The sequence below is a fragment of the Echiichthys vipera genome (genome assembly GCF_963691815.1).
Source record: "Echiichthys vipera genome assembly, chromosome: 15".
Taxonomy (NCBI): domain Eukaryota; kingdom Metazoa; phylum Chordata; class Actinopteri; order Perciformes; family Trachinidae; genus Echiichthys; species Echiichthys vipera.
This window is the reverse complement of record NC_139840.1, coordinates 6295866-6367954: the sequence shown is the minus strand read 5'-3', so window position 1 is coordinate 6367954 and position 72089 is coordinate 6295866. Positions and strand designations below refer to the sequence as shown.

Below are 72089 nucleotides of genomic sequence, written 5' to 3'. Positions count from 1 at the left end.
TATTTACTCAAATGCAAGTACCGTGTTAATTGTTTTCAAGTGCGATTCCCCTACTGTGGCATGAAGTGCTGACAGAAGACTGCCTCTGTATTTCCATCAAAACACACACTCACATCACGGTCCAACTGAATAAATAAAGCGAATAATAAGCTACTGTACAATGAGCTAAAAAGAGGAGCGTGTGTTTGAGAGTTTTGAGGAGGCAAAGCAGTCCATCTGTTGTAGTTTGTTCCTCTTCCTCACTCTCTTTCCTCCATCTGTGCAACAATCCCTGCTCTCCTCTCTTCTCCTTGAATTTCAGTCTGCTTCACTCCACCGAACAGGCTTCGACTGCCGTGGTTCAGATCCCACCCCGCAGGGCTCTTGTGCTGCCAGCCGTCGGCACTGACGTGGAGGGCCGACGGCCGAAATGAGAGACCTGACTCCCTCAAGTTGGCCCCCGGACATGCAGGGGTGGAGATGAAGGGGAAGTGGCCGTGGAGAGACTGGGGCATCAGGATGGGCTTTGGGAAGCAGCATGGAAGCAAGAAGGGGCGAGACACAGGCTGGACTGCTGTCAGGAAACAGAAAGAGAGTCAATCACAAAGTGCAGAAGAATTGATAAGTTGGATGGGTGGAAAAGACAACAGGAGCTCGGATGAGAACAAAGTATCCATTCTTGATTTATTCTGAAATATTGTCGTTTTTTATTGTTCAGAATTTGACAGAATATCCGCTGTGGCTATACCACTGCTGTCCTAGCATGTTTAGACAGAGCACTTTCAGATCCCTCCCAGTTATTGGTTTTAATCTGGCATCTGGGGTCAATTTACTGAATTGTTGGACCCACCCTATTCATCTGGAAGCTCTCCTGGTTACTTTGCAAGATGGTAAGCCACTCTAAGGTGACTGAAACCCTTAGACACAGATTCTAGATGCCGTAGCTCTTCCAGAGCAACACTTCATTTTCATAATTGTCATGAGATGCAACCAGGTCGCATCTATTTAACAAAGTAACATTAATTGTACACATGTAATCCAGAATTGTTGAAAATAGCATGAACAGTTCGTTAACATAACATATACGTAACATATCGTTACATGAACTAAATGAAATTTGAGACAAAATGATTTGTCTCACATTTAGCTAAAGTTTAACCGTGTCAAGTGACTTCAGCAATTCACCGCCACACAACTGGCAACGAAGGGACATTCATTCATTCATCTTCAACCGCTTATCCCTATCGGTGTGGCAGGGGGGTCTGGAGCCGATCCCAGCTGACATCGGGTGTGAGGCGGGGTCCACCCTGGACAGGACGCCAGTCTATCACAGGACACATAGAGACGAACAGAGACGGACAACCATTCACACCTAAGGGCGATTTTAGAGTGGTCAATGATTGTGGGAGGAAACCGGAGAACCCGGAGAAAACCCACGCAGACACGGGGAGAACATGCAAACTCCACACAGAAGGGCCCCAGCTGGGACGCGAACCTGGAGCCTCCTCGCTGTGAGGCGACGCTGTGAGGCGACAGTGCTGACCACTACACCACCGTGTCGCCCTAACGAAGGGACACTTCACACAAAATCACATCTTGCAAATGAATACATTCAGTGTTGTGTCCTGTTTTCTGTTAAGCAAGTGTGTTTATTGAGTTTATTTTGCGTGTGTATAGTGTATCTGGATGGTGTTTTAAATAGAAGACTTTTCACACTGCATCCTCTCTTAGCCCCGGGGCTGGTTTCACAGAGGTATCTGAGACCGGTCTTTAGTGTGCGACCAGTCTTACCATGAAATTGCTGCGAGATTAGTCTGCACATTTTAGACTTAGTTAGCTGACCTGCCCCCGGGCGAACTAAGCAATAATTCTGGGTAGACAACTGGTGGTTGATTTACATTCCAGAGACATTTGAAATTGGCAAACTTGTTGATTTCTGTTGTCATTTCCCACCATAACTGTAACGTTTAAACAAATATAGTTCAACACGAAGCTGCGACCTATCAGATGTTTCTGCTGTGCTTATTTTACGTGCTTTGTTGCTTTGCTGCCGTCTTTGATGAACCACATTTAGCGTAACATCCAGCGACATCTCACCGCCGGTCGGACTAACTGCTAGTTTTGGGTGGTGTAGTTAATTTTCTTCTGTGGCCCGGCAGGAAAAATAGGTCTCAAACCTAACGTTAGTGAAAGTGTTGTTAGTATTGGGATATAGAAGCATCAAACACACATTTTAGATGTGTGTGAGAGGAGATTATACCCAGTTGTTCCCCACCCCCTTTTGCTCAGCGCTGTTGATGATGATGCTGGAAGTTATCACTCACTCACACACTCATTTTCAACCGCTTGTACCTATCGGGGTCACAGGGGGGCTGGAGTCGATCCCAGCTGACATAGGGCGTGAGGAGAGGTACATCCTGGACAGGACGGCAATCTATCACAGGGCACATAGAGACGAACAGAGACAGACAACCATTCACACCTACGGGCAATTTTGTAGAGTCATCAATCAACCTAACACGTGCATGTCTTTGGACTGTGGGAGGAAACCGGAGAAAACCCACGCAGACACGGGGAGAACATGCAAACTCCACACAGAAGGGCCCCAGCTGGGATTTGAACCAGGAACCCCCGACAGTGCTAACCACCAATACACCATGCCGCCCTACCCAGGAAGTTGTTCTAAATAAAATTATGATTTGGTCTAGATGCCTTAACAGCAAGCAGAAAATTATATTAGGCCAGATTCACACTTGCAACTTTTATCCCCAGGTATCCCTACAAACTTGGCGCTAACCCTGATGCGGAGCAGGGCCAGATAGCCCTTTCGAACACTTCCGTAGACCTAAGCATAGTGTGAAAAGAGCTTATGAGTCAAAACCATTACTAGCGACCTTCGAGCACGTCTTTGTAAGGCTCAGACACAATGAACGCATGTGAACCTTTACTTGCTGAATTGGAATCTGAGCCTTTTGTAAATGTTAGCCTGAATATGCCTGCGGTTGTGCAGGAGGTACACGTACGGGCTGGAGAAGAGGATGATGATGATGATGATGATGATTCCACCGAAGTTCCAACCAATAACCCAATAAATACTAAATAATTAACCTGTAGTGTTCCGATTTTCAAGGTACAGAACATTTTTGGGTGTTGACTCTAAAAAGAAACTGCATAATTCATTCATTTTATAAAATCTCCAGAATGTGTCTTCAAGGTCAAGATTGAACTGCATCCTCGCTTTATTTCCCACCGCCGCACACGTCTCATTTCACCTTGAAATTGAGAAAAATATACAAGCGAGTCCTGGTAGAAAAGCAATTTCCTAGTGACTTTGGACTAAAAGAAACTTCAGGACTTGTGAAATCTGCAGCATACAAGCAGTGAAGTATGAGTTATGTGATGTCAAGCTGACTGAGTGTGAGGAAAGATGGAAAAGTGATATAGTGTAGTTTAAAGCCAAAGTTAGATGAAAAGCGTTCTGATCCTGCAGTTACTGAATACTTCATTCAGGGACCTAAAGGATCCAAGGATGGATTGCTCCTAACAATGTTGAGCGTCTGTCTCATTCCTCCGTGCCATAGAGCTCGATCACTGTGCCAAAAAACATCAGTTAGCCACAGCACTGGGGGACAAGTCCCTGCATTAAAAGGAACCCAAATGCATCCATTTGTTGTAAATACAAGAATACAAGCACCATTCAGTGCCTGCAAATAGTCCCCAACAATTTCAAAATGTACTTCTTTTTGAGCAAAATTTGCTAAAAAACTACTGTTTCAGGACTTTTTAAATATTATGTTTGCATTAATGTGTGTTTAGGTGTGTGTATATTCATTCATTCATTCATTCATCTTCAACCGCTTATCCCGGGGTCGGGGTCGTGGGGGGGCTGGAGCCGATCCCAGCTGACATCGGGCGTCAGGCGGGGTCCACCCTGGACAGGACGCCAGTCTATCACAGGGCACATAGAGACGAACAGAGACAGACAAACATTCACACCTACGGGATATTTTAGAGTCATCAATGAACCGAACACCTGCATGTCTTTGGACTGTGGGAGGAAACCGGAGAACCCGGAGGAAACCCACGCAGACACGGGGAGAACATGCAAACTCAACAAAGAAAGGCCCCAGCCGGGATTCGAACCTGGAACCTTCTCGCTGTGAGGCGACAGTGCTAACCACTGTTTGTATTAAATATCTAACATGTTTGTATAGATCAAAACGTTTATGGTTATACTTTGTGTTTGCATTTTCTCTCTTTTTCCTTGTAAAGCCCTGTGCAATTCCTAATTATTATGATTATAAATAGTAGCAGTGTTATACATATTTATGATCTACACCAGTATTTATGATTTATATCCCTTGAAAATATGATTTAGTTTGGCCTTTTATCTCCTTCTTTAGTGCTACTTTTATAAACGTTGTTCTTTGTGTTGTCTGATTATACGCTAATTTAAATATTTGAATATTTGCACATAAATCTTCCGGGCTACAACTGCATTTAACTGTGCATTCCTGCCGTGTAATAACTATAAAGCTGAAACTAAAGACCTTAATGGGCTCAAACCCACACGGGATTTGTAAACAATAAGAAAAATATATTGTCCTCTCATTCTTCGACACAATATCTGTTATCTGAGTTTTCTCCCCAAACTCTCACTTCGCCTTTTGCAGACAGAATAAACACAGGGACAATAAAAAACTGAACGAATGCCTTTGCCAATCATAACAGTCTCGCTGTGGGGTGTGTGAACCCTGCTGTGTGGGGAAACACTGCAGGAGTGTGTTCTTCTTACCTCTGTCCATCACTGAGCCTGCTCCTCCACAAAGAGGAAAACCGCCCTCAGCAGGGAGGAGGGGAATGGGAAGAGGGCTGCTCTGCACCAGCTGGGGGATGGATGGATGGATGGATGGATGGAGGATGAGATGGAAGGATGGTTGAAATGGGAATATGGATCTTTCAATACAATATAGTCTGACGCTGTGTGCACAAAACATTAGGAACACCAGGGATCTATTACTGACGTGTTAAATATACTGTAGATCAAAGTTAATGTAGTTGAGCGGAGGCAGAAATGTTACACAAGCACTTCAGATGATTAAGGCGTTAATCTACTTAATAGCAGGAAGGTGTTTCTGATGTTTTCTATACTGTTGTTTCACTTTGAAACGAGGCCACACTTATGTGAAATTATAATTATATATTAAAAAACTTAATTACAATGCATGATTTTAAGAGTTTTATTCCAAACTGGGATTTACATCTACAAAAACGAATGGTACATTTTTAAATAGGCCGCACTTAGACAGCACTTTTCTCCTTTAATTGTAAATGATGGTGTTTTCCAAAGGGAAGTTAGGTAACCTAAGCTCTTGGCTTGCCTGTGAACATGATGTGCTGATTCCCCTCTACACTCAGGATCGGTCAGTCAATTTTATATTAAATGATAAAGTTTCAGTAATTATTTCTATTTAATCCAGCCAATAAGTTTCTTATTGTTTCTATTATAGTTGCACCATTTTTATAGAATAACATAATTAAGGAAATTCATTTTACTTCAAGTGTTTTTGGAATTAAACTATTCTTAAAGGACTAGACCGTGTTTTAGTTTTGGGAAACAGATCAAATAGCATATGTGATGAGAAATAACACCACAGGTATCTCCTGGAGACAAAATATTTGCTTTTTTGTGGTAATATAACCTCAAAGGCAGTTTTCCGAACTGTGAAGCTGTGATGAGATGTAAAGATGTGGGGATGACCTGATGGCTGGGGGGTGCTGGTGCGAATCCCGGATAGTTGACCAGGATGAGTTTGCTGAAGTTGAACTTGTAGGTGAATCTTTTCCCTTTGGTCTTGTGCAGGATGCGTTTGTTGTAGTAGTATCTGGAAGTACATTTTTTTTTCTTTGTCAGACTTCACTCTGACTCTGTATTACTGCATGTGTGTATGCAGTCAGTCTATGCGATGCCCTCGTGTTACTGGAGGGCTCTTTAGATAAAAGTGCTTCCCATGTGTTACATCTGTGGGCATTTTAAATTTTAATTTAACAACATATGTTGGCGAGGAGAACATTTTATCTACAGCATCAGCCTGAGGGGGAAGCTGCACAGAGAGGGAGAATTGCACACATTCACAGTTAAAGAATCGTGTGTGTGTGTGTGTGTGTGTGTGTGTGTGTGTGTGTGTGTGTGTGTGTGTGTGTGTGTGTGTGTGTGTGTGTGTGTGTGTGTGTCAGTATGAATACTTCTACTTATGCCCATCACCTGAGCGCCCGACTGAGCTTGTCGTAGTTCATGTGTGGTTTGCCCTTCCTCTCCCCCCACAGCCTGGCCAGTCTCTCGGGGTCCCGGATGACGAACTCGCCCCACTCCCCTCCCCAGCCGATGGCCCCACCCTCGCCCCTCCCCAGCAGCTCCAGCAGGAAGTGCCACAGCTGCACCTGTCTGGAGCCCGGTGACCAGGCTGGTTTGTAGGCCCAGTCAGGGAAGAGCACTGCTGCAGAGACAGGAGGGAGTGTTGTCAGTGACTGGTGAGTTATTAGTTCCAGTGGTGTGGTATTGATGAGTCCCTGTCAGTATAAGTATTTATTGACTGGTCTGACAGTTTTGTAGTTGGGGATTCATAAGATTTTAATGAAGCTCGGTGCAGTTATGCATCTTTGTTGTAGCTTAAATTCAACATTTTGATTAATGAGTTACATGCAAAGATCTGTGCGTGAACTAATCACATAAAAATCATAGTGTCATGATCCTTTTTTAATGCGTGCAACAGAAGTGAATGACACATCCTGCATGTATGCATGCATTACATCATTATACTTACAGGTTCTCTGTGTAACTTTCACACAACCCTTGTAATAGTGACACCAGTGGCCATTAGTGAACTGCAGTCAGCATTTTGTTGCTCACACTCGCGTGCTCACACACTCCATAGCGGCAAGTATCGCCCATCACAGTGAGACTGAACATAATTGACCGGCACCATGTTGGAATAATCATATTTACAATAACGCTATCTCGCTGTTTGCAAAATCACATCATCAGCCGGCGCCATGTAACTAGTGACAGCTTAGGTGTCGGTGAGCTAACTTTACCAAGCAAGCTAACGTTAGCCACCTAGCTGCTGCGGCTGGTGTGATCCCATCACAAGATGGTTTTTCATGATTTTACCTATTTTTATCATGCTACTGTGCGGCGAGCTGATACAATACACACTGCAAAAACAACTGAATATATAATAACTCTTACATAAATATGAAAGATCTCCCACACAAATGACTACCCACACAAACCCCTCACATGTAAATAGCTGAGACAAAGGCACATGGACGTGCACGTACTTCTACTCCAGTAAGGCGATGAAAGTCCCGCTGAGGAGCTGCAACTGCATTGCATCTGAGGACACAGAATTAAAACAGATAACACTACTTAATATCTGCATCACTGTGATCGCCGTCAGAGTGGAGTTAGAGAGGCGAGGAAAAAACAACGTAAAAGAAATATGGATTAGCTGTCATGTGGTGTTAAATTAGCCGTCACGACAAAGCACAGATGCAATTCATTACAGCAACTTCTACACTTAATATCACTTTGAATTAAATCATCTTCACACATATTCATTTAATGACAAGTCTGAGCCTAGAACAAAGCCTTCACGTCTCCAGATTGTACATTACATCAATATCAACATCATTCTAAATAGATCTACGGTTTATTGATATCAGTTCATAATGTGCTAGACATGACACGCAGTTCAATTGCTGATTTGTGATTAGAGCTAATCAGACTCGTTTGTGTGTCCCTGCAGATACTGAGGGTTTTCTATATGTTTCTATATTCTCATCCTATAAACACACACATCGCCCACCCACAGACGCAATGACCTTCCTAGGCGATTGCGGAGCAGCAGAGGCACCCACCATCTTCCCTGGAAGGCTGAAAACTAATCTCTTCGAGAAGTACTTCACATAACCCTTTCCCCCACTGAATGATGTCTCCTCTCCTATAAGCTCTCTTCCACGAGCTGTAATATCCTCTTATCTTGGAGCAACAACAAAAAAAGGATGTCTCCCCTTAGCTCTTATTTTATTTCCTTTTCCCATGCAGCAATACACTCGCACATGATCATTGCAGGGTCAAGGGGACATTATCGGGAAAGTAGCAGAGCTGAGCCAAAGACATTGTACTTTGTCGAGCGGCATTTATACAGAAGCAGCCTCTTCTTTCGCAGGGCCTTAACAAAAAAATAATTAAAACATGAGACAACAATAAAAATGCAATCATGCTGAAAATGGATTGCAAACAAATAAGTGAAATGCAATGTCTCTTCTGCAATTTCATGCAGGCTTTGGCTCTGACATTTGTATCCCCCCCTTTAGATTGGCTGTTTTGCTGGTTAACTACAAGTTGAAGCTTGTCGAATACGAGCACCAGTGCCTAAACGCAAATCTAAAAATGACTCTGAATGCTTACAATCTAAAACAATAATTAAGGATCATCATGCCAGTCAAGCACTGTAGGTCAGAGAGGGGATGTTTTTAAAAGTAGACCAATTTCACATCTAATTTTTCTAATCACGAGCAAGAATTCTCCCTTCCAATCATCTCGTTTGCACAGAGAGAGCTAATTAAAGACTTGTGTGTAAGTGTGATAATAATGCAATTGGTCCTGTTACCTTGATTGGAGCAGGAGTGGAAACAGCTTCGTTAGATGAATAACAATGATCAGTTTGTCTGCCGGCCCACTTCAAGTCTGGGAGGACTGAAGGATGGATGGGCCGAATTATAAACCCTCTATCTCATCTCACCCCTAACCGCACACACACACACACACACACACACACACACACACACACATCCCACCCAACCCCCCTTCTCTCTCTCCTACAACACCCCTCCCTCTCTCCCTCAACCCTCCCCAGAAAGCGGGAGACTGGGTCCAAATAAATAAATAAAGATAAAATCCTACACTGATTATTTGGATGCCTTTTGAGAAAAGCACTTGATGTAAGAGGAAAATGTGTCTTTAAAAGTGTCTCAACTCCAAAATATTTTCCCTTCATGTTGTGATGAATCGATCTGTTGGTTCAATCGAAAAACAGTCAATGTCGTGTACTTCTTGGGCTGCAACTAAAGATTAATTCCACTCCATTTGTTTGGTTGACTGTTTTGTGTATAAAATCTCTGACAATAGTGATAAATCCCAGTTTTAATCTCCAGAGCGCATTCAAAACCTAGTTTACTCTCATTTATGACAAAGAGAAGCAGCAAATCCTTATATTTAATGACTTCAAATCAGAGAATGTTTGGGCAAAATCATTATTTGTTAATCAAACGATTTGCGAATTAATTTCCCTTCAGTCAATTGATTAACGCTCTAATTCTTTCAGATCTGTTGTTAAACTCATTAATCAGGCTAAAATGTTCCTCTATAATTGGTCTGTTGGTCGGACAAAACTAGGCACTTATTTACTAAATAATCAAGCAATTCATCCAAAGACACAGTCGAGAGATTCATTCACAAACCTCTGTTGCAGCCCTGGGATACTCACGAGGAGCTGTTTGTTAGCAGAGATGAGTCCAGGTCAAATGCTGCCATTACCCAGGGTGAAAAGGGGCAACAGTAAAACAGGTTTAAATAACTATCATTACATTTGAGAGTATAAATTTCAGCCCTGAAAAGGAGCGCAAGCAAATAAACCCAAATAAGCTGGGAAGAAATAGGTGAAGGCACTCCAAGAGGAGCTCGGGATTGGTGTGTATTGTAGTGAGCCAGAGGGGAGGATATGATTGAGTGGAGTAAAGGTGACTGGAGGTTTTCTCCTCACTGAATAAAATAGGTGATGAACTTAATACCGGAGCACTTTACTCCACTACAGCTGCTTTTTCACTCGACAGGCGTGACCTTGGCCGAGGTCAACAGGTTCTTCAATACCACACCGGCTCAGGAGGCTGTTAGAGGTGGTGACACATTTTAAATGATGGTGATTACATGGTGATGAAGATACTGAGGAGTAGTTTAATCTGTTTTCTATTTTGGGGTGTGTTTTCAGATGCAGTGTCCTTGAGCTTCAAGTAGCCGACTCGTCTCACTTCAGTGAAACTGAAGGTGAAATCCTGGAAAATTAGTTTAAACATCACATTACTAACTTTATAATTTTTTCACCTTAAAAGTAGCCCCAGAAACGATTTAAATGAGCGTTTATTGGCCCGTTAAACCATTTCTTTTTCAGGGACACGTTTTTAATCTTTGGGTATGGAAGCTCAAACTGGATTTTAAATAATTGTTTAAATGGATAGTTCTTATTTTTGAAAGTGGGGTTGTATGAGGTACCTATTTATAGTCAGTGTATTGCCTACAGCAGATGGCGGTCGGCATGCCCCTGGTTTGGAGAAGCAGGCAGAAGTACAGACGCAGAAACCCAACAATGTACTGCAGACAGTTGCTGGTCTACCACTGCCTCGATTGATTCATTTTAATGGAGTCTGTTGGCCAAGACGAGAGGATACAATGGCTTCAGTCTTCCCCTGTTATATATATATATATATATATATATATATATACAAATCATTGTAAAAAAGATATTATAGTGATGTGAATCAAGGTTAATGTGATATAACACCTCATTAAACAACAAAATACATTCATTGATCTGTATTTGAGTTATTTTGAGAACATAAATTGACTTGCACTTTTCATTTGAACTCAGAGTTAAATCTTTTCACAAAAGGTCCATGTGCATTATTATTCAACCCCAAGCTTCGGTAGTTTGGGGAGAATCCGTTAGCCTTTATAACTGCCAATAAGCATTTTCAGTAAGTGCTGACAAGCCTCCTATACCTTTCCATTGTAATCTTTGCTCATTCTGGATGTGCAAAAGTCTGCTCACTGCTGTCTGATGACTTCTGTGCCGCAACTGCCTACTTTAAATCCCACCAAAGATTTTCAGTGGGGTTCAAATCAGGGGACTGTGAAGGCCACTCCAGGACATGCCGGGATATTTCTCAATCAAGCTGTGGCTGGAGAGTCCAGTGATTACCAAGGTTCAATTTCTAAACAGAAGGCATCGCATTCCTCCTGTAAATGGCCTGATATTTCTGAGAATCCATGATACGAGGTCAAGATTTCCAGTTCCTGCAGCAGAAAGACAACAATGACCCTCCTCCATGCTGGAACCGTGGGGATGGTATTCTTCTTGTCATAAGCGTTAGACATGCCGCTGGTCCATGTGTCCACACAGTCCCCGTTTAGTTTCATCAGTCTATAGAAGTGTCTCCCAAAACTCTGCAGTCCTATCCGAATTTCTCCTGGTGTATTGCAGCCGCCCCTTGATGTTCCTCGTGGTCAAGAGTGGAGTGCGTCCTGGAGTCCGGCCATGAAGTCCTTGTTTATGCAGTGCTCATCTTATAGTTGCCACTGAAACTCTTGTCCCGGCCTTCATCAGGTCATCCTGTAGGCGTTTTGCAGTAACACAGGGTTTACTTAATTACTTACAATTTCCTCTCTCGGCTCTTATGGAAGATCCTTCGTCTTACCCACGATTGCAACCCCCCTTGAACTCCTTCATGGGTGGGGTTTACATGGACACAGCTAAAGCAAATGAATGATCATGTTAGAGTTCCCAAAAGAGTAATGGTGCTTTAACACCCCTTTAGGCCATTCAAAACTATCAGAATATACTGTTATACACGAATACTACCCTTATATGTAAATTCTTTGTGGATTTTATGTATCACTCAACTGATAAACAAGTCATCCAAAGGAAAATCTCACACTTAAAAAACTTTCATTGGTAAATCCTTAAAATCTTTGGGGGGTTGAATAACTGTATACACACACACACACACACACACACACACACACACACATACACTTCATGGCACTATGCTGCTTTTCAAAGAAGGCTCAAAATGTGAAAAGTTAATTACCTTTCTAAGGAGAAAATGTAAAAAGAGGAAAGACATGGATCAGAAATAAGTCCGGGTACTGACCTTGATGTACTTTTGTGTTACTGTCCAAATACACAGCAGACTAATTAAAACCTCAAGTCTCAAAAGCTTGCATTGACTGTCTGGATTGATTTGTCATCTTCTTTGATTCAGTAGTTCTTGATTTAATCTATAGTTTGCCAGTTTTACTTGGGCAACGTTTTTATATGGCTGCTTGTGTTTAAACAACATTTAAATGAATATTTTGACATTTTGAGCAATATGTTCATTAACGTTCTGGCAGAGAGTTAGATGAAAAGCTACCACCCTCATGTCTGTACAGTATGCTACCGTATGAAGCTATACCACCAGCAGTTAACCATTAGCCTAGCATAACACAAAGACTTGAAATGGTGGGAAACAGCTCGCCTGGCCCAAGGTAACAAAATCCATCTACCAGCACCTCTAAATTTCACTTATTAACAGCCTGTTTCCTAAAATATCAAACTAGACCTTCAGTATTTCAGAGCCGCTACTTGTTTTGTTAAATAAACACACACACACTCACAAACAGGAACACACGTACACACACACACACACACACACACTCACACTTATCGCCCCTCAGATGTGATAGCTGACACCGGAGGCTTTTAATTCCAGTGTAAATACAAATACTCTCCCAGACAGCTATCAATTATGCATGCCACTAATTGAGTTGAATGTTGTGCTTTTAGCAGCCCGGGTGCCCTGGGTCACATGTAAGAAGCCTGAAACCAACCACATACACACACACACACACACACACACACACACACACACACACACACACATACACACACACACACACACACACACACACACTCACACACACACACACACACACACACACACACATACACACACACACACACACACACACACACACACACACACACACACACACACACACACACACACACACACACACACACACACACACACACACATACACACACACACACACACACTCACATACACACACAGAGACACACAGAGACACACACACACACACACACACACACACACACACACACACGCACGCACAGACACACACTATTTGCACTTATATACTTGTGCAGGCCCTTGTTGATATCATGCATTCCCTAGCCTAAAATTTCAACGTTTTATCCCATTAAGCCCATAAGAGTACTTTATAGATGAATTCCCAAAACGTGTGTTTCCTTGCTGTGAGCGGTTTATATTAATTTCCATATGGTATGAAAATCACTAGGCAGACTCTTGCATCTTGTTATAATCCATCAAAGTCAATGTTTCGCCCACATTTGGTTTAGTTTGTCATATTATTGTTGTGAGATATCAGCACTTAAACTGCATTACCATGAAAAAATGATTCACAAGATTTACAATGGATCTTAGCTGAGATAGAAAACTCAAATCTGTAGTTTCACGAGGAGAGGAGGACATGGAGGTTTGATACTCTATGACAACTGAGCTGAACGGAGCCATGTCCCTGCAGGGGGAAGACGATGTGATGCTGTTGAAAACCAGGGCTATACAGTAACAGTTGCCAGGTTGCCATTGGCTACCAATTTGAGAAAATGGCGACCAATTCTTGGCCACTTTTTATCATAGAAAAATGCCCACCCCCAAATAAATATTTAAAAAATATTTGTTAGATTAGTGATATTAGAATATTGCTGTTACACGGACAGCGTTTTCTGGTTTCAGTTCTGACTGTGTTGGTGCGTTTACTCACATGCACGGCCATTTCTGAAAATACGAAGGACCAAAGATAGAACCCTGAGAAACCCTACAAGTAATAATTAACAATGTTAATGAGGCGTTAATGTTGCTCTGAGTCTGTCTGCTAAAATGTTAGTCACAACTATGTTATAAGATGAAAGTTTTCAGCTTGTCGTGGAGCTCTGCTGCACCCACTTATGTAGAAAAAAAAAAATCAATGCACGTCGCCTTAACCTAAATAGAAAATGTAAAGGACCGAGAATGGAACCCTGAGAAACTTGAAACTGGAACCTGAACTGGAAACAAAAAGTAAATCTGTACATGTTTGGGTCTTTTAGTGTTTAGTTTGGGGCGGCAGCAGCTGCTCAGTCCATAGGTGACTTGGCTGGGAACCGTAGGGTTCAAGTCCCTGTGTGGACCATGTATGGAGCGTGGACTGGTGGCTGGAGAGGTGCCAGTTCATCTCCTGGGCACTGCCGAGGTGCTGTTGAGCAAGGCACCGAACCCCTCAACTGCTCGGGGCGTCTGTCTGTGCATGTGTGTGTAATTCGGGTCTGTGTGTGTGTAACATGAAAAATAATAAGAGTGAAAAAATTAAATTTCCCCGTTGCAGGATAAATAAAGTAATTCTTCTTTGTGTCACATTTTAATTATTGGGCTCACGTATGACTGCATAGTATCGAAATTAATCAAAATATAAGGTGACTAAAAATGGCAACCAATATTTTCAGTTTCAGCAACCAAAAGCTGAATCCTGGTTACCAACCACTTTTAAAAGTTCATTTTGAGCCCTGAGAGCTCCAGAGTGGACACTGTATGAAGATTGATTTGTCAGTTTTCATGTGCTTCGCCTCTCAAAACAGCCCTTTGAAGCCGTGGAGACCAGCAAGCTCACTTTCCAAACAATGTTCCCAATCTACCACCGAAACTGAAATTGGTCCTCTCAGAGATAGAAGTACAAAAGGAAACACACACACAATAAAAACACTGCAGGTGCTCATGGATTTACACAGACCTATCTTTGTGCACACACTCAACACGTACACACAACAACAAAGGAAGAGGCCTCACAACTAGTATAAAAGCTGACAGTTTGGAAATTGAGCCTTCGGACTGATCGAGCCGCCCAGGCAGCATCCAGATCCAGATGACAGAAAAAGAGATTTAAACAAACGGGCTGAATATTGAGGCGGGCTGCGTTGTCAGGGGAATATTACTGTAAAGATGTAATATAAACACAGAGCCGTAAGAAGAAAGCGCTCTCCTCTGCCTTATTTACTCCGCAGTGTTTCTGTGCCAGACATTAGCCCCAGTCGATCGCCAAACAAATATTACGAAGGACTTCTGCTTGGGCATAATCAAACTTCCCATTCCCTGAGGAGCAATTTAGGCAGACAGGAATTTGCTTTCCACTGAGATTGTCACTCTCCTTGAGCGATCGGTATTATCTCCTCTGTGACTATAAGTGTGTGTGTGTTTATGTGTGGATAGAGGATGAGGAGGAGGTGGGAGAGGGGTTAAGTCTGGATTTGATCCCCCACTAAAAGGACTGTTTGTTTTACAGCTGACGACCCCGGAGTTTAATCTGCTTCTTAGCTGCCTTCTCAATCTCTCCTCTCCTGCATCCTCTCATCCTCCCTGCCTCTCTCTTTCCCCTTCATCTCTCTCTTTCTCACTCGCTCAATCGTATCATCCTCTCGCAGCAAGTTAACAGCCCCCCACCCCACCACCACCACCAACTCTCCATCATCATCCTCTCTCCATCCAACATCCCTTGTCATCTTCTTATTCCTCCCCTCCTCTCTTTCCTTTTAAAGGAGCGGTTGTTGCGATTTACATTTAACTGGATCCATCAGGTTGTGTATAATGCGTAAAATTAAGCGGTGTTACATCATACAGTACAGTGGGTGCATGTGTATGTGTGTGTGGGAGGACAGAAAGGAGTGTAGTGATGGAACATGTCTGTGTGTGTGTGTGTGTGTGTGTTTGTGTGTGTGTGTGTGTGTGTGTGTGTCTCAGAAGGACAATAGTGAGAGTGTATTTTAAACAGGATGATGGTGTTGCAGCAGATGAGGGTCATGCTCACAGACTTAAGGGTCAAATCCTGTTAGAAGTAAGAGGGATCAAGGCTTTTGCAAGGCACTGCCTATTTTTTCGACTGCTGCAACATTCACTGACGCTGTGCAAGAGGAGCTCTGTGTGTGTGTGTGTGTGTGTGTCTGTGTGTGTGTGTGTGTGTGTGTGTGTGTGTGTGTGTGTGTGTGTGTGTGTGTGTGTGTGTGTGTGTGCGGGAAATAGCTTAAAACTGCTTTTGATTTGATTGAGTGCTGTTAAAACATGTAAACAATAAAACAGGTAGAAGACCAGGTAAAAGTCTAACTTCATTTTATTTGACCCCAGGGGAGCAATATGCTACAGTTAAAATACAGTAATCACAAACACAAGACAAATAAATACAGAATATAGAAAATGAATACGTAAAGAGTGAGAAGATTTTCCTTTTTTTGTATCAGGTTCAACCTCTTGAGCAGGGGCGGAAGAATTGTTCAGATGTCTCACAAAAGTAAAAAGTGAAACCACAGTGTGGGAATGCTCCGTTACAACTTAAAGCTGAAATAGGTAGCTTTTATGAAAATGTGTTTTTGTGTTAATGTACCTTAGCGGCACTAAGCCCCGGATGCAGCAACGAAGCCTTAGCAAAACAGATAGCCCAGATTGCAAGGGGAACCAGAGTAACTTGAGATGCAGCAGCACTCAAGGTTTGCCAGTCATAAACCTGTAATGAACATTTGTTTTGGTGTGTTTAGGGCAGCAGTTTTAGAATGGATACCATTTGTATCATAGATTTGGTGCTAAATTTAACCTCTTTTTACCACTCAAGAACTGATGAAAATGGCCATAAATCACTTTGAAATTCCACATTAAGACATCGATGAATGCCACAGTAAAACCACGCTGTGATTTAGTGTCAACGACTTTTGAGATTTATGGCAATAACTGAAGGACATTCTGCTCTACCACTTGCTAGACAAAACACCCATTTACTTTGCAAACGAAAGAAGAATGTGACTAGTACAAGAGGTATAGCAGGGACCAAACAGTGGAGGCACAAATGTGATAAAGGCAGGAAAAGGAGATTATAAGAAGAATTACATATGAAGAGCTCTTTTCCAAAATGAGATAAAAGCCAAATAAAAAAAAACGAGTTTTAGCCACTTTGCTGTATAAAGAACCTTTTCACTGCTTCATCAGTGTTTCTGCCAAATCTCTTTATTTCCTTGTTTAAAATGGTCTCAAGATGCAGTTCCTTTCCAAACCGCGACCAGCGCCAAACCTATTTTTAGCCTAAATGCGATACGTCCTCTCGACCAATCAGAATCCAGTGAGCGTCCTATGCGATCCAACATGGCGGCGCTCTGAAGCGGGAGAGTTTTTTCTTTCGTCCGTCCGTTCAACACGTTCAGACTGAGCCATAAAAACCATTTTGACAAGATAAACTGAATATTAACCAAATGTGTGGGTCTGGGTAAAACATGTAATTTTCCTGAAAACTATTCAAATGGATTTATAGCGTTTTGGAAAAGAGCTCCTCAAATATTAATGGAAAGAGCATATTTGTTAAATGTGTTATGTGCATGTTATATAAGAAAATGCACATATGTACGAGGAAAGGAAAAAGAAATGAAAATAGCTAAGATAAGCAGATATTATAAAAAATCAGGGTTTACCAGATTCTGTCAGAATTTTGGCATCAGGAACCCCCATCCGAAAATTAAAAAGGAGGATTTATCAAATGTCGTTAATGCAAAAGCCATTAGCATTTAATCCCTGCATTCTGAAAGGCTCCTGTCATGCTGTCGAATGCTGTGAAAAATAATTAGCATTAATTGACCGGGTTAGCCAAATCGCAATGAGCGAAATGTCTGTGAAGTGATGTGCAAAAAGTCTGATCTTATATATTGCAGTACACACACATACATTGGGTCGTGGTGACTGTCACGGTGTAAGGAAGGCACAAATAAGATTTCCAGCAAATTAGATTTCCTTTCTCCTTCCTGCCTTACACCGTCTTATGAGTCCCACATTAGCTGAGTTGTCGCTAACATACCTCACAAGGGAAACATAACAAGATAGAAGAGGGAACAAAAGTGGAGAGAGGGAGAGAGCAGAGACAGCAACATCCCCTAAAGAAGTAAAGCACACATGAAAAATTAAGTCAATACAATGACAATAAAATGGACCTAAAGCACTTGTATTAACAGTCTGTCCATGTGTGTGTGTTCGCTGGGTTACAGAGTGAGAGCAAGCGTATGCCCTCGCACTTGAAACCAGAAGGTGAGGACCAATTGTCTTCCTCACTTCCTAGGGCTTTTTTTTTTGTTTTTCCCGTTTTTTTCCTTTCCCCCTCCACTTTCTGGTCTCTTAGCCTCAGTGGTTTGCGTTGCTCTCCGGGGAGCTGTGGTTTCTAAAAGGTTTCTCAATGTCCTTAATCCCTCCATCTCTTTGTGTCCAGGCAAAAAATATATCCGCATGAAACTCAAGAGGCCAACAGGGGCCAAGATGTGTGAGAAAAAAAAAAGAGGAGCGTTTTTTTCAACATTTTGTGGGAATAAGGAAAAAAGCTCTTTAAAAAAAAGTCTTTTATAAATGAACGGCACGAAGCTTTGAATTAGTGGTTTTAAAACTGGAGGAATGGTTTGATTTCACTCATTTTAATAACTATGAATTATCTCCATTAAGAGTGGATGACAGCTTTAATCCTAGGTTTCCCCTTATCTCCAAACGTACGTACGTTGACGTACCTGCAATAATAGAGTGGCATGTCAAATACTTTGTGAGAAAATAGGAATTAGGAAGGAATATTAATGTTGATAATATCTGCATATGTGTATATATATATATGTGTGTGTGTGTGTGTGTGTGTGTGTTATATATGCATATGTATGTTAATCAGACCAATTTACCAATTTGGTTCTGAGATTGAGCTAAGATTTGATTACAAAATACATCTACATATTTATGTTATGTAGGAAAATAAACACACAAATAGGAATAAATTGGTGTAGGTACAGTACGGCAGCCCTGAAAGGCAAGGTGAAAAGAAAAAACGCAGGCTTTGTCGGTTTACACCTACGTTTGAGATATTATCTCCTATTTAGGCGTTAATATCTTGAAGGTAGGAGTGAAATTGCGGCACCAAATCATCCCATGGTCCCCTTTTTCGGCAAATCCGTTCATCAAATAGGCCATTGAGACAATTTTTATCATGTAAGAACTATTAACAGTGATACTCCGGGGAGTCACTAAGAGCCGGCCTTGGCTAACACTGATTAGCTCGGGGCATTAAGGTGAAGGCATTAAAACGTCTTTTTTAACCACTAATACTGCTCAAAATAACACCAAACCTCTGCAGTAGCATGATACGTATAGTAGATAACATAGTTAGCTAACCTAGAGTTTATTAAAACAGTGTTTTGAAAGACTTACCAACTGGCCCCTGTACCAGCTCCTCTCATAGTAAAGTCCATTCAAGTCGATTACCAAATGAAATGAAAAGGATCGCATGATTTAGCGCATGATTTATCTAGGAATCTGTAGCCTCTTCCAATTTATTCTGGGGAGATGCTAAAAAAGTGTCCAGTACGGTGCGGTTGATGAGGGACGGAGAATCCTCCATAGCAGTCACACAGCGTGTTGCAGTATTCAATGATTCCAGGCCACGGTGAAAAAATGTCACTCTGTTGGCAGCATAAAGATTCTTCTTCAGTGCCCATGGGCCTGGCAGTACCCACAGGCCCACTTAAAAAATGCCCTCACACCCAGACTGATGCTACAGTATTTTTGGAGCTACCTTTACCCGTAGCCCCTTCAACACACGCCCCCACCCCCTCGCGTGACATTTCATTGCTGTGGGGAAATTCCCTATCTGGGACTTTTCCAAACCTTTGACACCTATTATTAACTTAAATTTCACCAAACTGCCACAAACCACAAAGTGTACGTGTTTTGCTGGAATAAATCATCAATCATTTTATGTGTAGGGATACTTTTCATGCAACTGCAGAGGTTTGGTGTTATTTTGAGCAGTATTAGTGATTGAAACAGCTGTTAAAAGCTGTTCTAATGCGTTCACCTTAATACCCCGAGCTAATCAGTGTTAGCCACAGCCAGCTGTTAGCGACTCCCTGGAATATCTCTGTCAGTAGTTGTTACACGGGAAAATTGTCTCGATGGCTTATTTGAGGAATGTATTTGCCGAAAAAGACCCTGGGAGGATTCTTTATTTATTTAAATAAAAAGACTTTAAATAGCTATGACAAGACAAATTGTCTGCTCTGAAAAAGCTTTACCAAAGCTAGCAACAACAAAACACTGCTTCATTGATAAACAGTTGAAAAATAGGTAACGTCAGGTATGAACTTACTTTCTAAGTAACGTGTTACTGTAATTTTGTTCAGTTTAAGTAGTGTATAGGATTACAATTTAAATATCTGTAATCACAGTTGTATTGATTACTGTACACTATTCATTTATTTATTTTACATATGGAATTTCTTGCATCCAGGTGCATCCTATACATCAGGGGTGCCCAACCCTGCTCCTGGAGAGCCACTGTCCTGCATGTTTTAGGTTTCTCCCTGCTCTGACACACCTGAGTCTAATGCTCTGCTCGTTATCAAGCAGCTGAAACTCGTCACAGGTTTGAAAATCTTTAGAATCAGGTGTGTAGAAACCCAAAACATGCAGGACAGTGGCCCTCCAGGAGCGGAGTAGGGCAACCCTGCTATACATGTTAGGTATACCTTTAGTTTATGCTAACTGCAGACACCGTGATCATGGTCACCCACATTTGTTTGTGAAGATTAAGTAGCCATGTGGACAGATGGTAGAAAGAGCAGCCCATCAGTCTCCTCACAATATGACTTATATCTACATAACTACATTGTTTAATCCAAGTGGGAGCCTATGCACAGTAACTTTCTATTCCCTTTGTATCATGCACCAAGCGCTTCATTCAGCACAGCTATTTCTGGCCTGCAAAAGAGCCTAATTAAGCCTTAAATATTAACTCCTACATAGGGGATAATAACTTCTACTTTCGGCCAGCAATGCCCAATCATTTTTTTTTTCCCATTTGCCTTTCAGGGCTTCAGTATGTAGGCACTGGCAATTTTAGACTCTTTTTATGGGTGCTCAAGCAAACCTAGATTTCATCTCAGGAACCCCTAACATTAAAAATAATAACCCCTTAAAGCGCTGTTTCAAAGCTGTAAAATGTTGGAATGACATGACACTAGACAACTAAGGAATCCATTGGTAACAACCACCTCATGCTAGTCTGTCGGGGAGGGGGCTAAATAACGCTTAGGCTTATTTCGGCGAGGGAAAAACTGGCACGACCATTTTCAAAGGGCTCCCCCTTGACCTCTCAAGATATCTGAATGAAAATATCTTCTATGGGTACCCAGGAGTCTCCCCTTAACAGACATGCCCGCTTTATGCAGTTTTTCTCATGCAGTATAAATGTGCTATTTTCTCCTATTTGAATATTTCTGCATAAAATCCCCAAACAGTCTAGGATTTGTATAAATTGACTATGACTAGAAAGCTGAGACTATTGTGGATCCAATAAGCCCAGTTGTATTTATATGTGATGATGTAAGTCCCCATAGCGGTTTCATTGAGACCGTTTTTTGAAACTTGACCTTACTGTATACAATGAGCTTTTGTGACGTCTAGGATAATCACAGCCTCATGAAACTGTCTTCCCTAGGTATACAGTGTTTGACAACAGAAGTGCTCGCAATCCAATCTCTGAAAAATGCAATTATTGCAGAAGTCTTTAAAATGTCAAACTTTTCTGATACCAAATCACAGCATGGATTTTTCTATGGTGTTCCTCAAAGTCAGGGTGAATAAGCTGCTTGCCAACCCCTTTCACTTGGGAAAATGTCACGATTCTCATTAGGGGCTGAGCCTGAGCCCCTATAAAGGTCTGGTCCAAGAATCGCCCCTGGGTGTAGGCCTATGCTGTAAGCTCTAGACCATTTCACAGTTGTAAACATAAACAATCTAAATGTGTCCCAGTTTATTTTCATAGGTTCCTTGTTGAAATGTATGTGAATTACCAGTGGTGGCTGCTGCTCTTTCAAGGAGGGGAAGCTCGTTTTCTTTGGCCTACATCATAAATGTGTTTGTTTATTTATATGTAAATTCTACCCTTTGTTCCGTTTCGTTTTTTTGACCCTGTCGTACCAACTAGGCGTCTTTTCCAGGGACTTGACCAGTGTCCTCTCAATGGCAGCAGAGCTAGGCTGTTTAAACGGCCTTGGCCCAGCTGGAGCAGCTGCGCCAGGCTACTGTGAAGTGTGACCGCCTGTGAGTGTGAGTGACGGGGAAGAAGAAAAGGTCTAGCTACAATAGGCTGACTCCACAGCACCCCTTATTGTCAACACATTAAACCTGTGCATTGCAACTGACGGCATGGAAACTAGTTAAGAAAGCAGAGAAAAGTAAGCTAAAAGTAACAGATAAATGGTTGAAACAGCCAAATAATGGATAAATGGTTGAAACAGTTAGCTAGACGTAATGGATGAACAGTAATGGCTAAAGGCAACAGGTGAATGGTGTTAGTAAACTGTGCCAATTATCAAAGTAACCTTCTGCATAAATGGTCTAAATGGTTAGCTAAGCGCAACGGCACCACAACAGAGATATCAGTTGTATAACAGAGGATTAAGGACTTTTTAAATACAATTTGCACATGTACTGTCTCTGGGCACTGATCTGCCCTTATTTTTAATGCCGTTTTATTTTGTTGATTTATAATGTTAGGTGTGTGTTATGTTTAGTTGTGTGTTGTTTTGGTTTTAAATGTGAAACTTGTATGTTGATGCTGCTGTCTTGGCCAGGACTCCCTTGGAAAAGAGATTCAATCTCAACGGGAATATTCCTGGTTAAATAAAGGGTAATGAAAATATCTAATTATTCCAACCATTTATTTAACACTAATTCCATAAACCGTTTAAATAGCTACTCCACTGTAAATTGATATGTTGTTGAAATAGCCCGCTAAAATTTGTACTTTTATAAACAGATGAAACAACTAAAAGTAATGAATGGTTGAGACCGTTATCTAGAGTAGACGGTTGAAAGAGTTAAGTCAGCTCAAAGTAATGAAGAAAAACGGCCAAAAAGTCCAGTTTCTGACACTTCTAGAGGTAGTAAAATGCTAGGCTACTAATGTTAACCTGCCTAAACATTGACAATTCAACTGAATAACCAAGTGTTAGATACCTTACGGCTCAGTATTCATTCAAAATAACATACTGCAAACTGGACTGTAGTGTCGATCAAGGAGTACTTGAGCTGATCTGATCGAGCGGTGGAATTGCATCATACAAAAAAGGTTGGGAACTGTGCGCGTACACATCCAAACGCAATGACACAAGTGCAGGAAAACAGCAGCATACAAAGTAAAGAAAAAGGAGGTTTTTCACACACTGAATATTGCAAGCTCCCAAAATATTTACCATGCAACAGTTCAACTTTGAAGAGCTACAGGCAGGTTTACCTCAAAACATTGCATCAGAAAATCATAGGTTTTGAGAAGGTGTTTGAGGCTACCTCTACTTTAAGCCTTACATTTAGACTTATTCAGAGAAACAAAACCGAAAACAGTAAAATGAACTTTCCATGGCTTATTCTGTGCATTAGTAAATAAAAATAACGTGCGCTGGCCGTTTTGTACATCATCATGTCTTTATTTGTGTGTAAACAAACTCTGAAAAGAGCATCAGCCAGGTTCTTGATTATTGGCATTAACATGATTGATTTTGCCGTCATGGATAAAACATGATCACTCCACTGCAAAAAAAAAAACAAGTCTTCTAAACAAGTCATGTCATTTCTGTCCTTCAATCTTATTTTTCCCCCCGATCACAGTCTTAACAAGTAAAGCACTGACCATAACTTAAAACTGGCAAATCATTGTATTGATTTCAAAAAAAGAAAAAAAAATATATATTCTTGGTCCAGTCTCGATGAAAGTGAAACCATCTCATCCAACAACGGGACTTTTTTTCCACGGTAAAAAAAAGAATTTAGGACTCGATACACAACTTATTTGTGGCCCTTTTTTTTTTTTTTGCAGTGTGTATAATAAATAACATGACACCTCTAAATGAGCTGTTTGCGACCTCAGTTCAGTCTAGCAGAGTAACTTCTTCTCATCTTACCTGGTGTATGCAGTGTTTCTCACTACTGTATAAGGTGCTGGGTGTTTGTGTGTGTGTGTGTGTGTGTGCGTGTGTGTGCGTGTGTGTGAGAGAGATAGAAATGTCATTGCTTGGTAATGTGATGCGGTCAATGTTTTGTCGGTGCGATTATGTTGATAAGGTTAAAGATTTGGACACGAGCTGGGTGTCCAGAGGCTTATTAGGTTAGTTCATCAGATCATTAAATATGTAACAGGTAAAGAGTTGCAAAAATAACCTTCTTAAAAACAACAAATAAAACGTCTGCAGCGATCACAGCAGTAGTGTTAAGCTCAGAGTGCAACATAATTTGCTTAGTCACTTCCATTGTACATAAACAACAAATATATTTACAATCAAAAGAAAAAAAAACACATAATTAATAATTCATAACGAGAGAAATGTCACAACATTCAGAACCACAGACAGATAAGTCATTATGGGACTTGCACTGAGTGAGAATGTAACATGTAGTGTGTGTTATGTTACTGACCTATTGAGACTGGCATTAGGCTTTGGGTGGGGGTTAGAGCTTTCCTCTTTTACAGATGCTCCACTGGTCTTAAGGTGGCTGCTCCATCTGGGACCAACCAGTAAAAAAAGCTCAGGAACAGCCTCCATTGTCAATGACAAGACAATGGACAGATTTTCACCATGAAGGGTCCCAAAGGCAACCAAAACACTGAAGGAGTTGAGCAATATGGTGCCTTTCATGCCAATTACAGTTTATTTTAACGCTGATGCATTTAGATCCCAGAATTCTAGTGTTGCTATCTGAAGCTCTAAAAGCCTGAAGTACTGTTTTTTTTTAAAGCTCGCCGTTGTTTTAGTTTTCAGTTGGAGAAACATACAGTCAAGCCCTTAAAATTCACTTAGAAAGCCCTGAAAGCATGAAAGCTTCCAACTACAGACAGAAAGCAATTCCAAAACATGCCCTGTACTCATAGGATTTTGCAGGTATAAGGACGCAGAAGTCAGCGTTGTAACAGGCAATAGCTCTTCTTCTCTCCTTTTGTTTCCTATTTCGGTCTGTTTTGGAAAGCAGAGCAGAGCAAAATCGACCGCGGTCAAACCACACCGATGTGTTAGACATACGTACGTATGTATCTTAAAAAATGGGAGAGAGGATGATGCCGGATTGTGGTTTATTTGTCAATTGGAGCTATGTGATGTTTAGGTGTAAACAGGAAGAGTAAACCTGTTGGCTACAGTTTGGATGAGAGATGTGGTTACACTCTTAAAAAGGACCCCAACAAAATATCCAACTTTTATAAAAAATGGTATGCATGTCACACCCCCAGCCCCCAACAATGGAGAAAATCTGTTTGCATGTCTGTCTTTGAAGAGGGAGGCTAGGACGCCTTTGACAAACTGGTTTGTGAGCCGTTTCAACTCTAAAAGAGCATTCTCCTTTTGTTGTGTGTGTGTATGTATTCCTGTGGCTGTGAATGTATACGTGTGTGTGTGTGTGTGTGTGTGTGTGTATGTGTGTATGTGTGTATGTGTGTGTGTGTGTGTGTGTGTCTGTGTGTGCGTTGAATCCTTCTACCACACCTCCTTTTAAGGCTTTCAAGCTGCTTTGGATCAAAGTCAGTCCCAGGGGATAATTCAGCAGAAAAAGAGTTCAAAAACATCATAGCATACCTTTACGTACTGCTGAATTCAATTTTTCAGACACACTTCTACACCTACTTGATCTTTTTATTCACAAAAGGAAGCTTATGTCACTCCAGCCACTCTTCTTCTACTGGCATTGATTTGTTAGCTTCATCTGACTTCATCGCCGCTTTAAGTAAAATGTTTTAAATGCTCGAATACTAAACCTAATGTCAAATTAGGATTGGGAAGGGAGTGTGCCCCCGAATCACAAACAATGGCAATATTCACATGTAAGACTGAGCTTAAGCCCGCATCTTAGAAGTTGCAAGAGTGCAACCGATGTGCCACAGACTAAAGCAGGGGGGGGAGAGAAGAAGAGAAACTGTTATAGTTGTTATAATATTAAAATGAAGCCCACACTGGCCACGAGATTAGAACAGATAAACAGTACATTAGGCTATATGCATCATCATAATTACTGATAGATATATAGCAGTCGCAGCCGCCGCCATCCAGTTTTAGAAACACATTCGACTAAAAGGGAAGGGAAGGGACAGGAGGAGGAAAACTCTCTCTTCCTGGAGTTGGATTCAAATAAATATTCTGTTTTTTGTGTGTGTGTGTGTGTGTGTGTTTTTTTCTTCTCTTTTCCTTAAAGCCATCTTTCCTCCTGCCGGGCGGGTTATGAAGAGGTTGCGGCAGGGTTGGAGGGGGCTCTATGTGAAGTTCTGGAGGGGCTGGCTGACCCTCATGCAGGCCCAGTAGAAGGCTCGAGCCAAGGTGACGAGAACCAGAAGCAGCAGCGCGGCCCAAGAGGCGTAGATCCCCTGGTAGGTCTGAGCCTTCACCCACGTCCCAGCCTGAAGAGAGACAACACAACAGAGGGAGTTCTAGACAAGAGACCGTTTTGGGGGTGGAGTCACACCAGCCATGGCCCCAAAATGGGTCAAGGGTATAAGGTTGGGGGACGATGGCTCGTTCTCACCTTTGACACACGCACGCAGGCACGCACGCACGCATGCATGCACGCACGCACGCACAACAATACGAGTGTTGTTGTCCTGGCTGTTAAATATCAGATGTTGCCCAGAAAGCCTTTAAGGGAATTCTATGCACATTCTGAGTGTGTTGTGGTGGTGATTATTATGAGCCAGCTCAAGTTCAATAAACCAGGAACCACAAAGCTAAAGCTATAATTATACTTTAAAATGTTCTATGCATTAATTATGTGACCCATTTACGCTGTCGCTAATTGTGCAAAATTCCAGCCAAGTATCCAGTGTTTTGTTTTTTTTTAAGTTAAAAGATGAACCAGTCTGGTTCACAGCATGACAACATTTTTTCTTTTAATCAAACACATCTTCCCTTATTCAATTCTGTATCGATAGACTGCGATTAATCCATCTGCACCAGACTGATGGAGTGACACTGAACTATAGTGTTTCAAATGTGCACATTTATAGTTGTATTCAATACTCAAGAGTGATGGAGGGGTAAGAGAGAAAATAGCTTCCCCGTCAAGTGTTGAGAGTGCAGCTGCTCACAAGAAAATTATTTAATGAAGATGGCAAAAGTGACTTTGAGAGAACCCACGGGGACGTTTTGAAAATATGGAAATATTAATTCCTGTTTCAAAGTCACAACACTAGAGCAAAGCTAATATGGGAGTAATAGTAGTATGGAAGGAGGACAGGTCAAAAGCGTGATTTTGGAGGCGTTTTTGTTATTATTGCACTCTTCACAGGAATATCATAGAATTCCTGTAATAAATACTATTTCCACCCAGAGATCTGATGCTCTTAGAAAATTAATGCTACGCAAGCCCAGGATGAGGTACAGCTAGGGGTGTGTGTGTGTGTGTGTGTGTGTGTGTGTGTGTGTGTGTGTGTGTGTGTGTGTGTGTGTGTGTGTGTGTGTGTGTGTGTGTGTGTGTGTGTGTGTGTGTGAGAAACACTGTCAGGCAGATGTTCTTTATTATTATTTAAAGAGAGTGTGACTGACTGTCATATCCAACCATGAGGCAATCAAAACAGCTCATGCAGACTGAAAAAGAGATCAAATATGCTTAAAAGAAATGTATACCTCCTGCTTAAATGAATGACTTCCCTCTTCTCCTGTAAATGATGTGTAAAGCTTTAATGATACAGGCTGCTCTCAACTTTTTAAAGTGGCATCTCTCAGCTCATGTTGCTGACTTGGTGACACGCCACAGCTCCAAAAACTTACAGCTGTTATGGTGATGAATCATCTTAACTACGCTCTTTGTGAACTACCTTCAAGCACTTCAAACTGCTGCTTCCTTACTATTAAACGCAGTCTGGAAATGAATGTTTGTCCTAGGTTGTTGCTGATAAAGTTTACTGACGCACCGTCAATAGCGCAGAGCCTAAACTGTCAAAACCTGTGCTCTTGTGCCATATTTACAATTAAAACAAGCTTTTTTATTAAACACAACCTGATCTCATTGTGTGGCAGTTATTGTAATTATGCATTATGTAATGATACAGCAGATGTATTGTCTGCACATTGCTGTTCTCCATGACTGCAGGCACGTACCCATCCTGTGTCCTGTGTGTCTACTGTATACCATGTTGCGCTGTTTCATGCTCATCTTGCACCCTCTGCTGTTTATAAAGCAGAATGTATCAACTATCTCGTTTCCTCTATACATATCCATGCTTCATTTTCTACTGATTGTCTATACTGATAAAAAAAAGAGACCAAATGCAGCAATTTATCAAGCTTTCAGAGCATACACACGTAATGCCTATAAAACTGTGATAAAACTAATGATTAAGAGTATATCCTACTATTGCATGGTTATTTTAACTATTTATAGAGCAACAATTTAAAAACAGAAGGTATCAAATGCACTGAGAGGCTTATATGGTTGTACGCACAAATACCTGAGACTAAACTACAAAAAGGGAAAACAGAAAAAGCAGCCAGGAATAATAGAATCTGCTCTGCTATTCAGTGGGTGTTGCAACCAGAACACTGCTTACAGTGAGACTAGGTTTTGTTTGTGCTCTATCTCCCTGACAAATAGCGGCCTGTCACACTGTCTGGAGAGTGTCTGTGAGGTGCACACCCTCCATGTTAAACAAGCGACGACAAAAGGAGAGATTGTAATCGCACTGCTTCTTCCTACTACCTTGGTTGCATCTCTAAATGTAAGTTTTTCACATTGTAAAATAAAATAAAATTTAAAAAAAAGGGGGGGGGGGGGGGGGGGGCGTAGACTTACAAAGGATGAGACAATAATGTTTTAGCCTCGTAAAAAGGTAACGCCTCTTGGATGTTTAGTATGATGTCTGGTAGCGTCCACTCACCATCAGCCCGGCGGTGGAAATGCTGAATAGCAGGCAGAGTAGAAAACACCACAAGCTCCGCCTCCGGGGATACCTCTGACCAATGGAGGAGCTGCAGGACCATCACAGGAGAGAAGGGTGGAATTCATTTGATGGGGAAATTAAATTCAATACAACGCAATGATATGGCCCTGTGTTTTAAGTATGAGCCCCTTTTCACAGCAGGCTTCTCGACTTGTCGTAGCAGGAAAAGCACAGGCGCGTTAATAACATTAATCATAATGACTCTGTTCTATCAAGTGTCCCAGAAAGCCATGATACTGTGACAGTGAGTCACGATGAACAATACCAAGAACCTGAAAGTGAAGCAGCTACATCCTATTAAAATTCATTTGGCATCTTTCAACTTTTGAAGGACAAAAACTACTCCAGTCTAATAACTGTAGTTTGTATATTTTGGAGATGAATAACCTTTTTGTTACTGCTGTTTGTTAAGCAGATAAACTCACAAGAAGTGCAGGACTTAAATAACATGTGAAGGATGATGGTGATTGGACTTCCAGCAGCGCCTGTCCATGTTCAATCGAGCTTCTGGAGCTATTTTAGATTTGACAAACAGTCAAAAGGTGCTCATCAAGACCGCCAGGGCACACCTGTGTATTGTAGTTATACAACTGACACTGTGGTCCTTCTCTGTTCAGTGAAAAGAAACAACCCGTTGCTTTTGTGACTGACATAAACATGCCTGTCAGGTCTGTTCTGATTATTCGTGAATGTACAGCCACTAACATAGAACTTTCAAGACACACACTTATATGTCTGAAGTTGTACTGTTCTGTTCAGCCAAGTGCATTTTAGCATCGCAACAGTTGTTACTGCATCGCATGCCTGCTAATTCCCATCCCTAAAGTCCCTAAAGAACTTTGCTCACCGTGTTAAGAAGCTTATGCGGCTAGTGATACAGGAATGTGGTTTGGTGCAAAGTTAAAGGAAATTCCTGAGCTACAAAACTTACATGGAGCTAAATCCCATAGATCAGAAACCTCATGATGTTAAGAGGCCGGTGTTAACACTCTGAGGCCAGTGAGGAAAATGTGTTGCAGACCCTGAAGGCACCACCTGTACACTCTGTGGAGGTCACACTGAGTAAAAGCTTCTGTTAAAAGCCTCGGGATGTAAATCTACGATGTAAAAGCAGTGAGAATGAAGGAGTGTGATGGATGAATTGCTTACGGCTACTTACACTTTCCTGCAGTGTGGGCACCTGGCCAGCGTCCGGTCAGTGAACTCTGTCCACTGAAATTACAAAGAGAACGACATGGCACCTTCAGCTTCAGCCAAAACCAACACGCAATTTGTCACATAATCACTTATAATGATGAAAAAACAGTCACTGTCGTTACAAAGGACCTGGATTCTATTCTGCTGCTCACGTTCAGAATCCAAAAAATGCCATTTTCCATAAAAAGGTAGTGTAAATATGTTTTTGACACTGCTCGCAATATAAACGTATACACAAAAATCGAGGTTAGTGTGGCTGTGCAGGAAATAGAGAAGTGCAAATATATGCAGGTGTTAAATCCCTAGTCCTTCACTGCTTGTTTATGATGCGTTGGCATTTGGAATAATTTATTTTTTATGCCTTTGTCCTGGCCAGAAGGTTTATTTTTTATATTAGTGACCTGACTGACTTATGGAGGGGGTGTGAAGAGCCCTGTGTGATGAGGATTGTCTGCCATTTAACTGACTGGGTGTAGAGATCAAACCTGCATACAACTGACTAATAGATTAATGGTCTGTAATGACTGTAAAGTGCCATAAAAAAGGGGAATAAATAAATAAATGCACATCCCACTTCAAATGACTTAATGGATCTATGATCTACATTTTGGCTGCCAGACTGATTAAATGACAAGTTGACTCAATAGTGCATACAAATCAGTGCAAATCCACTGTGACGGCAAGTAAAGGAAGCAATGTACGTCATCATAAATTGCACGTCAAATTACAGATGTCTTATTTTCTTATTGCTGCATGGATTGATGGCACACTTTAAGAAATTTAACACAACCATTCCAGCTCTCGCCAGCAGGTACTGCACACCGTCCAAAATATGAGAAAGAAAAATAGTCTTCTCTCGGGGTGCAGACATTTATTCCCTCCCTAACGTTGGGGTGTGATACATTTGTAAACCCTGCAGAGCAGAATACACTGTGCATGCTGTGCATTCATCTTGTTTTGAAAATACACTCTGTATTGGAAGCACAGAGAACATTATCACTAGATCTGCGACAAAAGGATCACCGCACCGCCACCCGGGGCACAGATTTGTATTTTCATTCAGCCTCCCTGTCTTTAAGCAGGTAGGAAAGGGCCGACTGAATGCTAAACACCCTGAACCATCCATCGAACTCTATTCTTCCCTTTCTCTGACTCCGCCGCCCTCCTCTTTTTCACCATTTATCCAACCCATCTTTACCTGTCCCACACTTGTTAAAGAGCAGCGAGTTCAAATTTGACTTCTCCCTTTAGCACCAAATGGCCCGAATATATCAGCGCAGAGTTGATGGGGTTATTGATCTACACCAATAACTCAACATTTACTTGGCCTGGTGCTCAGATGTTTTGTCTTTTCAATAATTCACTGTTCTAACTGTGATACAGTACCTTTTACAACAAGAACCTTGCAGGCCTTGTGAAACTGTCACAAGGTATTTCAGCTAAAAATCATTAAAGCTACACACGAAAGCCAAACAGGCAAATGCCAAAGCTTTGTTCAGCCATTGTGCATAGTCATGTATCACCTATTCATAAACACCTTTACTTGGCTTCCTACAGACAAATGCGATTTTATTGCTTGGGTCTGTTTCAGATATACGTCATTCGAAGAGATTGCGGTTTGGTGCCAGAGACCTTAATAAAAAGCCGCTGCACAGATGTTGCAATTCCTACTGATTATCATTGAGGCTGATAAGAGTAATCAATAAAGCCTGTGCTACAGATGCTAATGTTAAAAAGGTACAATATGGAATAACTACCGCTTACTGTAAGTACTGTACAGCATTCAGTTGGCCCTTCCTCGCCGACTCAACAGCAAGAGCGAGATAGCAAGAGAGAGAGGTGATGGTCAAGTGAGCAAGAGCCGCACACCGCTGTGTTAATGCAGAGCTTCATCCCGTCTGTGTTTGACATACTGACTTGTGCCCTGTGTATCAGTATGCAACGCTAAGGGGGACGGGCGTGACGCGGCAACAGTTGGGAAACAAAGAGCTGCTCACCCAGCGCGCTGTTATGGGCTGGATGCCTCTTTGCCTACACCCGCAAACATCCCGCATAGACCAAAAATAAGACGAAAAGAGAACATGCAGGCAGAGGGCAGGGTCTCTGCAGATACAGACACCGGCACACACGCTAGTGGGTCGTGAGTGATGATGAAGAGCGATTACTTTTATATTAATTCATACATCATGGGAACATGAGCTACCCTCTCTCAAAGCCAGAAACTAGAGATGTCATCAGGTATAGTCTGGAGCTGCTCCATAGACAATGAATGGGAAACTGATTTAGTTTGGGTTTTTTTATACATCTTTATTTACCTTTCTATAAACGTTATTCTATTGTAGCGTTGTAAGATGTGTAAAAAAGTGTTCCCATATACTCCGAATATTCCCCTGGGTGCTCAAAGTGCCATCTCTAACATCTTGACAGTAAATGTTCTACAGATTTATACTTGATCATAAAATTTTAGCACTCCAGTTTTTGGATATAACAGAGCTGTTCATGTTTACTCATATATGTGGACTGTCTTAGACAATAGGAACAACACATATGGATTTTGAAAATAGGAGTAGTTCCCCTTAAACTGAGTAACATTTATTTTTATTTTATTTTTTAAACCTATGCTAAGAAAATAAAAGTAGTTTGCTAGTCTATAGAGTTCAGGATGCCACTGCTCCTGGCCCCTGCGTCACACCCAATGTTGTTTTTACACCTTCATTTTTGCATTGATTTAACAAACAATATATATATATATATATATATATATATATATATATATATATATAAATAACCTTACGTCAGACATACGAGCGGTATCAAGCTAACTCTTGGCATGAAAGCAAATTTCCCAAAATGTTGAACTACTCCTTTATCTGTGAAATTAACAAAAGCTGTGTTGTGATACATCTACAAACTCACAAAAACAAAAAAGGACCTTAAAGTAACTAACAAAATAACTTTTATTCTATTCATTTTATTCATTGAATGGTTTTTTCGTACCAGGAAGGTGTTGCTGCAGTGTCCACAGGAGACCCGTGCCCCGGCTGGCTGCGGGTCAGGACTGGCCGGACCGGGATGAACTGGACCCAGATTAATTATCCTCTTACTAGAAAGAGACAGAAACACAAAGTCAACATTCGCACCATAAGCAACTCAAGAAATCATTCAGCCTAAGGGGAAACGAATAATCGCTGCCTGATGTTGTGAACAGGTGTCTCATTCTGACGCTGTGGAAAAGGCTGACAACAGTTTCACTTTTTGGGATCCGTCAGCAGCCTCCTCTCATTACCGCCAACACTGTTTCTCTACAACAGACTTCCTCGGACAACTACAGTCGCTCAGAATCCCTGAGCAGACAGCAGCACGCAGATGCATCTGGTTTGAATGCAAAACCGTGACGGAGCAATTTAATGTAGGGAAAGTAGCCTCTGAGAAAAGTATACAACGTTTTGGCATCACTTAAAGTTAGACCAAGATTTTCAACAGTTTAATTGTCTTTTAAGGTCCTTTGTATCAAAGAGTGAGTTAAATAAATGGTGACTGATCATATGACCACTAATGAAAAAACTTGCCTCTTCGTCGAGTATTTCAATCTGAGTGTCTGTGGAAACGATCCCTCTCTGGATGTAAGTTGTGTTAGGGATGCTCTTGACAGCTGTTGGTCTGCCGGCCCAGATCGTCACTAACAGTTATGCCGCCTTCACTTGTAATCGGAAATCAGGAACTTCAACTTCTGAGTCAGGCTTTTAGTAAGGACAGAAGTATAATAGGAACATGTGTATGTGTGTATTGATTAAAGAGGGTAACATACTGTATAGGGGACGGACTGGAAGTAGAGAGGTGAATGTGTTTCAATAAAGTTTACAAAAGAGCAAAAATAAATAAATAATAAATAAAAAGTCAGCACACATAGTGACTGAATGTGACAAGATGGAGGGCTCTGAAAGAACTGGCTCGCCTGCAGTTACATCTTAACGCCAAAGAAACAAAATATCTCAATTCTTATAGAGTAGAACTTTAAGCGAAATGGGTTCCCTTTGGTCAACTGTAGTAAAACCTGGACTGTGGAGAGTTACATTGGAAATGTGCAGAATCCAACGGGTCAACAATGTTGTTTTTCTGAAAACAATTTTCAGCATCTCTTTTAATTTGAAGCATTTCTGTTACACAATATTCACAGTTTAGAGTCAAAGTTCAAACTTAAAAACTCATTTTGCCTCTTTTGTTCCAGAGGAGCAATGACATCACAGTAAATTCAATGGTTAAAGGGTTAGGTTGTGGAATATTCTTTAAAGCTGAACAAGGACATGTCATTTGGTTTGGAAAAAACAAAATCATATATTACCGTATGAACTGCACTGAGAAGAATTATGTGTTTCAAATGTGTATGACAACAGATTTTTGTCATGTACAGTTTAACATTATACATATTTACGTAGAAGCTGAAAATGTAAAAAAAAAAGATGGTTAAAAATGATGCTCTCCTACATTTTACGCCTTAGGCATAACAAAATTAATCTCTTACCAATGACACTGCAGCTGCATGATGCTCACATGAGCTGCCAAAACCATCTAGTTTCAGAGACTGAAAACAGCCGTCTGTTTATAACACTAAAAATCCAAACACATTGGCATCTGCTTGACCTTAAATAAGTGTGTTATGGCTTTTTGATTGGGTCATTTCCTGACAGAAGGCAACTGAAACTTTTCTATCCCCAATGTACAAATGTTTTTACTCATGTTGTATTGTGTACAGCAGTGTATCGACTCATTTACTCGCAGTACAACCAGAACTTTTCCACTATACTTTCAGCTGTTTTGGTTCTAAAGAGACTTGTGTGCTCATTTTGCTCCCTGGTATTATAATATGAATGAATTTGCTAAGTGTGCATTTGGTTAGTAGCTTTAGTAGAATTTAGTGCATAATTAAAGCACCTATGCTGAATGAATTAGGTGCAGATTGAAAATTAAACCTCAACATAATGCCCAACACCAACGGCCAATGGCAACAGTACAGACCGTATATTACCAATTAAGACACCCTGCTCATAATATGGACCATATGCAGAAGTGAAACACATGATGTGGCTGTTATAATGAGGTTGTTATTTCCTCGTCCGGCTCACTGAGCACTGCATGTAAACTGCACTGGGAGCACAGCCTTAATTGAGGGACTACTGCTCCCACTGCACCTCGTTTCCTCTGCTTCACTTCTCTCTCGCACAGACACACAGTGTTCTCGCAGTATCACAGCGGTGTGCATGCACACGCACGCACACACACACAGGGAGAATTTCTCACCAATATGGCCGGGGACAGGCGATCCTCTGGGAAGTGACTTTGCAGATGAGCAGACAGTTGCAGGGGCAGCGGACGTACTTCTTCCCTGCTGGGGCATTCTTAATGGGCTGCAGAGGGAGACAGAGACACACAGGAGGGAGAGATAAGAAGACAGCAGAACAACGAATTAGAATAGGAGCAGATAACAAGCCAATTATTCTTGACGGATGAGAATTAACCAATACTACGTGAGGGAGAGAGGTATTCTGGGAGATACTGGAAGTGGCTGTACAGCAGTCTTAGTCAGGGCTTGACATGAACTTTTTTTGCTCACTAATTTCCAAAGTTACCAGCCACTCAGCATTTTCACTAGCCACAAGTTTGTGGGAAATAATTACAGTTGACTATGGTGTGCTACAATTTACTTGAAGATTTACAACCTTTTAAATGAAAATGACCACTGTAAATGCCCAATCAAGACTACTACTACTGCGCTGAATGGAGCTCTGGGGGGTATTTTACAGGATCTTGCGGTTCGGTTGCTGGTCTGGTGTGCGGGATTCTGTGAGCGCCAGGGTGGACGGGCCACTGTGCTCCGGCCGTGGGCTGTGTAATGCATTACAGCTATTTGGCGGGTGTGTGGGTACTAATATCAAGCCCTGGTCGCAGAAATACATCATGATACGCTTCATTGTCCCTAACAGTTCAGGAGCTGCTTGTTGCTGTTGATATAACAGACATAATCATATCATTCTTTTGCAATATTAATAGCTGATTAAAAACTTGATCACACACATCAAGGGCTCACTCTTTGCAGTTAAAAACACATTTATTGGTAAAGCCTAAAAGCCTTCTGCCAAGCAATAGTTTTATCTCACACTGCCTTTCACCTTAATATCAATATAGAGGAAAATGCAGACAAGGTCTTCAGAAATGGGACTTGTATATGATATGATTTGGACCCATGCAGCAGGCTCCTGTAGTACTTTAGAAGATTTTGGTTGTTGTATGCTGCATTTAGAATTAACCTTCGTTCCATAATATTTCTACTGCATTGCCTAATAAATTAACCGCTGAAGGAGCGTATTCTTCTAAAGACCAGGAATACATCTTGCTGATGGGTCTACTTGTCTACAGTCTTGTCGTCTGCTTTCAACACAATCCACGCACTGATCCTGGTTAACAGACTGAAAGAGAACTTCTGACTCATGGATCTGAAATATCGTCACAGGCCAAGGGAGATCCCTAAGTGTGAGGGTGGGCTACACCACGTCAGAGGTGCGTTTTACCTCTATTATAAGCGCCATAGGGCAGTGTTCCTGGATGACACTGCTTTGGTCAGCCTGCTGGAGGAGCATGGCTTCGAACTCATCACACATCTGAATGTGACCATAGAGCTGATCTTTGAGTATCTAAGATCAAGGTGGCGACTGAGTACCTTCAATCACCTCTACATCATGTGTATCGTTTACTGTGCTGTGCCACAAATTGCCTCCTTGGGTCCTTGGGGATATTAAAGTATTAAGTCCACTTTCTATAATCTCACTAGGTCACGACAAACTGTTTTGTCACTAAAACATTGTTTTAGCAAACCAGAGAATGAGAACTTAGAAATTAGAAATAGGACTATACCAATATTGCACCAACCTATGGACTTATGGACAATATCCTGCTGATGGTTCTCTCCATTGCATCATTGAACTCTGACTAACCAAATTGAGTCCGGAGAGATTCCTGCTCCATCATCAGTTTCACTTACAACAGCGATGGGAGTCAAGTTTGTGTCTGCACTGCAAGGAGGGAGGTAACGGGATGGTGGGACTATTATTACAAGTCATCATTATTCATCATTCATTATTATTCAAATCCCTGTCATATAGACATGCGTCAGTGTCGACATTTATATTACTTTTACTGCAGTCTGATACAACAGCCCTGCAAGAACTCAAAGGTTATAATGTCGGTTTTGGAGGCTGCAGTTTGTATTGCTGATGAACTATATTGCAAAATACTGACAGCTGCTTCTATTATTCAGCCCAATTTAGAATAAAATCTATTCATTTAAATAAAATAATGTGCAGTTGCGGGAAATTAACCTTTGTCACAGTATAAATCTATGATGTTCTTCATGAATCTTTGAATCCGACATCCACAATATATAATCATTCTCGGCTTGTCCCACGTCGCTGCAGCTGAGTGACTGGAAGAGAAAACGTGATGTTCAGCCTCATGATCATAACCATTAACTGCAATAAAGAAAAACTAAATATCTCAATATGTCTAATTTATTTACGTAATTAACATTAGGAGACTGATACAAAGAAAACCCATTAACACTGATGAAGACCCCTGAAGATCAAACCTCTGTTTTGCCTCTTGTCCACACTCTTGTAAAAATCTTTGGATTTGAGCCAATACTTGGGTTTTTAACACGTCTGTATGATTCAAGTGCCATCTGCAATGCAAATGGTGCATGCTCCACGCCAATTTCAGTCTAAATGCATCCTCATCTGCATGTTTTGTAAGATAACGTCCAACAATCTGGACATGTTTCTATACACGTGCATATGTTTCCTCCATCTGTAAATTGCTCATATTGTCAGTTGGTGCAGCTGGATACATTTCACATTTCAACTTCCATCTGCACACTGATCTGCACAGTGAGTGATGCACACCAGTGAAGCCCCTTCGACCAGCGAATCTGGCAGTGACGGATGTTGAAATTGCATGCCGTGTTACCTTCAGCACAACCCTCCAATTGTCCCAATCATTTAGCTTCTTCATTCTGTGAGGTCCGTTTTCTCAAAGACATGATTAAAACATTATTATTTACATTTACCTTCCCATTAGGGGTGTGTATTAGCAAGAATTTGGCGATGATTCAGTATATTGCAACACTGTAAACAAGGGGATATATTGAAATTCCTTAATTTTAGGAAAACATGCACAGTATATAGTTTAAAAAGGGGTCTCACTACAATGAAATGGCTATGATGGGGACTAATATCATCAAACATTAATACAATTGGGCTAAAATAAATCCATAAGATTTTCAGCTTTCCAGACTTTTAGTTAGACCAATTTAGGTAATTACAAGACTGTTTAGGGACCCCATTCTGCAGATATATTAAAATACTGAACAACATTTAGAATAGGTGGAGATAATAACACATGTACTGCACGAGAAAACTGCATGTTTTTGATCAGACTGTGCAGGACTATCATAAAACGGCCATGCCTGTAAAGGGGAGACATGGGGCTACTCATTGAACCCATTTTCATTCAGATATCTTTAGGTGAGAGGTCAAGGGAGCCCTTTGAAAATGGCCATACCAGTTTTTCCCTCCCCAAAATTGAGCCTAATTTTATTTACTTGCTACCCTGACACCATGACATGGTTGGTACAAAAACATCTTCACTCTAGCCTTAATACTGAGCCCACTAGAGCCTCTCAAGAGGAAAAAAGTCATCAGAGGACGGCAGAGTCCGCAAGGATTGGAAGGTCAAAACTTTCACATTTGGTCAACTTATGTATAACTTATTAAACCAAGGACGTAAAAGTGCAGCTGTCATCGGATTATTTATCTTACCACAGCTGACCAGGAACTATAGAACTGTCGAATTGATAATGATACTGGTAAATTACAACAGAAACAAAACTATGAGACCATTCTCAATGTGACACACATGTGGCTCCATCTACTGCTGTTGGGGCTAAAATCTCTTAACACTTGGAGCACTTTTGGGGCCAACGTGATTTTTCCATCAGCATTTTACTTGGTAATTTGGAGAGGAATTATGGCAATTGTACACTTTTTTGACTACATACTCCTTGCTTAGGAAAATAACCCATAACAGCTGACATGTCATATAAACTTAGAAGTAACTTACTGTATTTACATTAAGTGACCAGTTATGCCGGGTTATTATTCAATTTTATGGCATGGGGAAATCAAAATTCAATTGGTTCTTCGGACCACTGCCATGAATAAATCAATCTCACACAAGAGCATAGAAATGTTTCATCAAGGAGAGCAAATCTCAATAGATTGGCTGAGGAGTGCTACGTTACAAAAAAGACAGGACATATAATGAGACCAAAAAAGAGAGAGGTTACTTGTACTTAACTTTAAGGATGAATAATTTATAACCAAAAAATATCAAGCCACAATACTATGCAAAAATATAAAAGCCTTTAATAAAAGGGCTTAGCTGTTTCATGTTTCAACCGTCTATCCTCTCTGTTTCTCGGTCTTGCAAAATGTGCAGCACCAGGCGAGACTGCGACTAGACTTCATAACATCAAAGAAGACTTAACATAAAAGAGGCCTGACGGATCAGAAGGTGAACATTTAGCTTCATACAAGTGTTAAATATTCATATATCCTGTCATTTGTCTACGCTACACTCGCATCATAAACCAATAGCTTAACCCATTAGGAGGTTTTCACAGTGACTGTTAGTGCACACAAGTTCAAATGACATTGCACTCACCTGACCGGACCGACCAGATTAAAGAACTCAACGCTCTTGTGTGGTGTTACTTAAGGTTGAATATGGAGAATGAGCAGAACACCGCCATCTAGTGTCTCAGGATCGCAGTTGCAACAACAGAAAATAATTCCACCACTTGGGTTACCATTAGCCGTTACAGCTAAGTAAACATGAAAGCTAGCTTACGGATCGAGGAGAAATGTAGTCATTTCGGTGTGCGTTTTAATGCCGTTGAACGCCTTTATCTTGGGGCACGCTCACACTGTCCATTCGTACCGTGCTTTAGAGTCATGTCCACCCCTCCCTCTTTGCCCGCGGCCCAGGCACATTTGTGCTCTTATTACTTGAATGATCCGGGCCGTGTTGCAAATGCGTATTGCTTATACGTCGTCTCTGATCACTGAGCTGGTGGGACAAATAACAAAGCAGCTGCAGGTTTAGCAAATTGGACCCAGTGCCAGCCTACAGTAGCTGCGCCGAACAACAGAATTCTGCCTCTATTGGCTGGTACAATGTAAACAGATAGGACAGAAAGTCATTGTCAAACCCGGGAAATATATTTTTTTTATGGCAAAGCAATACTTTCATTCTGTACCCCCCAAAAAAGACCTGTGGTCGTATCATTTATTTATTTTTAAAATATGGCTTTTAATGAAGATTCTACATACTTAACCTTTAACGGGAATGTTTGTGCTGTGGGTTTCAGGACCATTACACCAAAAACGGACCAACATGGTGGCTGGTTTGGAAATTTTCTTTGACATTATGAAAAATAGTTTACCGAAATGGGTTTCTTAAATAATTTTATGTGGTAAACAGGCCATGCAGTCGCTGAATCTGTCTTCATTTTGGATCAACGACAGTTCATTTAAAAGATTTCCGTGAGGTTTGCAGGTCAGCGAGGTCACCCACGGTTTGCATAAAGAAGCCTGGACCTCAACTTTAAGGATATGAGGATCGGGCCTGCAGTCGGTCGAAACTTGAGTTTGAGTTTAGTCTCCGCTTGAAATGATCCCAAATTTTGGACACACGAATCTCTCAGCATCTCAGCCGAAAGCATCCAGTCCATTGAGCGGACAATACACAAGGTACATTAAAAGGTAGGCAACTTTCAACCGGCTCTGGCAGCACATGCGGATGATATGGCACCCGCGAAACTCCGCTCACCAAATGTCAGACTTGAAGGATTTGTATATTGCTTGAATATGACACTTAAATGCACTAAATGGGTTTTTTCAACAGATAATACTGCATGCAATGTAAGCATGCATTTGTGCATGTGTTGCAAATCAATGTATGTATATATGTAATACATGTTTATACTGTATATACCTGTGTGTGTATATATAAACAGACTTTCTTACATGTGGCTGTACACATTGGAAACATACCGTAGCTTCATTGCACACCCCGCACTTCACCACATGCTGGTGGATCTTTCCCTCCACAGAGATCAGGCTCTGACACACCCTGCAGCTGATAACAGGTGCGCTGCCGCTCTCCGGGGAGTTGAGAGGGGAGTAGGGCGGAGGGTCCTCTCCTAGGAGCACCGAGGGTTGAGTCGGGCTGGGGAATGGCGGGAAGCCTGCACGGGGAGGGAGGGGCACAAGGGAAAGAGTGTTGAATACAAGAGTAGTGTGACCAGTGTCAAATGAATAGATCGCTGAGGGAACACATTCACATGAGTTGTGCAATGGAGTGGAAAAAGAAAAAAAGCCTGAATTCCCATGACAAGTACATTACGATTAACAAGATAATAAGATTTGGTCTCGAGGTGAACTGAAAGGAGCTTTAGAAGAAAAACACTCCTGGAATGCTGAGCGGGGTTAGTTTCAACACATAAGAGTCAAGTATTAGTGAGGGACGGAGAAATATGAGAAAGACTGAGTGAATAAATGGGACTGTTTCATCTAGAGAATCAGAACACACAGTACTAGAACAATCTGCTCTTCATTTACAGCAACCAGCAGCAAGTTTGTGTGAGCAAAACACAATTAAGAGCAATATCTCATGCTTTTTCCATTAATTAGTGTATTCGCACACAGTCCCGCCCTGTGTGAGCTGTCATTGGTTGCAGCTCTCTCTTGCAGCTTCCCTATTGGTTTTCTCATATGTCAATCAAATCAGGTGTTTCTCAGATGCTAGCTAGCTAAGCGGTACAGTTATCCAGCTTGCCAGCACCGTGGCTATTACTCTGCTGGTTAAATACATGCAGCAATTTGTGTGACAAAGCGTATATAAAATATAAATTAACGATACTACTTCTGAGTTGCAAGCATGAAGCTTTGCGCATGGTTTGCCGGTGCTAAGTAGAGCTAGCTACCAAGCTAACGGTTGCTAGGTTAATAGCCTGTTAGCACAACGATTCCCTTCAGTCTCTGCTTCACGTCCCGAACAAAACAACACATTCAACCCCCCGGGGATGACCATAAAGACATGCTCTGGAAGCTCACATTATATCCATCACGAACACAGTCAACACAGGCTGGTTCACAGCTGAGCTAGCAGGCTAACCAGATTTCCCTGTCAGTGGAGGCTACTGTAAGCTAGGCTAATTCCAGCTGGAGTCTGGTGGAGGAGAGGGCACCATGGATACTCACTCTGTGGTTTGTTGGGCACTCCGTAGGGCGCTGCACCGGGAGACACCCCGCCGTTACCGCTGCCAAGAGCACCATCACCCAGATCTGATAATAACGGGGACCTCTCGCCGTCCGCCATACCGACAGCCAGGCGTGGGAGGGAGTAGGGAGCGTGTATGCAGACCAATACGGTGTTGTATTGTTGTGTCGGAAATGCAGCGTCACATGATCACACCACCACCACCACCACCACCGTTACCGTGACCGCCGCCGCCTCCTGCTTCTAGTGCTTCTGCTGCTGCGGTAACGGTGCCAGGAGGTGTGGTAGGCTACGACTCAAAGGGATGCTCCATCCACTAAATATGTGTTAATGTAGACTGCCCTTGAAACATGTTTTAGTCATTTTCTAACATCAGTGGTGTCTGTGCCACTTAAAAGCTTTACTGTAATGTAGTGGCAATATGCAACATGTATTTCAACCCCTAAAATGTAACTTATTCTATGTATCCATAAAAGTTTTGTTTTTTTGCAGGAATGGAAAAAGTATTATTAAATTATTTACTTCAGTAAAAGTAGCAACACCAAATGGTGAAAATTCAAAATCCTGCATTAAACATTTCAGAAGAAGAACATTAATATTTATTAAAGTGAACAATACTCACAATGCAGTGGGTATTGTCGGTGTTATATTATATCATTCATTGCTAATAATGCCTTCATATGTCAGCTGTAGCCTACTTTAGAAAAGTAGGTCGCTTAAGTAGCCCTTATTGCAAGTGCTAGTACACTATTTCTCTCTGAAATGTGGTGAAGTAGACGTAGCCTGTGGAGTCACATGAAATGGTTATACTCAAGTAAAGAACAAGTGCTTCAAAAGTTATACAATACTCAAGTTAATGGAGGCCACTTCTTTACACTACTGCATTTAAATAGAAGAAGAAGAATTCCTTTATTAGTCCCGCAAATGGGGAAATTCAACTTTCACTCTATTATTATTTTTTTCATTTTACACACTTGCTCAGACAGGACCTATATACATGCAACCAATGGAGAGATGTTGGAGCGAGGGGGCTGCCAGTGACCAGCGCCCCGAGCAGTTGGGGGTTCGGTGCCTTGCTCAACAGCACCTCTGCAGTGCCCAGGCGATGAACTGGCAACTCTCCAGCCACCAGTCCACTCTCCATTCATGGTCCATACAGGGACTCGAGCCAGCAACCCTCCAGTTCCCAGCCCAGTCACCTATGGACTGAACTACTGCCGCCCCAATAATAATAATATTAATAATAATAATAATAATATCGAGACCTGCAAGATTTTCCAGTTTTTTATTTTTCGTACTGAGCTGCTTCACTGAAGCAGTTTGAGGCAAAGGCATTTAAGTTTCCTGGGTGTGAATAGATTTGGTCACACTTCCCTGCTGGTCTTGGCGTTTTAATGAGTGACTTTAGAGTTACAACAAGTCCACTTGTCTCAAATGTTATGATGTTGCTGGCCAGACACAATTAAAGGTGAATATTATACTGTATATTCACAGATGCACAGGTTCAGACTTTTATCGCTTTCTTAATACAATGCTTACAATGCCCTATGGGTGTTGAGTTGGTCACTGATTCACTCCGTCAAAAAATATTGTTTCTAACCATTTTCCTGCTCCTATCTGTGTTGAATAAAAATTTTTTTTATCGTATTATGTAAACCAGCTTGCCTCACATTGCTTGTTCAGGTAGCAAATGAAGTAGCCCAGTTTTATGCAAAAATACATCCCAACTTTCAGCAAAAGATCATGAGGCCTCAGTAGTAGTGCCAAATCAAGTGCACATCTTCCCAAAGGAAAGGAAAAGTCACCAATCACACACACACACACACACACACACACACACACACACACACACACACACACACACACACACACACACACACACACACACACAGAGGCATGTGAGTGTTGAGAATTGTTGTGACAATTTGAACATATCCTTTGATATGCTAAATCAGCTACTTAGGAAGTACAGAGGCGAACAGGCTGGTGCTCAGAAATCAACTTGGTACACAACACCAACTTAACAAAATAGGTCACGATCCACTTCAGGAAGTTGCACATAAAGGAGAAAGAGTAGATAGAGTCTCCAGCGTCCGCTTCCTGGGCACTCACATCTCAGAAGATCTCACATGGTCAGCCAACATCAACCCTCTGGTTAAGAAGGCACAACAGTGGCTTCACCTCCTAAGAACACTCAGGGAAGTTGCTGCTCCATTAAGAGTGTCCTGAGTCTAACACATGGGATCCTGGTGTGGTATGGCAACAGGTGTGCAGCTGACAGGGTCGGGTAGAGAGTCATCAGCACGGTCCAGGAGATCACAAACACACACCTGCCTTCCCTGGCAGACATACTGTAGCTCCCACTGCCTTGGGTTCATGAGGTCAGTTTGGTTTTTAAACAATATGTAACTGCTACTGGACAGCATAGTGGCAAAAATGAAATATGATAGAGGCGTGGAGTGCAAAAGAAAATCACTAAACTGATAACAAAACAGAGCGTGAAGGTGTTGTACCTATTGGTTTAGAAAACTAAAAAGTTTGCAGGTCACAGTGAATGCCATTTACTGTAGCAATGTTGTTGAATTCCAGTGCACCCCGAGTGTGTGCACGGGCCATGTAATATTCCTAGCAGTCATGCATGATACTACTAAATTACTTTTTTCTAGTAACGCGTGATGAGTGAGGGCCCCACACAAAGAGCCTAGAGGCCCATGACAGCTTTAATCCACACTTGCAAGCAAGTGTATGTATACACATATGTTTATGTATATATGTATGTATGTTTTTATTTGATTTTTTCTGACTTCATTCTTTTTATTGTTGTTTTAATATCTCATACTAGAGATGGCCCTTATTCTAAATATCAGTTTGCAATTGCAGCTATGTGCTATGATTATACCATCCATAATAAAGGTATCAGTCCAAAATGATGGGTAAAGCTCACCTGTGGTTACCATTGACTATGTAATCAAATAATAAAGCTTTACAAGACACAATACTTCTTAGAAAACCATATTTAATACTCAGAATAAGTGGTTGCAGATGTCAAAACAGAACAAAATCAACATTCACAGAAGACAAACAGGTTATGCATATGCTGATCATTTCTCTGACCCATAATCAGTGTGCATGTCATCTCCGCTGCACACTGGTTTCAGATCTGCCTCGTCTTTTGATACTCGTTGGTTTATGTCATTCCTTTTCATTGCATGTTGATAACATCCATGGGGCGATTCATTGGTAGAGTCACCTCTAGTTCCTCCCTCTCACTGAAGAACTGAGCCTTTCCCCCGTGGCTGTGGACTGGATGTGGGAGATGAAGACCCAGTTTACTGAGGGGAAGGGAGAAGGACGGGTTAAGCTGACGGAGAGAGCACGGAGTCTGCTTCTGAGAGAGGACGGGGTTAAGAGCGGTGTGAAACAGCAATCAAAGCTCAGATCGTGATGTGAGCCTCTGATTAAAAAGGAAACGAGAGCTTTTGGCCTGCTGCTGCTCCGTCTTGAGGGGATTAAAAATTAAAGAGAACATTTTCAAAGCACCCCTTACTATTTTAGCGTCCGTAGATCAAGGAACTTTTCTTTTATATCCAGGACCACATCTGTTGCTTTAGTGTCTGGTAGTTTGATTTTCACCTAGGAGTGGGAAAAAGTCAGCGTCTTTAATATTGTACACTGTGCACGGTTCAAGGATACTGATGTTTTGCAAAACTACCTAAGGCTGTAAAAGTCTTGCCATTTCTTTCCTGGATTCTATCATTTTATGGTGAAAAATAAAGATTTGTAATATGCTATATTTAACAGTATAATAACAGTTACTCTGCCTTATCTGTGCTGCTCAACAGGTTCATTCAATGCCCCTTAACATGTTATACTGTTATAACTATAGTTTCAAGAGGTTGTATTAGCTTTGTCGATCCTCAAATGATCACGTTCTTAAAATTCATTCTCCGAAACCACACCCCACTGTTGGAGAATGTTGCAAGACTGTGTGTCTCTCGCTGTCCTGGTCCCACCTTTGTACATTGTGTTACATTAAGTGAAGTATAAAAATCCTGTGGCGATCGATCAATTACCAGCATGGCTTCACAGCACATGGAGGAGGGGTCCTTTCTGTTCAGGCCCAAGAACAGATCCTCTGTTCCCACACTCTGCTTCAGGATGATTTCATACCTGAACACAAAGGTTACGCTTCAAAATCACATCAGACAGAATCAGCAGGGAACAATGAAAGCGAGGAAGAAGCAGGCAGAAGAGAGCGCCAGCTGAGAGTGTAAAGTGTGGTATGTGATTGTGATAAATACTTCTCTACAGGCCGTCTCGCCCTCCCTTGTACTTCGATAATTGGTTTATAGAAATAGGGTAACCACGGCATGTGTCAAGTTATAATTAAATAAAGTTTTATACTTAGAAAATTGATTTAAACCCTTAAATGCAGTTTGGCTTTTTGGTTTTGAGGCTCAAATAAACTCAAAGTGAGGATGTAAGGTGCAGTCTCAGGGAGGGAACGGGTGACAAAAAAATAATCCTAAGAGGGAGTTGTCTACTTTATTCATAGAAATAAAATAAATAGAAATGACATTGCTATCGGCAGTTGAATGATCAGCTTTGATGGGCTCGTTTTCTGTGACCGGTGTGCTTTCATGCTGCATTGGTAACAGAAAATAAGCTGAACAGCGGGCTGTGTCTTACGGTCCGCCGACCCACTGCCACTGGGACCAGCTCTGCACCGACCCACTGCCACTGGGACCAGCTCTGCACTGACCCACTGCCACTGGGACCAGCTGTGTGCCGACCCACTGCCACTGGGACCAGCTCTGCACTGACCCACTGCCACTGGGACCAGCTGTGTGCCGACCCACTGCCACTGGGACCAGCCTCGGCGCCTGACCCACTGCCACTGGGACCAGCCGTGTGCCGACCCCCTGCCACTGGGACCAGCCTCGGCGCCTGACCCCCTGCCACTAACAGTCCCTCCTACTCACTCCCTGCTGCTCCGGAGAACATCTCCCGAGCATGTCCCCCCAGTGAGCTGCGACACACTTTACGGCCACCCCACCGCCTCACTGTTTGTTGTCACCATGACAACTACCAATTGCTATTTTGTTTTGTAGTCGTCAAATGACCATCTCAGTGTCCTTTCTATCCAATTCTATTTCTATGGCTCTTCCCAGTGCTTGAGCCCTTTGTATGTCAGTGAACCCTGCACTGTGTGTTTCTTTCACGGCCCGTAGTCTTACTCAGGCTGTGGCCTCGGGTCAGCAACGTCATCATACTGGGAGCCCTCAGCCACCTCTTCCTCGCTCCATATATCTTTGCTGCTCTTCTTCACACAGCCAGTTGACACTAAATAAACAGCGATAAACACACGTGCAAATTATGTTACATTTCAACAAGCCACGGTTATTTTTTAGAAGTTATGTGCGCATTCATAAAAAGCATTACCTTTTTTATCTTTTACGGGTGAGGGGCCAATGTGTCCAGGACCCAGCCGAGCACAGGCTGTCACATTCTGTTTTGATGAATTGATGTTATTGTTAGACAACAGAGTTTAGGCCTTTGTCCAAATAAATGCTGATGGTATCAAGTCATTCAATCTGTAGTTACTATAGCGTAGTTATGAGACAACAAAAATAATACTGGAGATCAAAAATTATATTTTTTTTTCTGAATTTAATACAATATCTGCTGTGGCTAATACCACTGCTGTAGTAGCATGTTTTTTAAATAACCAAGGCGCTTCAACAAAAAACCTTTGTTCAGTAAATGTTGTGGGTTTCTTAGCCATTACTTTGTAGCTAAGGATTTTCCAGAGATTCTTTGTGGGGTTTGGATCTGGACTCTGACACTTCCTCCTCGAAATGTAACTGACTTCTTTAGACACTTTGGGTTCAGTCTTTCCCCGGTCAGACACAAAACATAATGTTTCCCAAATAAATTTAACTATAGCAATGTCATGGTTTGGGGAGTGTTTTCTGCAGCAGGAGTTGGGCCTCTTGTACAGCTACATGGCAGGGTGAATGCAAATGTTTCTGGGAACCTCCTTCAGCAAAATGCAATACCTCCACTGCAGTTGTCCCCCAATCAGACTGAAAATTTCATGTAAGACAATGTCTCCCTGTCACACTGCGAAGACCAAGATCAAACCGGAGCAGTGTGAGAAACTAGTGACGTCCTGTGGGAGCAGATGTGCTGAAGTTATTCAAAGAAAGGGCCTCTACACTTCCTATTCATTTTTTAATCCTATAGCCCTACAGAAGAAGAAGAAGAAGAAGAAGAATTACTTTATTTATCCCGCAACGGGGAAATTGAATTTTTTCACTCTTATTATTAATAAAATGTTACACACACACACACACACACAGGCCCGAAATACACACATGCACAGACAGGACCTATACATGCAATTAAGGAGAGATGTTAGAGCGAGGGGGCTGCCAGTGATCGGCGCCCTGAGCAGTTGGGGGTTCGGTGCCTTGCTCAACAGCACCTCAGCAGTGCCCAGGAGATGAACTGGCACCCCACCAGCCACCAGTCCACACTCCATACATGGTCCACATCGGGACTTGAACCCAGCCAAGTCACCTATGGACTGAGCTACTGCCTATAGGTTTAAATAAGGTTTTTGTTGAAGTGCCTTGCTTATTTAAAAGAAAACCGTGCCAGTACAGCAGTGATGGTCCCAGTGGCAGTGGGTCTGCGGACCGTGGATATTCTATCAAATTCTGAACAGTAAAAAAATATATATATTTCAGAATGAATGAAGTTTCTTCTTTGTTCTCTAATTTCGATCTCCGTTGTATATAAACAAACCATTAATCAGCCATCTAGATTTTCAGAAAAGCATTATCTTAACAGGTGCACAGCATCCATCATCATAGAATTAGGCTGAATGAACTAAATGAACAACCAAAATCTGAGTAGAGTGTATAATATCTTACTTTACAGTCTTCTGCATCATCATCATCATCATTGTCTTGAGTTGATAACAAGGCAGACAGCGCCTGGAGGTTCTGGGCGGATGAGACTCCAAGACTCTCCATTCACAGCGCACTATTGTTTTACCTTTCTTTTTTTATTATCCAAAAAAAAAAAAGCTTTACTACTCACTCAGAGCGGCAACAGGTAACAATGTGAAAACTATACAATAGAAACCAGAGTTAGCCCGAGTGTGTAGCCTAATATTTTAGCTATTGAACGTTTGGGCTGTTACTGTTGACGCTCCGTTTCCCTGGAGACGACCAGGCTTCCATGGTTGCTATGGGAATCCGTGACGTCACCGACAAAGAGGTTGACAGTCAAACAAGGTTGTTAACCCCATGTTAACATGTTGTATTGTTTTTCCCTAAAATATGTTATAGGTTATTGTGAAAATAAGAAGAACAAGTGTCTACAATATTTGGTTTACCTTTTTTATTTTGTTAGGGAAATATTTTATTCACAGGCAAAAGTGTGTTCAGCCTCCAAGCCAACCTTTCCTCATTTTTTGATTGTATTTAACTTACTCTATAAATCCCTAGTTAAAAATAACAAGAATATACAATTTTTAGATAACTATGAAAACATATTTGATATACCTTCTGGCAATTAGTGAAATTTATGACTGCAAAAATTATTACATATATTTATGGGATGACAGAATGATATTGTATTAGTTACTCGTATCTGCGTATGTTGTTTTTTATTATTATACTACCTTATGAGATCTCAAGAATGTACTTTGTACATGTTTTATTCGATTTATTGACTTTTTGTATTGTATCTGTGAAGCAGCTCTTATAAACTGTGTTCTGTATTAAGGTTTGACACAATTTGTAAATTGCATATTTAAATAAAGTTCATGTTAAAAAAAATAAATAAAATAAAACAAGGTTGTTAAACTGAATAAAAAAAAAAGTCACAGGGAGGTTGTCAACAGGAGACGCAAGTTTAATAAAGCCCAGTAACAACCAGGTAAAATAAATAAATAAAGCATTAAATGAATTCTACTCAAACAATAAATTAATTATAATAATATGCAACTTAAGTAAAAGTTTTGAATTCGAAATGACACACCTTACGTATTACTGCAAAAGACAATATAATAATAATAATAATATAATAAGTGCTACATGATCAGAATATAATCACGGATACATAACGTATAGCCTAGAACTGCATTTGTATTATTGTAATGATTACTTTAATAATAATAATAATAATAATAATTACTTCTTTATCTGCAAATCAGCTGTCAAATAAAAGACTAGGAGTAAAATGGCATTAAAAGGGACACACACACCACTTACTGCTAATATATGTTTAATAACATAACAGAGCCTAGTCAATGCATTCACAGTTAATTAAAAAAAACACTTGGTAATAAACGCCATAGAAAGACTAGTTGGTGTTTGTGCTTGAAGCCAAATAAAAGTCACAAGTCAACTGAAGGGCGGCGTGATTATCGCTTCGAGTACTCGCCGTGTCCCTCCTCAGACACCGTAGTGCACACATGGCCCGAGGGGATCATGTTGAAGGTGACAGGTAGAGCAATGCCGGGAGCTGCGAGTTTGTTGCCGGTCACTGTGTCCGCTGCTGCCGGTGACGAGGAGACAGAGACGACCGCCCCTTTACTCCGGGACGAGCTGTCTCTGTACACCGCTCCTCCGCCGAAGCGTCGGTACGCGGAGCCCGAAGAAGCGGGTCAGCTGGAGCAGAGTGTCGCCACCCTCAGGGGGTTCGCGGAGCCGTACGCGGACTGGTGTCAGGGCACCTACGCCAAAGTAAAACCTAAAGTCCAAAGTGTTGTCAAGTGTGGGAATGACACCTACGACTACTTGAAGGACCCCCCGAAGGACTTCTATCCCCGGGTAGGAGTTATCGGCTTCACCGGTATCCTGGGACTGTTTCTTGCGAGAGGCTCCAGGGTGAAAAAGCTTATCTACCCGGCGGGCCTGATGACCGTGAGCGCCTCCCTCTACTACCCGGAGAAGGCTGCGGGGATCGCAAAGTCGACCGGAGACGCCGTATACGACCGCGCGGTGCAGAGCTACGCTGCCCTGGAGAGGATGGTGAAGCCCCAGAGTAAGGCTGACAAAGGCACCGACCCAGAAACTAAACCCTGAGGATCCAAGAGGGGTCCTGCAACAACTCTGCAATAAGAAACCAGCACTTCCTGAAACTGTAGATTGACATGTGTCACACGGACGCGATCGGATCTGTGTGACTTCCTCATGCCCACGTTTTGCACTAAGCTTCTCATGTAACTCAGGCCGGGCATAGTCTGTCACCAGGGGGTTGCAAGTTGAATGATTGTTCTGATTTGAATGTATATTTATGTAGAGAGTGAATTAAAAACAATCAACCGTCTCACATTAGTCTCCAGAACTTTCTTGGTTATAAACTGTCAAGTTACTCACATCAATTATTAAAAGACAAATAACCTGGTTATAGGTAAATGTATTACAAGTAAAAATAAAAATAAAAAACTCAACTTCCTTGTCTTAGTAAATTGAATATAAAGGTTTTCTACCTTTTCCAATTCAAATTCAAGCATTTCAAGGTGCATTTTAAAGCACCGCACACCTGTTTTACCACCACATTACATATTTGTATACAGTATATACATTAAACTAGATGTTATTGTGCTATGAACAATTAAATAAGGTTTCATGACAGCATTTTACAATTTAAAAGAAAACACTTCATGTTTGAAAATAGACTTGGCATCCTGTCTAAACTCAATTTCACAGTTTCATGCGCTTTTGTGTTTTCGCGGTTTTCCAGCACCCGTGAGAGCCCTAAAAATATCAGATTTTTTCGCTGTAGGTCAGATAAACCAAGCAATTTGAACACATCACCTTGGACTTTAGGAAATTCTTTTTTATTTTTTTGATGTTTTATAGGGTAAATAATGAACTTATTAGTTGAGAATGAATCAATAATGAATATAATTGGTAGTGGCAGCCCTAGAATGTCAAACGTTAGAAAAGCTACAGTCAACGGCGGTAAATATGAGCTGTCTACATGTGGCTCACGAACAGTTATTTAAAGAAAGGCAGGTTACATTAGCAACACAACCCCTCCTGTCATGTTCATTAGCCATTTGTGAGAAACTAAACACTATTTAAAAATTACAATATCACCAAAGACAATGCCTGGAACTCAAGGGTGAACAATAGGACTGTTAAACATCTTTATTTATCTCAGCCAAAAAAGAAAAAAAAAAGTGTACAAAAATTAAATATGAATCACTTCACTTGAAATCCACTCAGAGCAGCACCAGCTTCTCGTTTAGAGCAATCTGTGCTTGGGTGAGGTTCGACAGGTAGGTCACCATCAACAGGTCCTGCAACAAAGCAAACAGAGCATTTACATTTGGTTCCTATAATCTTATTCATAATGACGTAAAACAGGTCCATCTTTAAAACAGGCGGGTCCTCCTTCAATTGAGTTACAAGAAAACAAAAGCTAAGGACTACGGGGTCAGAAAGCCCGACCCCTGACTGAAGATGTAACAACTGTTCTGATGTTCTTAATGCTATGTACTCTGGACAAGTGCTAAGTAAAGTAGTATGAGACAATATGAGCCAGGAGAGCACTAAGCGGTGCCTAATTAAATGTTTCCTGTAATCGATGGGTGTGTGTGCCAGTGTGCTAAAAACAAGCCTGAGCGCAGCAAGAATGGAAGGCTGAAGGAGATGCACTAAATCCAATGATGACAAACAACCGTCAGCAGGGATTAGAAAAATCGTTCTGAACGAATGGAGTTGCAGTTATCTAGTAATGAGGAGCGCTTACGTTGATGTTGGAATTGAGCATGTTCTCGAAGTCCTCGGGTGAGATGGTGGGCACCTTGTTGACCAGGTCCATCAGGAAGCGACCCACGCTGTTATCCGCTGCCACTTTGCCAGACTGAGACGGATCGAACAGCATTAGATTTACAGCCACCATTACTTCGCAAACGATCTCTAGAGACACAATTGATTGACGAAGACTAGAATAGCTGGAATATGACCAGGGGAACAACAGCAGCGGGTACTGCTCTGTCTTTTCTTTTGACATAAAAAACCCAATGGATTAACCATATGCGATTTCAGCCATGCCATCATTCCGATCGCTCCAGTACTCACCAGCACATCGTCAATGTAAGCGAGCATGGTGGTCAGCATGTCCTGTACCCTGGCTGCAGATCCAGCCACCTGGGACAGATCAGAGGTCAGCCCCTTGGTGCGATTTGGAAGTATGCGTGTCCTCTGCAGAAGGTCCACTGGAACAAGCAGATGGGATTGTTAGAGTACAGTTCACCAACTAAGAGTCAAGTGCTGAGACAGAGTTAGAGAAATGATCTTGTCTGGTAAAATACCTTCTATTGACATGCATACAATTAATTCCCACAAAAAACCCACAAATTTCACAATCACTGAAACTTCATCTTCACTTATTGTTTGTATTCTTACCGCCTATCCTCTCAGTGTCGAAGTAGACATACTTGACAGTCAGTGGGGTGAACATCACACCGACCGTCTTTCCTGGCACACCCATCTGCGCACTGTGTTGGAGATACACAAGCACATTCAAACACATACTCTCTGTAGTTGATCACACAAAAAAAAGGTCTATGACAAGAAGATGGGCCAACCTGACGTAGGCGCGGATGCTCATCTTGCCACTCTGCAGTGCTGTATCCATGGTCAGGTGAATGGGGTTGGTGGCCTCACGGCTGTAGTACTCGTGAATGAGCACCGAGTGTTCTGTGATGTCAAAGCCTGTGGCATACCTGTTAGGACAGACGTCACTGCGGTGAGAAAAGTGTTGTTTTTTTACGTCTTTCTTTTAAATTCCAAATTTGAACAGCTGACGCACCATCCGATGATGACCTCAGTGGGTGACACTCTCTTGTGGAGCTCGTACATGTTCTTAGCGAACTCCATGTCCACAGCAACCTGTTGGCAAAGAAGATCAAATCCGACACATGACCACTCTTTAAAACATCTTCGGTCTTTAACAATGCACTATGAGACAGCCATCTAGGTCTTAAAAATGTTTTAACAAGCTCAATAACATTCACAGTGGAAAAAGAAACACATCCATTAATTCTCCCTCATGGAGAAATTCTGGACCTGGTCGCCACCACCAGAGCTCCAAATGATTCTGTTGTTCATCAAAATTAGCTACTAATAGACAGATCAGAATGGTAAGTGTAGTTAGCATCTCTTAGCTTGTAACGGGCAGTGTCTGACACAGCATTAGTTCTTGTGGAACATACAATAATATCTACTATGATGTTACAGTGTGTTTTTGCTCCCTGTACTGACATGTCTGAACTGCACTGTAGGTTTTTTGGTTCCTTTTGATTGGTTTTCAAAGTTCTGACACACCAAATCTAGATTACCCGGATTAAGTGAGAATCTCAGATTTTAGGGAAGTGCGCAGACATTTCCCCCTTTAGCAGAGGAATGTTAGAACACCTTTCCAGTGACACACATTGCACAAATACAAGCCAGTATAGTCACATTCAAACATTTTAGGGGACATAAAAATACGATCTTCCAGTGGAGGAGAACTTTAAATTAGGATAAGTAACTTTTGAAGGACACATATGGGAATTCAGGTATTGTGCAAGAAGTGTTACAAAATGTCCTGCAGGTCAAACCAAGGTCCTCCATTAAAGTTGTAAGATGTCCCGCAGTAAGGAGCGCTACCACAGGTCCTTCACTCCAACAGCAGTCAGACTTTTCAATACAAAAGTAACACAGCTGCTTTCTGTATACATCACCTACACAGTATCCTGAGCAATAACCTGTTAAATTTAATAATAATATTATATTCATTTTCATTACATATACTTTTGTTTTCATACTAGTTTTACAATGTTACACACCATGAGTGTATTAGTTTTGTTGTAGGTACAATAATAATCTTTTCAATAATTCTGTAATGCATACAGAATTTACATATGTTTGTTTGATTCTAATGTATAAGGCTTTATTATATTTTTAACTTGTACAACTTTATTCTATGGTTATTTCACTTTACATCATCGTATTTGTATCTTGTTGAGTTTTCATCGCTCAGTCACTTTATCCTTTGCATCCTATAAACCAGAGCTACCTTATAGTGTGGATTTCCCCAGTGTGGGATCAATAAAGTAGATATTCATCTCTTTATCTTGCAGTACATATTTACCTTATGTAGAACAAGATCATGTAGGATTTTGAATTCTAACGAAGCACATTGTCACAACTATACAACACTTTAATAAACTAAGTGTGTCTGTCTTTGTCTCTCTCTGTCCATCTGTCCATCTTTTCTCTCTCTCTCTCTCCTTCTCTTCCTCTCTCTGGTGCAGACAGATGTCCGTCCTCCACAGAGCTGGGTCTGTCTGACGTTCCTGTCTGTTATAGTGAATGTTTTTGTTGCCAATGTACTCTACGGGGGAATTGTTGGGTCTATGTTTATCATAAATAAGTCATAGAGTGTGGTCTTTACCTAGTTTGTAAAGTGTCCTGAGATAACTTCTGTTATGATTTGGCACTATAAATAAAATTTAATTGAACTGAATTAAACAGTATCTCACTCATAACATATCACATTATAGACTTGCGTGAACCATGTGTAGATCACTACAAAGGACAATCGTTAGTAGTCCATATAGTATGAGATTGGTGTGACTTAAATGCTGTAGTGCCACAATTTCCCTTTAATACTCTGATAGTATGTTCATTTAATAACCCATCATTTAACGCATGCTGTGAGTAAATAAGACATACCTCATCTTCAGACTCGTTGTGGGGGACAGAGAAGCAGTTGGTCACCTCAATGGAGTGCTTGTCAATAGTACCTGAGAGGGACAAATGGGACAAATGACGCATTATTATTTACCTAGCCGCCAGCGCATTGTTAGCTAGCAAACAAGAGGGCAAGTTACCAACGAGGCTAAAATCATGGCGAACTACCAGCAACGACTTAAACCAACGTTTATAATTACTTTCAATACTGACTGGTAAATGTCAAAGCAGTAAATAAATAATGTTTTAGGAAAAGTTAGATGACTTAGAGAGTCAATGGTTGCATCTGTGTGACCATTTGAGCGAACAGCCAGCTGTTACAAGAGATGCTGCTAGCTTAGCTAACTTAGCTAACTATCGCTAGGTTAGCTGCTACTGGACTGAACCAGGACAACATGCGTTAGCAGGGAAGCTAACGTTAGCCGGCTAGCCGCCCGCTGTTTTAATAGAGGGCCGTCCACCCAACAAATATGCCGGGTGTCTGCTTACCCAACAGGGTCCCGATCACACGACTCGCTCCCTCATTTCTTCTCTCGTAAGAGTCGCAGATAGAAGCGAGAACGACGGGGTGAATTTTCACCACTGGCCCGTACACCGACATGTTGGAAAGGGAGGACTCACGGCCGGCTCCCGTGAACACATATAGCACCACCTAGAGGCCGGCGGCCGAACAGCGCTCATTGAACGTGAGGCTAATTATAATCAAGTCATTGATACAATTGGTGAAACAATGGAGCATGTGACTGTATCTGATATCTGCAGGAAATTGTTTCATTAGGGGGAAAAATAAGTTACAAATTATTTTTTTTATCGAATTTTAAGGTACGTGACATTTTTCTTGTTAAAGAGCCAAACATATCCTACACAAATAGGCTGTATTTGCATTTTAAAACTAAATAATTTATTAAAAAGAATCCAAATAATCGATATAATAGCCTCTAATGAGTCACTTCAACCGAACTATAAATCTGACATATGTATTTGATGTATTATGTGTGAGCTGCGTGCAGATGCAGAGGGAGATGACTCTGTTGAAACGAGGAGCGTCTGAGGCGGGCAGGCTTGATGTATAGGGGGGCTGGACCGATGACAGCATCCTCCGCCGCTCAGTGGCTCCACACCTGACTGACTCCATCAGATGCAAAGATGATGGAGCTCTCTACGCTGCCGGGTTATCCTATTGCCACCATTTCGCATGTCCGCTGCCCGACACATGTTCTCCAGATGCCATAATATCCGATCATTCAGGTGGACAGGGTGTTCGCTTTTTTATTTTTTTTGTGAATGCTGAGTGGACGGATCGAGGTGGCCTTTGTTTTCCTGGGGAGAAGGCGAACAGGAGTGGACTGATGCTGCGTCGCTGCTAAACACCAGAAATGGGTGTCATCGAACCAAGGCTGCCCGTCGCGGTTCGTTCTTGGACCGGATTTTCGTTTGTCTTATGATAAATCATCGGCCCGATCCAGGTCCTATAGGCGATGAGCAGGTAAGATTGCCTTCATTCTCAGCTGTCTGATATGAATCCGCAAGCGTAGCCTCGGCTTGTGTAGCCCATTGGTTGGCTAACAGGCACCCTATAGAGGTTATTTCGGATCCCATCCATCAGCCGTATGCGTCATCTTGATTGTCACCATCACTCTCCTCTTGCGTGCACCCCCCCGATTGTCCAAATGGACGCACATCAGGAGTCCATTTTACTGGGCTAATATGTCAAAAAATATACCATGTCCCACTGTACACACACACACACACACACACACACACGCACACAGTATCAATACCATAGATTTATATGGTACTTATGTAATAAATCCCAGCAGGCCTGTAGCATAAGCCAACCACATTTAACATAGCAGTAAGTGCCCTTACACAACACAAACACATACATACACACACACACACACACACATACACATTGCCTGTTCCCCAAGGTGCTTTATGAAACATGCTAAACAGAGAAACTGGCTCTATTATGCATATGCTACACTGTGCTCCAGGATTAAGCTACCTTTCTGAATAGATTTATTCTCCCTTCATGTCTAATTCTAAACACTTACAAAACTTTGTAAGAGCAACTTCAAACATTGTTATATCTCCTGAAATAGATCTTATTTCTTTTCAAGAAATCATTTTCCAGCCAATTACTGGGACACTAAAAACAACTAATCAATTACAGCACTTGATTTGATCATTGTGTTCTTCTCCTATGTTCCAGGCTTCAGTCAAGAAAACAAATGGTCCAATCAATAGCCTTTGGACTGAGTCTGCCATAGGGGGGTTATCAATAACACGCTAATACACCGGACATATATACACACACACACACACACACACACACGCCATGGCACTGGAGAACTCAGTCTTCCCCTCCTGTCCGGACACTCTATCACTCCCCGTTGAGGAAAAAGGGGAAAGGGAAGAAGTGGAGGTGGCCACCGAGGCCACCGCCTCCACCGGAGTCTTCAACCTATCGGGTGAGCTGGGCCCTGTCGTCACCACAGAGACAGCACTGTCACCTCCGCCCTTAGTCAAGGTCAGAAGGTCATTCCAGAACAAGCTGGCCGAGCGGGAGGCCACAGCCAATGAGCCCAGGAAGAAGATCCAGGGAACGGAGAAGGAGAGGGGACGATTTGGATGGGGTAAGGCACCCTGCATGTGACTCCCCGTCCTATTTCATGATGAAATTTCAGAAATGTTTCTATTTACTTTATTCAAGTCTGGAGAAACCCGAATGAAGGTTGCAAATACATCATTATTAGTAATCTATTCAGCTCCTCCAGAGCTTGGGAGCTATTGACTGACTTCAGAGTGTGCATCAATGTTTTCCCTCTCCCCCCTCCACACACACACACACACAAACTGCATATCGACTAAACCTGTGAGCCTCCTTCTCCTCAACACTGGTGCAATAGTTGTGACTCTCCTGTAATTTAGACCGTTCTGAAGTGGTTCATCCTTCAGCCATTTTGACAGTCTTGCACATCCTTTGTCATTAGGCGTCCGCAGTAGCACTGCCCTTTGTTTGCTCCAGTTTCTCTTCTCTTCACTGTACGCCCGTTAAAGAATTGGACGTTCATTGTTTTTGTGCGTGGATACTTTTAAGAGCACAGAATCAGACGATTGAGCTACAGTGGACCTTTGAATATCAAAAACATCAGTGACATAAGTTCCAGTTTGGTGCCACTTTCTCAAAAACAATAAAGAGCAAGGAGTTTTTTTTCCAATTTATACAAAAAATATCCACAAACAGGAAGACATTTATTGTAGAAAAGGCAGAGGCACTGATGTTTTGGGCCAAACTATTCCTTTAAACCTTAAGATGTGACTCTAGAGGTAGTAGAATAGACACGGTTACTGTACTATTCATTGTTGTTGTCAGGGGGAAAAAAGCAACTTAAAAAAAACGGCTTAATAGTTTTGCATCCTGCGTGTGTCATAAGCTCATTTGTGGCTGGGTACACCCACAGTAAAGAGGCTCTCACAGAAAAACAACATCTTTCCCCTTTAGGGTTGTACAGTAATTAAAGTTCAATGTTGTAGCTTTCTTCTCCGACTGTTTGATGATGTTGTCCTGTCGTACTTCATCTCCGCTTCTTCCGTCACCTGTCTGTTTTCATTTCTGTTATCCCGTCCTCACCAGCCTGACTTTCCTCTGTGCCACACTGCATCTCTCTAAGTCGTTTTGTCCCAGCGGCACCTTCCTCTGTTTATTCTCCAATCTCTCTTCAACTTGCATCCTCTGTCTGCAGTCAGAGTTGTATCTTCAGAAAGCGAAACTTCAGAAATGTAGAAAGGCGGCGTTTTTTGTTTTTGAAGTATTCTTAGAGGTTTTTTAAAGAGGTTTCTTGGAACATAGGGTTATGAAATGGAGAGGCACCACTGAATACTCGTCTTCAACCTTGTTTACGGCATAAAACAGCAACAAAACTCATGTTGCATGTGTTTTCTACAGAAGCTTTTCAGACCTCTGTAACCGTAGCGTGTGGCTTTTCCTCCTGTCTCACATGGTACCGCATCACCCCGTCTCTTCCCCAGCCCGGGCTCGGCGTAGGAGACAGCGGTATGTGGAGAAGAACGGCCGCTGCAATGTGCAGCACGGTAACATGCGGGAGACTTACCGCTACCTGACTGACATCTTCACCACGCTGGTGGACCTCAACTGGCGCTGCTCTCTCTTCGTTTTCGTCATGGCCTACGCTGTCACGTGGCTCTTCTTCGGGGCCATCTGGTACCTCATAGCCTACTGTAGGTAAGATTGTTGAGCAAAGGGGGAAGAAGAAGTTTATTTATTCAGATCTCTTCGGCCCTGAGCCATAGAGGAGTCCGTACACTTTCATTCTGCTTAAACCCTACTGTTACTAAATCCCAATGACAGTGAGCCAGATCAAAAGTCAAATGTTAATTTGTGAGCTTTAGAGTTTCTGGCAGGTAGATGTCAGAGCCCGTCTAGCTGTGGCTCCCTGTTTCCAGTCTTTGTGCTAAGCTAAAGTAACCGTCTCCCGGCTGTAGCTTCACACTACATACCTCTTGCGAAAGATGGAGTTCTATTTATCGTTGTGAAATGGCGCACAGTCACAACAAAAGGTGACAGTTAAGTTTAGGTACCAAGACAACTTGGTTTAGGTGCGAAAAAAGGTTGTAGTTTGGCTCCGGACGAAATTGCATACACAGTATATGAACAGTGACTCTGTGTCAGTGTCTGTATTTATTAATAACTCCTCTACTCTAGCTACATACAGTTGTTTAGAGAATATTATAGATCCAAGGCGGAACTGACAGAAGGGCAGGACTCAGAGAAAAGGTTGCAGTTACAAATCCATTTGCTACTTCAGCACCACGGACAGTGCCATGGATTTATCAATACACAGTTAAGCTACTAATTTTTCAGAGGCATGCTCAGGGCTTTAGATTCTTGCTTATACAAACCTCAGTCAGATAAAAGATTAATGAGTCAGGCAGGGCTTACATATTCAACTACACAACCTCTCTGTCCCTGCACACTCTCTGTTACTAGGGGATGGAGGGGGGGTGGGGGGGTGGCATGGCCTGGAAACAAAACGAGACCTCACCCCTCTCCCATTTCCGATTTCCCGCGGCTTGACATTGCATTGACAATCACAACCTTGTTTCTGGTGGTCGGCTGGTTTAAGACGACAGTGTAAAGCGTCCAGTGTGCAGGGCCGTTCAGTGGGGTTTTACTGGGTCACCAAACTCAGGTCAAACAGTTAAACTAGACAGGGCTGATCAAATATAACTTGGTATTCTGTAACTGTGTTGTTTTCTAAAATAATTTCATAAAAGCATTTTAGTGTGCTGTTTAGCTGTAATTTAAGAAAGTTGGTGACCCGGCCACTGTTGTTTTCCACTGACCAAGCTCCACTTTTTCTTTGCTGTGATTGGTTGTAAGTCTAGAAGCATTTTGCTCCGCACTGCTGATAAAATCGGATTCGACCTAAAAGCACAAATGCGCATTTGAGATTAGTCTTGCGATGCCAGGCTAGGGATGGCAGTTAAGGGACATGCATTTTGCAAAAATGGCCAATGGAATCAAATCTTCTACCGGGTATAAGAGTAGTATCGATCATCTCACCAAACTCTCAGCGAGAAAGCAATCATATTTCCCAAAATGTCCTCTAATGCAATAATGACGAGGCAACACTTCCTTTTTAATTGTTCAAAGATGGAGGAAGATACTGAGAGACCGGTATTAGAAGACATTTCTGCAACAAAGGCCAAAAAAAAAGGCCCAATTTTTCAGCCAAAAAAGCAGATGACAAGGCAGTATTAATATTACAGTGCATTTAATCACGATGAGTTCCTCACTAGACGCATCTGCTGGATCCTCACTCTAATTAGCTAACGTATTCATCTCGTAAAACTGTGCCCTCTTTATATCAATTACAGGCCACCTTAAGCTGTGCCAGAGAGCTGTCGGTGTTATTGCACTTCCTTGGTCACCAACACGGGTCGATAAAAGTCATATATTGTATAAATTACCTAACACCACTTTCATTAATTAGCTCTCTCTCTCTGGCTGGAGCCGTGTTAATCAGGGACATTAGCCTGTGCAGAATAGTTTGAAAGGAAATCCGCAGACTCTTAGTGCCAGCGGACTGATAAACCATCATAGTGAAGATGCTGTATGTCATGGTACATGATGGAAAAAGTAGGTTTTTGCAGCATCAACAAAAAGTGACAGCGCGGTTGTCAGGTTAAACATTATGGTTAATGTGAGGATTACTTCTCAGTCATTAATGTAATTGGCTGAAAGGTGATTGTAAATATAAAGGGAGAGGCGACTCGTCAACCTCAGACTTCTGCACCCCTGTTCTAAGAATATAAATCTTCTTGCTCTCTGTCTATTTCTCTCTCTTGACACCCACTTAGTCACCCTCCCCCCCTCCCCTTCTTCACACATTCTCCTCTTTTCTTTCCTCCCAAAGGGGGGATCTGGACCATCTGGAGGATGAGGCGTGGACGCCGTGCGTCAACAATGTCAACGGCTTCATCTCGGCCTTCCTCTTCTCCATCGAGACGGAGACCACCATTGGCTACGGCCACCGCGTCATCACCGACCAGTGTCCAGTGGGCACCATGCTGCTGCTGCTGCAAGCTATACTGGGCTCAATGGTCAACGCCTTCATGGTGAGCACCCGGGCTGGCACCTTACTGAGAGATGTGAAAATCATATTCAGTCAGACAGTAATAGCAAAAATGATTCAGATTCTGCAGGCATGATGTACCGTGAACAATAGTATTGATAAAGAATATTTTGGGTTCATTTGAGGAAAATAAAATGTTATTTCCCTCTCTGCATCTTAGATTGATTTTGAGATTATTAGACTTAACAGAAATTGTTTCATTTACCTCTAAATGTTTCGATATTTGGTGATGAAACCTAAAATGACAGGATAAAATCATTGAAACATATTATTATAGCATGTTATAATGATAAAATATCAATTGAAATCACATATGGCTGAAGTATTTAATCTCAGTCATTTATAGGCAGCCTGAACGCAACCTGGATGTCTTTGCTATACTGCCACTGTAGTATTAATGTGTTTCAGTGACAATCAAACCTGCTCTAGAACATCAGGAGGTCAGGTTAAAGAAAAAAGAAAAAGCATACAAATCTGACTCTCAGACTCCAGCCTAGAGCTTAGAGAGAAGAGTGTACGCAATCAATACTATGCAGATGAAATGACACTAAAGTGGTGCAGATGGTACGCCTCCTGCAAAAGAATATTTACTTTGAAAGTGCTGATGGAGCTGGATTTTTCCCACAAAGTAAGCACTCTTTTGATTAGGATGATTCCGCGCACCGGTGTCCGAGCACAATCTCGTTTATGCATGTTTACGAGCTGGAAACATGCCATGATAGCAACCGGGCCGTTTGGCTATTCATATAAAAGAAATCAAGTGTCAGTACTGTGCTTTAACATTGAGAACCGGATATAACAAGCTCTATTGACAAAACGAGCCGTGTTCGTATTCAGCAGTCATGATGAATGTTCACACCTGTACAGTCTGCATGAGTGTAAATTATGCAGAATAAAAGATGTCTTTTGCAGCTGTTGCAAATATTTGACGCTTTTGCACTCGCACTGTCTGCAGAGTCTGTTTCACCTCTCCTTTACCGTCCCCTCCCTCCTCTCGGTCCAGGTCGGCTGTATGTTTGTGAAGATCTCGCAGCCCAACAAACGGGCAGAGACGCTGGTGTTCTCCAAACACGCCGTCATCTCCCTGAGAGACGACAAGCTCTGTCTGATGTTCAGGGTGGGCGACCTCAGGAGCTCCCACATCGTAGGGGCCAACATGAGGGCCAAGCTCATCAAGTCCAAACAGACTCAGGAGGGTGAGACCATTAATGATAGCACTGGTACTTTCTACTCACTACCAACGCTGTAGTGACTCCACTACTCATTGCTACTGCTTCCACTATGACACCTGCACCTTTACTACAACATCAGAGGCAGAGAGACTACCTAGTAATACAAAACAATACAAAACTACCTAAGGACTTTTGTAACAAGTAGCCTTTAGGATGTCCTTTCCCTTTTTTTGAGGCCATTTTGAAAGAAAGAATGCCTTTATTCGTCCCGCAAGGGTCACACACATACAGGCTCAAAATACACACATGCACAAACAGTAGTTTATGTTTGATGAATGATTCCTGAAAAGAATTAAAAGCAGTTTTGTTCTGTTGATGGCTTTCTGAACAGAATCCGACATACACTATAAAACTGTGTCGTCCGGATCTTGATTTCATCCTCTCCGTTCCCTCCCTTCACCTCCTACCTTATTGTCTCCTTCAGGTGAGTTCATCCCTCTGGACCAGACAGACATCAGCGTGGGCTTTGAGACGGGCGATGACCGTCTCTTTCTGGTCTCTCCGCTGGTGATCTCCCATGAGATCGACGTACATTCGCCCTTCTGGGACATGTCGCAGTCCCAGCTGGAAAAGGAGGACTTTGAGATCGTGGTCATCCTGGAGGGAATGGTGGAGGCGACCGGTGAGGAACGGGTTAAACGTTGTTCTGAAGCAGGGAGCAGAGAGAGACCTAAATTATGCAGCACAGTGGTCCTCTAGGAGCAGGGTTCCCGTCCCATGTTCTAAAGTAATGAGAACCGCAAACATCATCATCTAAAAATCATCCCTGGTAAATCCTTTGAGCTGCACTCAACGTTGAGAGCATTAATATAGCAGTAAACAAATATCTGCTATGTAAAGATACAGTGGACTCTTCTTTGTGTGCTGTAATCCCAGTTTCTCTGCTGTCAGTTTGAGAAAATAACCAACATGAAAATTCAAATTCAAATTCAAAAAACTTTATTTGTCCCCGGGGGGCAATTCAGGAAACATTGTTTGTTGGACACACAAACACGCAGTTGCATGCTGAGGTATATGCCCAGTATCTGCAGTCACACGACCACCGTGCATTATAGCTAACGCGCCCTTAAATGACTGAGCGGGAAATTATTTCATGTTCAAATGTTAATATATGATAATATGTGCTGTTACAAATCAATGCAGTCCTGGAAATAGTGAAAAAATAAATAAATGCAGCTATATTAAGAGGATTATGTTTTAAAAAAATGTACAATCTACAAGCAGAATAGCTCATACGGTAATAAGAATAAAGATGTAGATATAAAATGATCAAACTGTTCTATAATATAACAATATATATTTTTTGTGTGGAAAATAATAACTTGAAATTGAATTTGCTGTAAAGTTCGAACGGCCTCTGTGCTGTAAATGTTTGGCTGCAGTATTGAGCATTAGGAAATGAGTCTTGTAGATGCATACAACTGTCTGGTTTTACAGTAATGCCATCACTGTTTTACACAAAGCAAAGCCCGTCCACAGCCGTCCATTAGAAAATGAGTTTCTTCGTTCAGAATGTCTGAATTTACATCTGCAATTGATTGTTTTAGAGCTCTCCGTCTCTTCTCGGTCTTTTCAGGAAGCTTTTAGAGCATTATGATGTTGAGATTACAGAGGAAATATACATGTACGTATCTTTAAAGGCCTGAGTGAATGTCTTATATAACCGGGAACAAAAGTGGAGAGTAATCACTGGAGCAGGTGATCTTAAGAGGGATGTTTTTGTGTTCTTATACTGCCCGTCCTCATCACCTAATGTCGACAAAAGGAGCAGTCGTTCAACACTTTTGACAGAGATTCAAATGTGTTACAGTGTATTAGAGCTCCAATTAATGATCATTTCCGTTGTTGGTTAATCTGACCATTATTTTCTCAGTTAATCGATTAGTTGTTTGATCTTTAAAATGTCAGAAAATGGTCCAATGTGTCTCCTAAAACCCAGGATGACGTCCTCAAATGTCCTTGTTTTGATATTGCGTTTACTATCAATATCATCAAACCAGAAAATATCAATTCAAGGAGCTGAAATCACCGAATTTTACATTTTTCTTACAAAAAGAACTCAAACAGATGAATCAGTCATCAAAATAGTTGGCGATGAGTTTAATAGTTGACAGCTAATGGATACGTGATCGCAGCATATGCAAAGAGGTGTCTTAGCAGGCGGAGAGCCCACCGCCATCCCCACACCAGCTAATGTGTGTCAGTGAACACTCATCTGCCCTTGAGCAAGGCGCGGACGCCTTATGGACTAACTCGCTGTTAGTCACGCTTTGTTCTGGATTCACACAAATTTCAGGTTTCTCCCTAGCCTTAGGAGAATTTTTTTACCAAATGTATGAAACCTTTAAGAGGTCTGGATTCACGGTTTACTGAGTGTGGAAATCATTCACAGCAGCTGGGCTCACAGAGGCCATATTTAGAAGCTGAGTTTAGCACCTGTTATACTTATATTCTTCCTATTCTTGGCTACACTGGCTTGTACCGGTTTAAAAAAACAGACAGTTTAAAGCGCATAAACAGAGTCTTGCAGTTACCTGTACTGTGTGAGGGTTTAGATGGCCTGTATTTAACCTTTCTTCTGTCTTATGTCAGATTCATTCTGAGAGGACAATATACTCAACCGTTCCTCCCTGTTTGGCAGAGATTCAGTGTATCAGAGGTATTCATGATGCGTCTTCCATGAGGTAAAGGTGGCCTCTCGGCCTACTCCAAATATCGATTCCCTTAGTCAGAGTGCGGTGGAGAGTAACAAAGAAGTAGCCAGCAGTCAGAGCTCGGCTGCACGGAAAATTCATTACAACTTTGTGACTAAATGAACTATCTCTGCGAGTTTTAGGTGTGGACTCCAGTTATTTCCTTTCATGGATCACAAAGGCCTGAATAAATATTGTGTGGTGTAATGAATGCATCAGTGTGCTCGTGTTTGTGTGTGCAGGGATGACGTGCCAGGCGAGGAGCTCTTATCTAGCGGAGGAGGTGTTGTGGGGTCACAGGTTTAGCCCGATGATGTTGCTGGCAGAGGGCTTCTTTGACATCGACTACGGCGCCTTTCATCACACGTTTGAGGTAACATCTTTGGAATTAGGGGATCAACCCCTGTCTTATATAGGTGGGTTTAATTTGGTAACCGGGGGAAACATATGAAATAGGGATCACAATGAAGTTTAGTAGCAGACAATGCTTTAACACTTAAACATTCTCATGAATGCCAAACTTTTCTGCCATTTTCTTTTGCAAACCTAGCAGTTATTCCATCAACCACCAAGTGTTTGAGTAAGGAAACCTGGAGCAACTTGCTGTTATCCCTATTTTTGTCTCCACCCACATGTATAGCCAACAGCTTCTAACTCAAGTATTTATTTCATGTTTATTTTGCTAGGGACAGGTGCATAGCATGGATCAATGCCACACGCCAAAGCTTTTAGAGCCTATGTGCCTATCCCTAAGCTTTCATACAAATGCACACCAACGCAGCAGGAAAACACAAACGAAACAACACAGAGCACAAACAGTAATACAATAACAACATGCTAGCAATCTAATAAAAAGCAATAAAAAGCACCTGTAGCATGACTACATGTACATGACCTGTCTTTCAAACTGCTTCAGCGTGAGTTTAAGATGATTTGATTCATGGTCCATTTTGACTTCACTGGGTGAGTTCCACATATTGATCCCTGAAGAATGTTTTACCCAGAGATGTAGAAATTAACATGAAAAGGGTATACTGATCAAGTTAAATGCATCGTATAAAGGAATAGTTTGACATTTTGTGACATACACTTATTCGTTTTCTGCAGCTGGTTAGCTTAGCTTAGCATGACGGCTGGAAACAGAAGCATTTTGTCCAAAGGTAACAAAATCCACCACCACGTGCGTTGACTGGGTGAGTCGACGCTGTTTGTATCGCACCCTCCAAGACTCCATGAAATTATTATAAAACCACCAATCAACAAACCAAACATAAAAGTTCCCACACCGTCTAGAACATCAAATTCAAGGACTTTGCAAGGAATTTCCAGGCCCTATTCCCTCAAATCAAGGATCCTACATAGTCTGAGTGTTGCAACACAGTGACAGATTAAACACAAGATACGTCATGTTAATTAGTGAGCTTTAGAGGTGCTGGTAGGCATGTTTTGTTACCTTTAGACAGAGCCAGACCAGTGGTTTCCCTCTGTTTCCAGTCTAAACTCAGCTAAGCTGTGTCTGGCTGTAACCTCATATTTGGTGTACAGTAATAAGAGCGGCATCAATGTCTTTATATAACTCTCAGCAAAACAGCAAAAAAATAGAAAACTAAAAGGGCAATCGGAGAGCACAGATCTCACATTGTTAACCAAAGGGAAAAATAATTTCTCTTTATCTAATAATCTATCCACCCTGTGATTCGGATTCGGATACCCCTCCACCAAATTTCATGGAAATTGGGTCAGTAATTTTGCCGCGATCCTGTTGCCAAAGGACAAACAAACATTATTTCCTTGGTGAAGGTAATAAATGTATTTCCCAAAATGTAGTTTATGGTTCTATTTACGTAACTAAAATCTAACTCTGGGAATGGGGCTTCTTCTTGCGCTCCTGGTAATAATAATATGGTCATCACGTGGACGTTTGAAATGTGAGTGTAGTGATTTGACTGACTCTAAGGTTTCCTCTCCTCCAAGGTGGTCACGCCCTCCTGCTCGGCACGAGAGCTCTCACTGGCTGCAGCCAGACTCGACGCTCACCTCTACTGGTCCATCTCCAGCAAGCTGGATGAAGAGCCCACGCTGACAAATGAGGCGTCCAAGCAGCCCGACAGCGGCTCGGCCAGCAGCAAAGGAGGGGAGCCCACCTTCATCGTCGGAGAAATGACGGACATCCAGGAGCAAACGGGACTGGGCGAGCTGAACGGCAGCGTCACCACCGACCAATCCGAGTCAGAAGCCTAGGACAGAATGTTTACAAAGACCTTTCACCACCTCACCACGATTAGTTTGCAAATCTTTTCTTTTCGAGGCAAATGAGTAGTTTTGTTAGGGCCAGTTCTACAGTATATGCCATATCTTATGTGAAATAGTTTATTTCTTGATATTTTTGTCTTTTATCTATACGTTGATCTTTGTTACAAGTGTACAATATGTGTGCTATGTTCTTTCTTTTTTCTTTTTTCAATCTGTTGCGTTAGCTCTAATCACCCTTGCCTATATCGACATCTAAATAACAATACTATGCTTTAAGTGGGGTCAACAATAGTATATATCCAGTGGACTAGGACAGAATGATCCCAAAACAGATGACGAGGCGGTTGCTTGTGTAGAGTTACACTTGTGGATTATTCACATTTAAAATAGTGCATAGATGCTTTATCTTCACATGCGCATGAATAGCACTACTAGACGATATTGAAGTATCAAGACTGAAATTGTAGTAACTTCAAATTTCTGTAGTTGCGAAGAGTTACTGTACATCAATCAGGTGTTAACAGGGTGGGAAACTATAGCCCAACCCAGCCTATTTGTATACTCTGCTAGAAACTTGATTTAGCCATGTTGGAAACATCTATTTGGATTAAAGAATATTATAAAAGTAGGCGGTGGACACCAAAGCTGGTATCCTGCCCTGGGTGTACACCCTTTATTATCTTCTTTAGGCACAGAGTATTATGTTTGTTTCCTAAAGAGTAACCTAACACCAGGCTGAAAAGCAGTGTTTTGCTGCCCTCTGTGGTAGAACGGTTCAAGCGTGTGTGACCTCTGACCATGATCGCTGACGCAGGCTGACGAGTTAAACCACAGGAGGTCAGCCAAAAGAAGATGGAACTAACTCTTTAATTACACCGGTATCTAATTGCTGACATTCCTAACTGCACTCTCACATTATGGTGACTAGGGTATCTATACAGGTGAACACTGGCGCGTGTTTGTGGATTTGTGTAACAGACGGCGTGTGTAGCACGAGGATGATCTCTCTTTTGTTCCCAGCCAAGTAGAAATTAAAAGCACAACAGTGTCCTGCTCAATCAGCCCAGACTCCTGCTTCTGCTGCTGTGTATATATGTGGCCATTTTTACTTGGTGTTTTTAATATGTAATATAAGACTTCAATTAGAGTTAATAAACTGCAGTATATTCCAGAGTCATTGTCTCAGATCGTGTGATGTTCTGCAGCGGGGCTACACATAAAATATGCTATATGTACATATACTGTGCATACTGAAGTGCTGAAGCCGCTGAGCTGAGAGAGATGAAATGTTTGGAAGAAAACAGACTGGTACAATGTACAACGTACTATATGTGATGTGAGATTAATACAGCTGTCATGCTAATTACATACATTCTTTCATCTTCAACCACTTATCCCGGGGTCGGGGTCAGGGGGTGCTGGAGCCGATCCCAGCTGACATCGGGCGTGAGGCGGGGTACACCCTGGACAGGACGCCAGTCTATCACAGGGCACATAGAGACGAACAGAGACAGACAACCATTCACACCTACGGGCGATTTTTAGAGTCATCAATTAAACTAACACGTGCACGTCTTTGGATTGTGGGAGGAAACCGGAGAACCCGGAGAAAACCCACGCTGACACGGGGAGAACATGCAAACTCCACACAGAAAGGCCCAGGCCTACGTTTAGAGAGTGAACTGAATCTACTGTAATTTGTGTTGTTCAGAAATTAGGAACTATTACAGACTTACAAATGAGGAGAAGTGAATATATGGATCATCGGGACACTCAACAGATTACTTTCCAATTATTATTTTTACCTTTCTCAAGGACCCTCAAAGCAGTTCTGCCCTTTAGACCATGGACTACCATAGTTTTGTCCTATTGAACCTGATAGATCTTTTCAGCCTGCAGTACAGATATATAATAAGTGAAGTGCATTGGTGACGCTCTTTCACTTGAGTAAAAGTAGTAATGACACAAGAGAAAAATAATTTATTACAAGGAAAAGTCCTGCATTATCATTTTTGACAACAACTCTTACTTTGAGGTATTATTTTACAGGCTGGTCCCTTGTCAGTGTGTTATTTTTTAATATTTTTTAATTATTTTAAAAGCTGAATATGTTATGACTAATAATGACTAGTAGCTGTAGCTGTTAAATGAAGAAAATGTAGTAAAAAGTACAATGTCTACCTCTAAAATGCAGTACAAGTATAAATTAGCATGAAATGTAAAACAATCAAGTACCTCAATTGTACTCAGGTTCAGTATTTGAGTGAATGCACTTTTACTTTCCACCACTGCTGTTAGCTTCATCTATCTAAATCTATCTCATCTATCTCTATGATGCATCTGTTGATGTATCAGAGGAGTGTGATAAAAAAAGTGATCAATTGCTCAGGCACAAGTTTAAAGAAGTTGCTTTACTGCATTTTAAAAAAACACACGTTTATGATCATTTTGTGTCATCACCACTGATTTCCTAGTAGGTTAGTATTTGACTAAAAGCCCATATGGAGCATAATGAAGCCCTGCAGCGTGGTGTGTCTCATTAGAAATTCCAAGCTGGATTTCAGCAGCAGAAGTCAGCATATTGAGTTACTAGGCAGAATCGTGGCTTCAAAGAAATGTGTGTGTTTCTCCGTCTTGGCTGCTAGATGGCGATAAAGATCCCACGCTTCTTCCTCCAGCCACTCACACAGCCCTATTGGTGTGTAATGAGATGGGGTCCCTGTCTCAGCTGTCTCCTAGGCAACCACGGCTGGGGACAGGGAGAGGGCAGAGTGTGCTCGTGTGAATGTGTGTGTGTGTGTGTGTGTATGTGTGTTAATATGTGTTTGAAGTGGACCCTCACAAGTGATCGACGGGGAGTTTATGACGATTGCCAGAGAGTTCGTGTGACGTCGTTGGTATTTGTGTAAGAATGGACGATGATGGTGCACAGCAGTGACCTTCAGGCGCAAAACAGCGAATGCCCTTCACACTGTAAAATAAGTCGTGAAGGA

The 72089-nt window shown here is 41.8% G+C and overlaps 5 protein-coding genes across 5 annotated transcripts; 2 read left to right on the top strand and 3 right to left on the bottom strand.

The window, feature by feature from the left end:
• Positions 1-25168: 25168 nt before the first annotated feature.
• Positions 25169-42614, bottom strand: pip4p1a (phosphatidylinositol-4,5-bisphosphate 4-phosphatase 1a). Its single transcript, XM_083928214.1, has 7 exons — positions 42472-42614; positions 41263-41456; positions 35399-35505; positions 33098-33203; positions 30063-30115; positions 28841-28931; positions 25169-26368 (listed from the first exon to the last, which is right to left on the bottom strand). Exons 1-7 carry the CDS (start codon positions 42587-42589, stop codon positions 26225-26227), a joined length of 813 nt encoding a protein of 270 aa, XP_083784340.1. The 5' UTR covers positions 42590-42614; the 3' UTR covers positions 25169-26224.
• A 3078-nt stretch (positions 42615-45692) lies between these two features.
• Positions 45693-49530, bottom strand: dnaaf6 (dynein axonemal assembly factor 6; the record flags this gene model as incomplete). Its single annotated transcript, XM_083928213.1, has 6 exons — positions 45693-45822; positions 46038-46123; positions 46564-46660; positions 47728-47833; positions 47933-47999; positions 49429-49530. 6 exons carry the CDS (start codon positions 49528-49530, stop codon positions 45693-45695), a joined length of 588 nt encoding a protein of 195 aa, XP_083784339.1.
• A 1448-nt stretch (positions 49531-50978) lies between these two features.
• LOC310957584 (MICOS complex subunit MIC26-like) lies at positions 50979-51835 on the top strand. The gene has a single exon (XM_083928211.1). The coding sequence runs from the start codon at positions 50995-50997 to the stop codon at positions 51589-51591; it is 597 nt and encodes a 198-aa protein (XP_083784337.1). The 5' UTR covers positions 50979-50994; the 3' UTR covers positions 51592-51835.
• An 812-nt stretch (positions 51836-52647) lies between these two features.
• On the bottom strand, positions 52648-56869 carry eif3f (eukaryotic translation initiation factor 3, subunit F). The gene is made up of 8 exons (XM_083928207.1): positions 56746-56869; positions 56239-56309; positions 54332-54411; positions 54108-54245; positions 53926-54017; positions 53599-53735; positions 53267-53380; positions 52648-52814 (listed from the first exon to the last, which is right to left on the bottom strand). The coding sequence occupies exons 1-8, from the start codon at positions 56855-56857 to the stop codon at positions 52737-52739; spliced, it is 822 nt and encodes a 273-aa protein (XP_083784333.1). The 5' UTR covers positions 56858-56869; the 3' UTR covers positions 52648-52736.
• A 764-nt stretch (positions 56870-57633) lies between these two features.
• On the top strand, positions 57634-69084 carry kcnj9 (potassium inwardly rectifying channel subfamily J member 9; the record flags this gene model as incomplete). The annotated part of the gene is made up of 8 exons (XM_083928202.1): positions 57634-57742; positions 58472-58895; positions 60292-60505; positions 62700-62901; positions 63922-64114; positions 64575-64772; positions 67086-67216; positions 68818-69084. The coding sequence occupies exons 2-8, from the start codon at positions 58598-58600 to the stop codon at positions 69082-69084; spliced, it is 1503 nt and encodes a 500-aa protein (XP_083784328.1). The 5' UTR covers positions 57634-57742; positions 58472-58597.
• Between the last annotated feature and the right edge of the window lie 3005 nt (positions 69085-72089).

Bases quoted from the DNA above. Each gene is read 5' to 3' on its own strand.
- LOC310957584 (XM_083928211.1), top strand. From the start codon at position 50,995: ATGTTGAAGGTGACAGGTAGAGCAATGCCGGGAGCTGCGAGTTTGTTG.
- eif3f (XM_083928207.1), bottom strand. From the start codon at position 56,857: ATGTCGGTGTACGGGCCAGTGGTGAAAATTCACCCCGTCGTTCTCGCT. The intron at 54,018-54,107 runs GTTGGCCCATCT...TCTCCAACACAG, and splicing joins AGCATCCGCGCCTACGTCAG to TGCGCAGATGGGTGTGCCAG. The intron at 52,815-53,266 runs GTAAGCGCTCCT...GCTTTGTTGCAG, and splicing joins TGCTCAATTCCAACATCAAC to GACCTGTTGATGGTGACCTA.
- pip4p1a (XM_083928214.1), bottom strand. From the start codon at position 42,589: ATGGCGGACGGCGAGAGGTCCCCGTTATTATCAGATCTGGGTGATGGT. The intron at 28,932-30,062 runs GTAAGTAGCCGT...ATGGTCCTGCAG, and splicing joins TGCCCACACTGCAGGAAAGT to CTCCTCCATTGGTCAGAGGT. The intron at 26,369-28,840 runs GTGAGTGGACGC...GTCTCTCTTCAG, and splicing joins TTTCCACCGCCGGGCTGATG to GCTGGGACGTGGGTGAAGGC.